Source organism: Pogoniulus pusillus, chromosome 9 (genome assembly GCF_015220805.1).
Source record: "Pogoniulus pusillus isolate bPogPus1 chromosome 9, bPogPus1.pri, whole genome shotgun sequence".
NCBI classification, from domain to species: domain Eukaryota; kingdom Metazoa; phylum Chordata; class Aves; order Piciformes; family Lybiidae; genus Pogoniulus; species Pogoniulus pusillus.
In genome coordinates, this window is record NC_087272.1 from 40,700,690 (window position 1) to 40,772,778 (window position 72,089).

A 72,089-nucleotide genomic window follows, 5' to 3' on the forward strand; every position below is an offset into this window, starting at 1 on the left:
TTAAGGGTCGTTTGGATATGGTGCTTAAGGATATGGTTTAGGGTGCACCTTGTAGAGTAGGGATAAGGGTTGGACTTGATGATCCTACCAGGATTTTCCAGCTGGAATGGTTCTGTGATTTTGTGAAAAGAAACTGTTCTGTCAAAAAGTCAAACAAATGACTTCCTGCCAAGAATTGAGCTTTGCTCTGGCAGCCTGATCAGACTCGATCTCCAGAGATCACTTCCAACCCCTAACACCCTGTGAGCCTTTTCTTCCAGAAGATGGAAGTGTCTTTACCTCCCAGATATCATTTGAAAATTACAGGCAAATTCCTGCATGTTCCTTACATTTGCCAGAACTAAATTGTGTGTCTTTGACACTGAAAGCACTCAGAAGAAAAATCAAAAGGAAGTTGCTTTTAGGTGAAAACAGTTTTTGTTTTCTTGAAATGGTACTGTACAATAATGACAGCTTCCTAGTCAGGACTCCCTGCAGCTGCTGGGAGTGCCTGTTTTGTGGCCACAGTCTGCCAGAAAAGAGGCTACGCTGCTTTCCTGTCTCACTGAGATTCTACATTTGCTCCTTCTTCCTGGCTTCTGAAAGTTATTCCTCTCTGCAACAGATCTTTTTGCCCAGCAGCTGTGCAGACAAATGAATAAGCAGAGCCTCTGCATTTCCTGCGCTCTCAAGGGGAACAGAGACCGTTCTCCCTGGGTACGGTTGGGAAAGAGCACAACCAACAGGCTTTTTCTGTTAGCACTTAGGAGAGTAGCAATGCAGCAGGGAAGTGCCTGCTCAGGAGCTTGTGTGACAGCTCTGTTCCACAGGCTTCGTTTACAGAAGGCACTTTGACCACTCGGGATTTCCAGTGATACAGAGTACAAACCAGCTCTAGATGTTTGAGGGCATAGCTCATTGAGTAGAGCTTACTAATCTGAGCGACACCTGCAGCTTCCTCACTAGTGAGGTCAAACTCAGATGTGTTTCTCCCTGCTCAAAAATGCAACATAAATAGCTGATGCAAAGGTGCTGTGTTTTCCGAATGCAGCACAGGATAAACTGCAGGCGAGATGCTGTCTTTACCAAAATCCAGTGTTAAGGAAAAGCAAAACTAAATCCACATCAGTGCCCTAGAAAATAGAAGAAAGAAGTATGCTGGATAGTTTTCATCAACAAAGCTCCCATTCAGTCTGTATTCTGATCATGCAACTCTAATGCTCTGTTTTATGACACTTGGATGATGATGTTGCTTGGCTAACAAATTTTCTGGCTGTGTAAATGAACAAAATGACTTTATACAGTTAGTGTGCAGAAATCATGGTTGTGCTGGTGGACAACAGGAAATACAGAAAGGAAATGTCTGACCTCATCACTAAGGGGATATAGCAGCCTTTTAATTACTCAGATTCACACGGGAGCTGTCAGCACAGACTGCAGACTTCAGCTACCTGGCACACAAATCAAAACCAAAGATTAATTCAGTTACTCACCTATAAGGTCCTAGTGCCACGTGGGACATGTAGAAACATCACTACGAGGTCAGCAGATTCCATTTGCAGACCCATGAGAAGCTTGGTCCCTCCTGAGGGAATAGCTGAAGACCCAGCAATAGAACTCAGGGCACCTCAGAAGGCCTCAGCTTTGTCAGTAAATCAGAAAAGACAGAAAAGGGGAAAAAAAAAGAAAGAGAGCTTGAGAATAATATAAACCTCAGCTAAAGAAAATTAGCATTAAAGAATTAACAAAATACTTTTATTGGGCTGAGAGTAGCACAGAAATTCTGTGTTTCCCATCCATAATTCTGAGAAAAGCTACATTTTGCATAAACAGAAAATCAATAGTAAATTATGGAACATTCAGATTCATCTCTAAACTGCAAAGTGTTTTTTTCATGAGCTTATGGAGCCTCAAACTAAAGGTCTAAGCTTAGACAACAATGGCAGACACTAAACTGTTTGTTCCTGGTGCTTACAACAGGATGATGCATTCTGCTCCCACAGGATTAGTAGAATTAGTAATGGATTAGTGATAGTAGCACTGCTAATGAGTCTGTAATGGAAGAATGGGTTTTAAAGATTTGCTTCCACGTTTAAGTAACTGATTCTCTGAAGATGCTGCCTCTGATACTGACCGCACAAAGCTTGGAGAAAGAGACAGAGAACCATGGGTTTACACCGCTGTGCATAAAGCTTCCTCAGCATCTACTCTGCACAGTTCACAACCCAGATTTATCAGTTTCTTCCATCTTTTAGTCTTTGACAACGAAATGTTTATATTCCACTTTGAGACAATCACATATATTTCTGGAGATTACTACTGTTGCCCAAAATACTCATCTAAACAGCAGTGGAAATAAGTTAAAGATAACCTTCCAACTAAATGAGCAGCATTGTGCACTTATTTTTAAGGATGCAAAATGATATCTACATTGAACTATCACAACTTTGAACTGGAAAATACTTTACTACAAACTGACAAAAATGTGGGAAAGAAGAAAGTGTCCAGATGAGCACTGCCACCAGAGGATAAATGAGAAAACCTGAACGAATTTTAAAAGCAACAGGGGAGAACAACCAGAAAAGCCTCTCCGGAACACAGGGCACTTTGCATCAAAAGCACACCTGAATGGATCTGACAAATAAATTTATCAGCACTCGTACGAATGTTGTTTTGTTTTTCTTACAGATTAGATAGAAAAGACACCAGCAAACTCTAACAGCTCAGCTAAAGTGACATTCTGGAGAACGTTAATTCTTGAACTGTCCTTAGATAGGAAATACATTTCTTCAAGTGATCAAAGAATCAGCTTTCCAGTAGTCACATCAGGTACCTGGTCAACCTCTTCTGCTTAGACCATTTTACTGTCTGACTGCTTGACAGTCAGGGACAAACCAGCAGATCTCACATCCTGCATTGTCCATTCAAGGCACAGGCAAAATGCTGACTGAAAGCAAACAAAGCTCCACGTTTCACATCAGAAAGATGCCGCAGTCCTGGCCCGCTGGCAGTTACTCTCTCCAGCATTAGCAATGGAAGGAGAATAACAAAGCACGAACAATGTGTCTGGCATCAATCTGTTCAAACTCCCTTCGATTCGTGTTGAGAGGGAAGGCTGCAGCAGGGTCCTCCAGGAGGCACTGGCACATTTCATTATGACAGTTCTTGGCAGCTTAGCAGTTCTACTCTGGAACTGACCGGCCCCTTCCAGCAGCCAGACTCATTTGTTTCCTATCCCAGCTTTCAGATTCTCGACCCTCTGGCCTTTTGCTTTTCTCTCCAAAGCAACTAAGGCAAGCAATCCCATCTGGACTAGACTCTGAGCTATCCAAACCAACCCAAAGCAAGAGACAGAGGTGTGCCATGCCCAGCATCACCTGTGCTGCTACTGTGTACTGAAGAACACAAGGGGAAGAATGATGGCAACCACTTCTGCTTGATGACTAAAGATTTTTCACCAAATGACATAAACATATGTCAGAGGATTTTGGAGAACACATGCCTGACAGATGTTTTTAAAGGTTGTTCTCTCCTAGTGAAACCTGTCTCTCATTAAATTAATTCTGATCACTTCCAGCCTTTCAGCACAAGAAGCTTTGAGCTGCCTTCACAGTGGAAAGCTTTGACATCTTTCTTCATGTGAATTTCCATCAGTCTGAAAATCATTTTGGGGATGTTTCCTTAGCTACTGTTCAGCATTCAATTACATGGACTGGTATCTATTCGGCATCATGCATGCAGGTGCAATTAAGCAGTAACTCTTTAAGTTTCCATGCTGAAACAAGAAACTGCAGAAGTCATCCTTCCCTGGCCTTCCACAGTGGAAGCTGCCTTCTTGCAGCTGAACAAACCCCCCAGAGCAACCCTTGCCCACAAGCCTGTGCTGGGACCTGTGCACCATCTTTCACACTCATTACGGAGTGCCCTGCTTACCCACTGCAAACTCACCATCATCTGGGGGACGCTTTGCAGTCTCTTCAAAGACCCTAGCTTTTAAAAAATAATGTAACCATCACTTCTAAGCTTTAATGGCAGTGATTTGCCATTGGAATGGGCTGCCCAGGGAGGTGGTGGAGTCGCTGTCCCTGGAGGTGTTCAAAAAAAGACTGGATGAGGCACTTAGTGCCATGGTCTGGTTGACTGGGTAGGGCTGGGTGCTAGGTTGGACTGGATGAGCTCAGAGGTCTCTTCCAACCTGCTTGACTCTATGATTCCAAATTCAAATACTGTATTCAGGTGTCTAACAAATTCAGAAGATTCAAAACCTTGGCCTATGTTTGCAAACAAGAGTCTCCAGCTTTTCTGTTCTCTGATAAATCAACAGCTGCTTTGGCAAACTGCAGCGAGATGAGAGGGAGCAAGACAGAATGTAATGACACGATCCAAGCAGCGACAGGACAGCAATAGTGCTGTGTAGGCACTCCAAATGACCTGATGCTGGGGGAAAGGTGTCAGGTGTATGACTATGGTTAGAGCATATTGGCAGACAAGGACATTCCACAGCAAAGGAAGTCTCACAGAGTTGTGACTACAGACAGTGCATTGACAGCCTGAAACACAGAAGTGAAATAAGAAATAACAATCTTACCTGTCACAGGTATGTAGAATCCCCTGACGCAGGCAGCTGCCAAAAGACATTTACATACAGCATTCTAGCATCTTCCTTCAGGTCTCAGTTCTTCAGATGAGGTGTCTCTGGCTGCTCTTATGACTCATATAGATTTAGTTACAGAAACTCACCTCGTGGTGTGTTTTCTAGACTGAGTTTCCACAGTACAACAACTGAAATCAATGCAATTCCTGGGGGGGAAAAGAAAGCTCAAAGACATGCAGCAGTTTTCCCTAGGCATGACCAAAGCATGCTATGTGCCATGTCCCAGATCTCATCAGCATCCACACTGCTTAAAGCCAGCAGCTCAGCTGAGGGGATGATGACTTCCTACTGCCATGGAATCAGAGGTATTGAGTGGCATTTCTGACTGCATCAGCATTTTGTTTGCTGCCAGGAAAACTGAAAGTAACTTTAAACGTTTGGGATGGGATGAAGAACGGTGGCAGCACAGCCCTTCTTTCAAACAATTGCTTCTTTATTCCTGTCTTCATAAATGAGTTCTGAAAGAAGACAAGACCACTATTGGACATCTTGTCAAACACGCAGGGCTCTGGGATGAGGAGGAGGAGGAGCACCGTAGGTCTTCTCAAATTATGAAGTACTTGTGCACCTCTCCCACTAACCTTCCCAGGCCAATTTTGACTGGTCATTTAGGTCTCTCTCATGGCATCCCCACGTGATTTTTTAAAATCAGGGATATTATCTCTACTTGTCCCACAAAAAAAGTGTAGTTAATAAAGTATCTCTCGTACCTCAGATGTGTTTTCAGGCTGTGTGAAATGTTATCATGGAAAGCATTTTCACTAATGCTACACTACCATGGTTCACTGTGCCAATCCAAAAAGTCAGCACTGGAGAGTCATCTGATGCATCTCCAGTTGTGTCATCCCAGACTTCTATGACCAGAATGCAAAGCACCAGATCATAAAAATGGATCCCTTATTAAAATTGGTACTGGAGAATGCTCGTGTGGTGGTTTGGCCTTGGCTGGGGGCCAGATGCCCACCAAAGTCACTCTATCACTCCCTTTATTAGACAGACAGGGGAGGGGGAAAATGTAACAAGAGGCACATGGGTCAAGAGCATTGTCTTGGGTTCTAATCCAAATTCCCAGAGACTCTAATAAATTTGATAGACCAAATAACAATTTGTAGAGTGCCCTCCCCTCTTCCCCCTCCTTTCCCAAAGATAGGGATTAGATATAGGGAGAGAGAGATAAGCACACCTGAATAAATCAATCTCACTGGATTTGGAAGTTAAAAGGAAGAGTTTAACAATAACTTAGAAAGGTATTGGAGGTAGGGAAGTTTACAAAGGATAGGGAAGGGAAAAATAGCAAAATACAAAAGGTATAAATACAACCCGAGCTGCGTGAGGGTGGCTTTGTCTGCCCCGTGTCTGCCACGTGGTAAGCTGGTATGCAGGCAGAGCTGTGTGGAGTGAGGTGTGTGGACAGAGAGAGAGAGAGGAACAGGAAGCCCCCCTCCTTTATAGGACAGGAAGTGGGGGGGACTGGGCTAACCATCACCTGGTGGTGTGACCCACCCCTGGGGAGGGATCAAGACCCCTAGGGTCAGGTTCAGGGTTACTCCCCCTGGAGTGTTAACCCTATACACATTTAATAAAGTAAAAGCAAGGCCACGAGCAGAAGCAAGAGCAAACCCTGATCTTGTTCTTTACTGCCCACCAGCAGATGATGTTGGGTCACTCCCAGGAAGCTGGGCTCCAGCACGCATAGCAGCTGCTCCAGAGGGCAGACACCACTGAATTTCTCTGCTCTGCCTTCTTTCACTTAGCTTTTACATCCGAGCTGGTGTCATATGGCATGGAATACTCTTTTGGCTGGCCCGGCTATGTCCCCTCCCGACACAGTCTTGCCCACCCCTCAGCCTACTGCTGAGGCAGGACTGCTGAAAAATCAGAGTTTCAATGCCATGCTGGCACTGCTCAGCAGCAACCAAAACCTGGTGTGCTATCAACTCCCAGCTACCACTGCAAAACTCAGCACTACAGAAGATGCTCTGGGGAGAGCTAAATCCAGCTCAGCCAAACCCAGTACAGTTCAAGTTAAGGAATGTATATTAAAGGACCCCTCTCTGCATTGTCAATAGCTTTGCATACACTATCCATGTCTAGAAATCTTCAGACCACTTTTGGTACTAGAAGCAGTACTAGTACCAGTACTGGACCAGCTTTGGTTTCTAGAAGCAAATATTTCTATCTGTAGACAAGGAATTACACTGCTGGGTAAGTGATCGTGCCTGTTACTTAAAAGAGCTCTAGAGTGCATTTCCTCTGCAGATGTAAGCGCTGGGCTAGTCCACACACAGCAACTGCAGTCAGGAACACTTCAGGGGACAAGGGAGTAGCCACCGACTGCAAGCGGCAGATTTCAGTGCAGCCCAACATACGTAAGGTACACGGAGCTGCTCTGGACGTGATGAAAAGCCTAATTTATTTCCATCTCTGGATAAGAACATCAAATGCCTGTTAAGATCACACAATTAACAATTTCAAAGGCATTCGTTCAGTGGAGCTTGCTCTATTAATAGCTCTTGCAGGGTAAAGCCTTTAACTGCTGCTGGCAGTGGAATACTCACTGAAGTTTCAGCAGCAAAAATCAGCTGCTCTTATCTAGAGGAGAGTTTTCAAAGAAGTCGGCTTCAGGACTAACCTCAGACCTAATTCTGTACACTGTATTCTATTTGAAGCTTTGGTCTCTCCTTCCACTGGTAAAATAAATGGAAACATAAATGAAACCTGTGCTAAATACTTCCCTCAAGGTTCTTGAATCCAATGCCTAGAGAAAAACCACGCTACAGATTTCTGAAGGTTATTCAGAACTTGTTTGTCAGCTCTGAACTGGTTTGTTTCTTGGTTTCTAAGCTAAGTTCTACTGTACGAGTGCAGCAAAGAGAACGTGAACGGCTGATAACTCTTGTTCCTCTGATACAAACCCAGCTTTCTCTTCCCTTCCCTCCTGCGAGGTATTTCCAGTGTACTAGAACAAACAACAGACTAAAATTCACCTTGCAGCATGTTTGCTCAGAGTCGAAACCTATGAAATCAGAGAAAATACCAATGCTGCACACACCTTCTAGTGTCTCTCACACATTTTATGCCAGCTTGGCTTTCACCAGGCCCAATGTTGCAGCGTGTAATTATGTCATTCAGCCCTAAGTTTTGTTTTCCTTTTCTTTAAAGCACTTGCAAAAGCAATATCCAGGGAATTTCACAGCTGGTGAACTGTTGGCCCTGCGACAGCGAATCACAGAACTCCTGCAGCAGGACCCAGAATCTCATTAATGCCTTTCCAAACCTGCTATCCTATTAAATTAACTATAAAGAGGTACATTCAATTAATTATGTTTTCCCAAAACCATTAGAGAGGCAAATCACCTGAGTTCCCCTTCTCAAAGGCTCAGAAAGACAGGTCCTAGAGTTACCCAGAACCAACATTACCTCCCCTGCCTCTAGGAAGAAGTGGCAATATTTTCTGCAGTAACAGGCCTAAACTGGTGTTTTGTTCAGCACTGTGCAAATGCGTCATCTAAAAGAAAATACCCAACAAGCTGCCAAAGAAGTCTTCTCAGTTTGGTAAGTAACTCCATGGCACGAACCAGTTAGGTCCTGAAAAGACCACAGCGTTAGAGTCGTTGGCAGTTCTTGGCAAAAGATAGCAAATACAAGAAGCTAAACTCTCTCTTTTTCCTGGAAAACCAGACTCTAGGCACTCTCCCTCCCCTTGGAGTCCTACTCGAAGCACCTGAGGCCCTCAGCTTTTGAAGCTTAGCCTCACTCCTCACAGACAAAGCCCCAGAGAAGCAGCACCTGTGTTTATCGCAGACAGGGGCTCATCCCAGAAGCCTGCTCTCACGTTAGCTCTTTCCTAGCAACCATGGGGAGCACCTAGAGTTCTGTATTACAGTATCACAGTATCATCAGGGTTGGAAGAGACCACACAGATCATCAAGTCCAACCCTTTACCACAATTCTCAAGGCCAGACCATGGCACCAATGCCACGTCCAACCTTGCCTTGAACAGCCCCAGGGACGGCGACTCCACCACCTCCCCAGGCAGCCCATTCCAGTGTCCAATGACTCTCTCAGTGAGGAACTTTCGTTCTGGTGCTGGCCACCTGAGAGAAGAGAGCAACCTCCTCCTGGCCACAACCACCTCTCAAGGTAGTTGTAGACAACAATAAGGTCACCCCTGAGCCTCCTCTTCTCCAGGCTAACCAATCCCAGCTCCCTCAGCCTCTCCTCGTAGGGCTGTGCTCAAGGCCTCTCACAAGCCTCGTCACCCTTCTCTGGACACACTCAAGCATCTCAATGTCCTTCCTAAACTGGGGGGCCCAGAACTGAACACAGTACTCAAGGTGAGAACACAATACTCAAGGTGAGAACACAATACTCAAGGTGAGAACACAATACTCAAGGTGAGGTCTAACCAGTGCAGAGCACAGGGGCAGAATGACCTCCCTGCTCCTGCTGGCCACACCATTCCTGATGCAGGCCAGGATGCCACTGGCTCTCTTGGCCACCTGGGCACACTGCTGGCTCATGTTCAGGCGGGTATCAATCAGCACCCCCAGGTCCCTCTCTGTGTGGCTGCTCTCCAGCCACTCCGACCCCAGCCTCTTCCCTCTTCATGCAGCACCTATTCCCTCAGTAAAGCACAGTGCAGTGAGCACAACAGAACTAAGCAAAAGAAAGGAGCCCCAGACAAATCCCCGTTGCTCCATCCTACCTGTGCGCAGGCGCACCGCGGACTGCTGACCTTCTGCAAAGGCTTTCCCCTCTAGCCCAGCCGTACAGCGGAGCCGCAAGGCGAGTCTCCTCTCTGCCCTGAGGCACACAAGACACTGCTGAGAGGAAAGCTTAGCTTCTTGTGTCAGCAAAGACAAACACAACCCTCGCTCCTGGCACATTCCCTAACCTATGCAGCAAACTTTTTCTCTTCTCTCCATTGCTAAAGCAGCAGCCACACACGCCTGCTCCTCCATCACATGCATCTTCTTGCTCTGAGTCCTACTACACCTAAGAAGAGTTCTGGCCAAAGTGTGAGCAGCCACTCCTCACTCCCACTCTGCTCATCAGTGTGTTCAGACCATTGAAAGCCTACCTCACACGAGGGCTGGATTTCCTCTCCTTCACCCTCAGAATCCTGCTAAAACCCTCCCCTGTAACCCTCGATTTAGTCGTACATATGAAGGACTCCCTGTCTTTTCTATCGCCCAGCCACTAGGCTGTTCTGTGTAATTGCTCCTTCCTTCAACTTACAGTAACCATGAAGGGTGACTACCTTTTCCTGACTGTCCATTGGGATGCATTTGCATTCAGCTCTTACTTTTGATCACCTTACAGGCAATTATTGAAACCTGTCACCAAAATAACATAAATCAATTACATAGGAAAGCATGCACTTCTCTCTTTTTACTGACAGATACCAAAACATTACTTAATTGCCCCTCAGAATCAACTATTCACAGAGTCACAGAATTAACCAGGTGGGAAAAGACCTCTAGGATCACCGAGTCCAGCCTATCACCTAACCCTTTTAAATAACTAAACCCTGGCACTAAGTGCCTCATCCAGCCTCCTTTTAAACACCGCCAGGGATGGTGACTCCACCACCTCCCTGGGCAGCCCATTCCAATGCCAATCACTCTTGTTGTGAAAAACTTCTTTGTAACATCCAGCCAAAACCTGTCCTGGCACAGTTTAAGACTGTCCCCTACTGTTCTGCACTGGGTGCCTGGGTGAAGAGACCAACCCCACCTAGCTCCAACCTCCTCTCAGGTAGTATTATCGACCTATATGTAACTGCCAATTGTTAATATTTTTATGTAGGTGGTAAAACACACAATAGATAAGATCACTAACAACAAAGCAAGCTGCTTAGACAGAGATAAACCCCAAGGCATTCAAGAGTATCAGGACCCGTCTATTACTCAGATGCTTTCTCTGTGACGTAGAAGAACACTTTGGAGGAACAATGAAAGCAATTCCTGGTGCCAAAGCAAACCTCTCTGCTCTGTCTTCCGTTGTGCAGCAACCAAACATACACTCCATTAGAAATAAACTCTGCAGCATCTGCATTTCAGGTCATGAACTTTTCAATCTGATATGTTGTTGTTGCCATTGACTCATTAATTCTGCGGAGCTGCGTGCAGTTCTGAATTCATTGTTTCACCTGTTCTGAGCCAGAATAGGTTATAAAGGTCAAAAGCTCTCTTTTTTTTTTTGTTTAAAGAAGGAGCCTGTGAGATAAGGTTGTATACAGCACTTGATGTATTACATCTCAGTGGTATCTGACAAGCTTTGCTCCCTAGTGATGCAACTCTTTTCCCATAATTTAGTCTCAGTCTATTAAAAGACGATTACAGATAATGCATCCCAGCAAGTGGTGAAGGATGTCCAGAACAGTAACTCATACAAAGGTTATCAAAACATAGTTCTAGAAAAAAAAGTGCTATTGATTTTTTAATTATTTCAGACAGAGCCTGCTCTATAGATTTTCTAACAGACGGAACATAAGGGAAAGAAACTGGGGATGGATTTCCCCTTTGCTACTACTCCACGTGTCACAACAACAGATTTTTTTAGTTCATTTACTGCTAAGTGAAGAGCACAGCTAGCAAGTCAGGAGTCATCTTCTGGTACCCAGAGCCTTGACAGACTGCCGTGATTTCGAATGCTCCCAGACTCAACATTCCACACAACTCCTGACAAACAATTACTCCCCATTGTGCATACATGAATACCAAAACAGATCTGGTCTTTGAAGCTGCTGCTGTCACCTGGGCTTTCAGTTCTGAGATGGCCAGAGAGCAAAACAGGGCTTTTCGTAGCATCCTGCTTCAGAAACCATTTCTGATGAAACTGATTAGATCGCCACTCAGATCCCCAGTCAAGGGAACCTGGAGCATGCCCACCTTTGTATCTGGATAAGGAGGAGTTTAAAAAGTGGTTCACCCAATGAAGGTACAAAGCCTGTAAGAGCACTTTATAAACTACTAAAGGAAACCAGTTACCAGGACATCTGGTCTAGCTACTACAGCTGGTAACAGGAGCACTGAATTCCAGGTTTCTGCTTTCAAGAGGGTTAGGCAGGAAGTTCCTTTGTGTTGCTGAGCCTTTATGTTTCAGGTTCTTCTGAACTTGAAGTGTTAACTCTAAAGCCTTGATGTCATATTCCAGTTTCACAAGTGAATATACTCCTGGAAATGCTACCAACCTACAGAGCAGAGCAAACGACACACAGTTTTCTGACCCCGACTACCCTGTTTATGCAGCCTGACCAAAAGATTTTCATTCCAGAAGCACTTTTTAACCACATTCACAATGAGAACTTAAAATGCTGTGACGTAAAGCACAGCTTTGCCCACACTGACAAAGAATGATGTCAGTTCAGCACCCGAGATATGGAAATGGGATGAAATGTGTCATCTGTACAGCACACTGATGATTTCTGGGGCTGCTGTGAACACCAGGCGTCTGCAGCGTCCTGACAAGGTCGCCTGAACACTGTCCCAGTGCTCCCTGCTAGGTTACAATACGTTGGCCACAGGTGACCCAGCAATCACTGGTCTGGAGAACTGCATTATAAGCCTGATCAAAACACTAAGTGTATAGCTACTGACCGTGACTTTACAGTGTGCAGTTGGAGTGCATATGCTGATGGCACCCTCTTCTGGATAATCCACACAGAAAATAAGAACTGCCCATTCTGAAGTGAAGAAAAAGGATAAGAACTATAACAGAGGCCAGAAGAAAGAAAATGGGGAGAAAGACCTTTTACAGTAGCACACTCTTTATCAAAACAGACTTGTTTTCCTTCTCAATATTTTTCCAATGTTTCCCCTTGTTCTACATTTCATCACTAATTTACCATGAAAACGTAATTTTAGTCCCCAAGGCGTTGTGCACAAAGACAGCATATACATCATTGTCCAAAATATATAGAGCCTTGTCCTCTTAATTATCTGTTACCTCATACTGCAGTGTGCAGCAGCAGTGCCAGAGAGCCTGCGAGAAACTGAACCACAAAGAGGGCAGAACAGATTGGAGCTGCAGCAGAGAACGAAGGGCTGGATTAAAGAGATCAGGTACTGCCATCAAGTACCTCAGATGTGCAGGGAGGTGCTTGCCATCCTTAATGACACAACATACAAGGAGGGAATGTGGCCCCTATTTATAGGGCCTGAGCAGTCAAAGCAGGGAGAAGCCCACAAAAGAAGGTTTAAAAGCATGAACTGAAAACTAAGTACACTTCTATACAATCCCAGAGAATAAAACATCATTTTGCATTTTAATAAGAATGAAATTTTACATTGTCATAAGTAGCAAAAATATTGGTTTGCCTTTTTGCATAGGAGGAGCTGAAGAGGTCAACTGAACTGAAAAAAGAAAGAGGAGCTAACCAATGAATACTCCAGAGCAGATAAATAAAAATCATTTGCTAGTGGACTTTTACAAAGGGGATAAAATCCACCTCCCAGATCCAGTTTGGGAAGATAAATTAGGACCATAAATTAGCTTCAACCGCAACACTGCATTCTCATTAGCAAGGTAATTTCTTAAGACCCTTAAGCAGACAGAGCAGAATTTCCACCTCAACATAGCCCTGGGGAACAAGATCTTCCCTTCATGCTCTTGGCTGGCTAAGCCAGCGCAACAGCTAAGGCAAGGGAGCTCCGCTCATCGGAGCTGCCTGCTGCTAGCTGTCACGGGAGGAGAGAAAGCACTGTAAGTGCAGAGTGAAAGGCCTGTGTCTGGCCCCTATGCTGCTCTTCCATTTAGGGCTCTGGGCGGTCAGATTTCCATAGCCCAGGTTCCGATCAGAACGCAGCACCACGCGCAAGGACAGAAGAGCAGCTGGTTAGAACAAAGATGGAGACTGAGCCCTCGCAGCTCTTCATTTCATTCCTTCCTTTACAGCAGCAGTATAGGTATTCCTTTTCCTTCACAGAGGAAAATGCCTCTGCCAGAGAAGCGCTGCCAAGCAGTTTACACTGGGCCTAGCCCACACCCGTCCACTTCTGAAGGGCAGCTGTGCAGACTGAGACAAAAGCTACTGAAAGCACAGAACTTAAAAAGGGTCATCCAACAGAGAAATGGAACTTTGTAGGAGAGCCGAGAACGGAGCAGAGCTGCTCCACTAACAGCATGGAAACAGTGCCTGCTGATGGACAAAGATGACATCTGCAAGGTCTGGTCATGCAAAATGGTGACGTGCAGGGGAAATTAATCTAATCTGGTAGGCATATCATTTCTCGCAGGGGCTGGCTCATAACTCAGCTGTCTTCACCTGACAAGGTCAAAATTTACCACAGTGTACACTCCATAGCTGTAAGTTAAAGAGGCTTCATCCCACCTTAAATCATTTCCTGCACCATTCCAGACACAAAGATCTCATTCTGTGGCAACCAGAGGTTCCATCCCTGCTGTACTGAAAGGAAACTCTCTACAAATCGAGATTAAAATATAATGAAGATTAAAACCCTATCTAAATGTCTGTTCATAATTAATTTGGATTATCAGCAAGCAAGCGAATAGACAGTTTCCTAGCAAAGATAACTACACAGAACAACTCCATTCATTTCTTCCAGCATATCAGTTTTGCTGTAGACTCACTTTTCATTCTGACTGAGAAAACTATGACCAGTTTTAATCAGAGGTGAGGGTATAGATTTCAAGATGAGTGTGTGCAACTAGAAATTCAGTTTCCATCTATGCCTATGGATTCTTCTGAAAGCATGATGCAAAAACACAAAACAAACAGGTTCAAGACCTGTTGTGCTGCATTCAAGTATAAAACATTACTCTTTTTGCTAGGCGCTCCATCATAATACACTGAAGTGTCTCTTCTGAATCAAGCTTAATGACCTCCAAGGTCACAGAATCAGGCAGGTTGGAAGAGAGCTCCAAGCTCAGCCAGCCCAACCTAGCACCCAGCCCTGCCCAACCAACCAGACCAGGGTACTAAGTGCCCCAGCCAGGCTTGCCTTCAGCACCTCCAGCCACGGCCACTCCACCACCTCCCTGGGCAGCCCATTCCAGTGCCAATCACTCTCTCTGCCAACAACTTCCTCCTAACATCCAGCCTAGACCTGCCCTGCCACAGCTTAAGACTGTGTCCCCTTGTTCTGTTGCTGCTTGCCTGGCAGAAGAGCCCAACCCCACCTGGCTACAGCCTCCCTGCAGGCAGCTGCAGACAGCAACGAGCTCTGCCCTGTGCCTCCTCTGCTGCAGGCTGCACACCCCCAGCTCCCTCAGCCTCTCCTCACAGGGCTCTGCTCCAGGCCCCTCCCCAGCCTTGCTGCCCTGCTCTGGGCACCTTCCAGCACCTCAACATCTCTCTTCAATTCAGGAGCCCAGAACCGGACACAGCACTCCAGGGGTGGCCTGAGCAGTGCTGAGCACAGGGGCACAAGAACCTTCCTTGTCCTGCTGCCCACACTGCCCCTGAGCCAGCCCAGGATGCCATTGGCTCTGCTGCCCACCTGGGCACACTGCTGCCTCCTCTTCAGCTCCTCTCTGCCAGCACCCCCAGCTCCCTCTCTGCCTGCCTGCTCTCAGCCACTCTGTCCCCAGCCTATAGCACTGCTTGGGGTTGTTGTGGCCAAAGTGCAGAACCCTGCCCTTGGCCTTGTTCAGTCTCCTCCCATTGGCCTCTGCCCACCCATGCAGCCTGGCCAGGTCCCTCAGCAGGGCTCTCCTACCCTCCAACAGCTCCACGTCTGTTCCCAGCTTGGTGTCATCTGCAAACTTACTGATGCTGGACTCAATCCCCTTGGTCTAGATCATCAGTAAAGATATTGAACAGGATAGGGCCCAGCACTGATCCCTGTCCTAAGCATAGCTGGAACTTTTAGCGTTGATCTATTCAGTAAACTGCTCACATACATTGAATGGGACCAAACACTGAAGATGATTGTAGAAAATAACCACTGTTGTTGTTGCTGCTGTTATATGACCCAGGGCAGTTTGTTTGGATTTCACAGGAAATTACTGACATCCCAGAAACTGGAGCAACTGCCAGAAGTTTTAAGGACAGTCTTGATGTTTTATTAGACACATCGCTACTGACTACTCCAAAACCTGCTTCTCCCACCAGCAAGGACGTAGGTTGACAAAGTTAATGTTAAAGGTCATTCAGGACTCGATGTAGCATTCAGGTTTCTTAGGTACTCGGGCAGCATGGCCAGCAGCTAGCAACACACTACACGGTTGTGATCACAGCGGGATGTGACAGTCCAGGTGTCAAATTCCTAAAGGACCCAAAAGATCCAACTGTCATTATCACCTCCTAAGGAACCAGAGCAGAGGTGCCTTCTGTGCACTTTCATCTTTCAGATATTGCTTTATGCATCTTTATCAATTACTCTCTTTCTACCACACATCTATTGAGACGCTTCCCTGAGCACTACACTCACCTTCAAGCACTGAGCTGCATCGCCACACAGCGCAGCCCAGGTGTGTTGTATCCAGGGAAAGTCAGTCTGCACAGACCTCCAAACTGATTCAAAGAGACACTTACTAGCCCTGTCGGGGACTCCGTGCATGTATTCGCCCATACACGCTTGCATGTACGAGTTGCTGTCAAGCCTTTTCTTCAGCCCCACACTTGCAAGAGGACTCCATGCTCATGCATCAGTGCTCTAACATGGGTAACCAACTCACCCTACAGTAACACTGCATCTCCACAGACAAAGTACAGTATCAGTGGAGGGAAAAAACTCAATGCATCCATTACAGAAGCAAACATCACAGAAGACAAAAACCTGCAGCGTTTGCAGGGAAACTGTAGCTTCTTCACAGCTTTTTTAAGTAATGCAGCAAAGCTTCAGAGAACAATGCACTGCAGTGGCGAGCCCTGCGCACAGAGATAGGCATGCAGCTTCCCAGCAGCTGAGGTCCTTACACAGTAATTATCAGATGTGCATAACCATGCACATAAAGCAGAACAGATCCATCCTCATTAAACAGTATAGGGTTTCTTAATTAAGAATGTAGTAAGTTGACTTTTTACAAACCTGGATAGGTGCCTCTAATTAATTGAAGTAATAGATTTTAAGGGCTGAGAAATCATCATAACCATCAGCTCTCACTTGCAGCATGAGAAACGCTATGCTATTTACTGAAGTAGCTCCTGCATCAAGCTCATTACTTATGAATTAGTTTGTACTGACATTCTATGAATCTATGACCCAACTTAAAAATGCAAACACTGCCTTGTCTCATTCTCAGATTTCTGCTTTGTGAAAATAGCAATAGAACCTGCCCTGAACTCCATGTGACTTTTCCCTATTTTGCTCTTCCATTTTATTAGGAGAAAGAAAGCCTGAGCTTTCTGAGTTCTCAGAAAAAAGAACTGCAACTGATTTAATCCCTGCACCTTCAGCAATTCCTGCAGGCTGCCTGCAGCAGTGATAATTAGACAATCCAGGAGAAGCAAGTGCTGCAGACAGCTCACGGGAACCACCAAACCCTTTGAAGCTTGCACTGAAGCAAGAAATACCATGTGAGGGTTTGGGATAATGAGCCATCCAACAGGTTCCTCATCACCATGAAGTGACACAGTAGCCTCTACTCTGAGTGTCTATATTTAGAGAGGGGGCACTGCTAGAGACGTGTGCCAGGCACATCCTCACGTCCTGTGAGTAAGCATTAAGGTCAAGTTACTTCTGACAGGGGTCACTGCTGCTCACGCACTACAGCTAGAAAAGTTCAGGGCCAGAAACCTGAATCAGTGCAAAGTTCAGCATGCAAGGCCATTCTGATTTTCCTGTCCTTGCTCAACATCACCCAAGAACACCCAGCCCCTCGAGGCTGGTACTCAAGCCAACACGCCTGTAAGGACACTACATAGGAGCAGGGGCTGATCCATTAGGGTGGCAGAGAACAGACATGTACATACATACATGTTCCTACTCTTTCTGCTGAGAGCAAAACAGAAGACAGAGAAACTCATTTGCAGATCAGTAGTGCTCAGACAGAAAATGCTCATCTTGAGGAGAGGAGAGAAGGTTTCCCTGTGCCTTTCATCCCATAGAACAGAAAGGAGGACTGATGTGAAGGCCCATGGAGTGGCTAACACCTAACAGTAGGCTCAGGAGACAGTTGCCAGGCACAGAAAAGAGTTTCTCACTGCTGATGTTGTGCATCATATTACAGATACTGCTAAGGCAACAGGGAGAATTCTGCTAAGAGGAAAGAGGAATGAAATGCAAACCCTGTTTGCTAGCTTCAGCAGGAAGAGGGTGAGAGAAACCCACCAAGGTACAGCCAAAGCAAGCCTTCAAAAAACACAGAATGGGCTTGGGCTTCCAAGAGAGATTTCTTTTGAAAGTTAACCTCTTTGTTGATGTTATGACATGATACTTTAACATGTCTCTAGAGAGTAAGTCACAGCTTTTCACTTTTCTACTATTCCAAAAGAAAGAGGGCATGCTTCATCTACTGCAGCCTGTTGTCTCTCTAGCAGAGGATGACCCAGGTACGTTGTCGTTACACAGCATATTAGATGCCATTCTTTTCAGTACAAACAACCCTTGTTTCCTCCAAGACACGTGGCTACTGTAACATGAGCAACGTTTTTCACTACCTTGCACAATTAATTTCATTTTTCTAATATCCTTGAGTGAACACAGCCCTCATTTACATAAGCCTTGGAAAATGCCCTTCTTTAGACTGCTGGTCAGGTTAACTCATCGTAATTTCTGCTTTCAAAGCTCGAGAATGAAATAATGAGGAGATACACTACATGAATATTGAGAGATACTGTCTTAGCTATCCCAGAAGCGTGGCCACAGTCAGTGCATGCTTTACTGACATTTCAACATTGATTTATACTGCTATAAAGTGGACTTTAAAAGATATTTTATGGGAGAATTAAGTCAGGGATTTGTGTCATCCTATTATGCTTCAAAAGCCATTCATAAACTCCTGATGTTTTAAAGACAGGTTGGGTATGGATTCACCACAAAACTGTATGACATCACAGAGCAAAATCAATCCTGATGCTTGCTTTACTTTAAGGGAGAGTTTCTTTGTGCTAAATTCCCTCTTAGAAAACTTTCAGCATTGAGCTGAATAGCAGACAAAGCTCAAAGAGTTTCCAAATAGTACGAGTTCAAACCAAAACAAAGCCAGTAGCAAAAGCTCCTATTTTGTTGTGTTTTCAGCAGTTCTCAGTAACATGTTTCAACATCAAATGCAAAGTCGTACAGCTACCAAAAAACACCATACCGAATTTGGAGGTCTGAACTAGAAAGAGAGCTTTCAACACTCTGCTCTCTATTCGCAAGACTGTATCTGTGGCTCATCAAGTGCAATTTAAAGGTGCATTTCACTAAGCAAAAATAAATCTGAAAACTGAGCATGAAAACCTTTATTTGGGGATTAGAACCCAGTTTGGATAGAATAAAAATCACTAACTTATTTTCAAAGACACGTTTGGTATTGTATGTCTGATATTCAAAGTAGCTGAGCAGTTTACCTGATTTTATGATGCTAGCTCTTCAGAATTCTCTTCCACCTCAGTCTAGCTTCTGCACTCCTTGTCTATTTCAACATGTTGTCATAACCACCACCTCTGAGCAACAGCAGCACTGGATTAGTAAAATGATGACAAAACTCATGGTTAATATTTTGCATCTTTTCCCTAGAGAAAACCATTCACTATACAGACAGACTGTTCTCTTTGCTTTGTGTTTTTGGTTGAAGTAACTGCAATTAGTTGCCTGTGTAATTCAGAAAGTCAGATGTGCTTATTTACAGCAGCATGCTGTGGAACTGCTGCAACAGATTTCTTGATAACACTGTGAAAGCAATCAAGTCCTTGGCTTGCAATACTAAAGTGCAGCTTTTCTTTTAAGTTAAATTCACACAGAAGAGCAGAGACTTGGCACAAGCTCTCCGTTTAAAACCCCTTTGTTCCCACACTTAAGGGGACTGGGTAGCAGTCTGTGGTGAAGCTTAGTGTGTGAGTGCATTTCACCACCAGCGACCAGCACCGACCAGTGAGCTTCAACAGCTGCTTGGAAGGAACAAAGCCAACCTGCACAATTAAATCATCCATTTCTCAGAAGTGTGGCTGCTAGGAACAGCAGTAATTTGATTCTAATATGTCTCTCTCAACTACTGTGGTTGTCATGTATTGATTTTGCCTATCACCCTGCGCTGGTATTTACTGTCACAGTCACAGCACAACAGAATGGACAAAAAACGCCAGAAAGAGATTTTTGAAGGCTTAAGTTTCTTAAATCACTTGTAATTTCTCACGTTACACTCATCTGTCTGGTGAAAATAGTGTCTGCCCTAATCTCTTTCTAAAAGCCTGCCTGTCATCTGATGCATTTGGTGTAAACTGGCACTGCACTGAAGGAAAAGAGTGGGTTTAGTCAAATTATGTTATGTGCTTTACATATTCTAAATGTGGCAAACCTATGGCACAGATATTAACTGTATTTACGTAAAGCCTGCCACTGTCTCACATGTGGAAGAGCAGCAACAAGGGAGGAGATTCAGATCCATCAGGCAGGCAGCACGCTGCTGAAAACACTCTGAGATCCGGAGGTTGCCTATGGCGAGGCTCCTGGTGCAGCCTGCTCTCTGTCTGCTTTGTACACAGTCAACCACAGAGTGCGTGCAGTGCGGTTCCACACAAGTCCCTCTCAGGGCTGGCAACACCTCTGAGGCTGGATGAGCCTGATGCCACTTCTACAAGCAGCAAAAATGACAGGTTTTCCCATGGCTCAGGAAGCCAAGACTTCCCAGAGCAGGAAGAAGAGAGAAGTGGTTACAAAGCAATCTTCGCCTTCCAAGAAGTAGTAGTAAATGATATCGGAGCTGTCACGGATGCACGAGGACATCATGCTTGCTCCCTCTCCCCTCTGTTCATCCTCCTGAAAAACCACACGAGTGGGATTGATTTTGAAGCCAGGAAGTACCATTAAACCACACAATATGATCTAACAGCTGTATTGAAGCCAACAACTTGGATGTAGCTAAAAGGTGATTTCCAGTTCTTATTTAGAAAGTATATAGAATTAATAACTTCCCTTGCTACTTCGCTAAAATGATTAACCATCTTTGCCAGGGGATACTCGTGCTCACTTCTACATTGGGTGGAGGTTCCAGCCAATGCTCTTGCTATGACCTTCTATGCTGAATCATATTTTCATCTTATTTCTCAGTAACACAGAAAACTTTCATTTGATCAGCTTCCCATGTCACCTTTTCTGGCATGCTTCACTCAAGACTGCAGTCAATCAAAAATCCTGATCCTCTGCTTTCCTTCACTAGACTATCTCTGTTCAGTCTCCGTCCTGCTCGCACCATGCAAAACATAACAGCCAAGTAATCTGAAATGGATGTCACAATAAATCACTTCATGAGACTAAAATATTGATAACTAATATCTCTTTGACGTTAAACATAAACCTAAGGGTGGCCTCAGATAAAAAATCCAGGTTAAGGGAAGACAGCAAAATTCTCTGTGTCTGCTTCAGCTGCAGATCTGTTCCTCAAACACATTTCAGGACTAGAGTAACACAATCGCTTGGCTGATGGTTAAGTAAAGCAGCAACTTCACTGGGCTGCTCCTGCCTTCTCTCAGCCCATGGAAGCCCGTGCCTCACTGCCATGCTTTGTCATACAACGGGAGATCTGTGAGGAGAGGAGAACAACTCCCAGCATTTTCTAAGTGCAGCTGACAACGTCAGGAGAGCAAAACCGCAGCCATTACCTCTACTCAAGGTATGGCCTTGATACCCATGCTTGACTTAGAACACCATGGAACTATGCTTTATAAGCATCTGTTTGAATTATAGTAATGCAATTTGACACTGTTGCAAGAGTTTTCCATTAAAACAGAATCTAAATAGTTTTCCTTATTTGTCAGGGGGGAAAAAAAAGCCTTGCAGTGGCTGTGTGCCTTGTTCACAATTCTCCATGTGGCTAGCAGGAAATCTTGTTGAACCTGTTAGGAACAGAAGGGAAAGCAATAGCAACGCAGCAGTGTCCACTGCAATTGTGCTACAAAGAACAGAACTGCAAAACAATCCCAAACAAACAGTTCATGACTAACCCACGGCCTGATACGCTCCCCTATAAGTGCCTGGCAAGTAAGGTCTGAGACAACTATGTTGGCACAATCGGAACAGCTTTGGTGAGAGGCGCAGCAAAGCCTGCCAACGTGGCATGCTGCACACAGCCCACCTCCCACGTGCACTAAGAAATAGAACAAGGCAGGAGCTGTGAAACTGTTATTAGCAGTCACTCAGTAAAAAGGCAGCTGACCATGGTAATCCCTCGCTTCAGAGTTTGTGCTCCTAGGAAAGCACCGCAAAGCTCCCCTCAGGACATGTTCTATTAACTGTGATGCACTCTGACCTGGCAAACCATCCAGACAAAAAACCCTGAGGAGAGGAAATGAAGATACTTACAGCAGCTGCAAAGGCTGCCAATGAGCGAGTGAAAATGTCATCAGCTCTGACTGACTTTTCTCCACTAGCTACTGATGGGCTTTGTACTTAGTTACGCCTCATATCTTTTTCCATCCTTTCACTTCGGCTCCACACTGTCCTTTGTATTCAATTCTTTCATCCTTTCATTTCCTCCCCCTGTATGTCCTCTCCTCTTCCTCTCTTCTATATGCTCTCCTTGCTCTCTGCTCAGTGTCCTCCTAATAAAGTCTTACCAGAGGAAAAAAGAGCAATTAAAAGCCTTGTAACACTATCACGATCATTCTGTTTCTCATAACGTTGACTGCACACTCCACATGACATCATTTCATATATCCATCATTTGCACTTGCTGTTATGGAAAAAGATCTCCAGAGCATTAGCTCTGCTTCTATCCTTCTACATGCTCACCTCATGTTCAGTTTGCATATAATGTTTACCTTGTACTTACTGTAATGAGTAAAAGGAGCACACTCATGAGTAAAGCTCATTTCTAACTGAATTTTCCACTGTGCTGTCCTCATATTGCCTTTCATGGAACCACAGAATCCTTAGGTTGGAAGGGACATTAGAAGTCACCTTGATTCCACTGTCTATGTTGTTAAGATAACAAATTGCACTGGTCCCACTGTGGACCCTGAGAGGCACCACTTGCCACCAGTCTCCATCTGGACATCAAGTTATTGACCACTGCCCTCTGGATGCCACTATCCCACCAACTCCTTATCCATCAGTGTTTATATGTGCAGGGTGAGTGGCAGGAGGCTGGAGCTAGGCTCTGCTGGGTGATGCCCAGGGACAGCACAAGGGGCACTGGGGGGCAGCTGAGGCAGAGGAGGTTTCATTTAAACACGAGGAGGGATTTTTTCCCTGTGAGGCTGACAGAACCCCAGAACAGCTGCCCAAGGGGGCTGTGGAGTCTCCCTCTCCAGAGATATTCAAGAGCTGCCTGGCTGTGTTCCTGGGTGATTCTGTTCTGGCAGGGGGGTTGGACTGGATGAGCTTTGGAGGTCCCTTCCAACCCCTGACATTCTGTGATTCCATGATCAAACAATCCAGCTATCAAGTCTTTACCTTCCCAAGTAAAAGGATGTTGTGAGGAGCAACGTCAAAGGCTTCAGAGGAGTTTAGACAGACTACACTCAGAGTCCTTCCCTTGGCATGATTTAGTGTCATGAGTTCTGTTTAAGGGAGACATTTTAGAAGAGAGTACTTTTTAAATGCCAAAACGTGGTGTTCTCCAAAACTCTTCAGTGTGCATTTTCCCTGATCCTGCTCACCTCCTTCAGCTTCCACAACCTCGCGCAAACCTGAACACGACATCATCTCAAACGTCTGAGCAGCTTCTAAACACAGCAAATAATGGCTGACCTTCCTTCACCTCATCATACACCTCAGCAAGAGCTTACAGGGAAGCAGGGATTCCCAGATCTCCAGGTGACCAAACACCCACTCCCTGTCCTTTGTCCATGTATTTACCTTAGGTCAAACAATTTCACTTGGCAGTCTGTATTCAGCCCTCGGCCCTTACCACCGACGGTACAGTAACAACTCAGCAAGCTAGCACAAGCCTGCGTAGCCAGCTGCCTTAGCTAAGAAATCTATCCACAGCTCTTCCCCTTGCTGTCTAACGTGGTCTCTGCCCTCTGAAGAACTGAGATCCAGAAAAACCAGAGATGGTCAACCTTTCTGCTGAAGGGTAATTTTTGGTGTGCTTGTGCACACTTACTGACTCTGGAATGAAACCAGACATTTGCAGGATGATACTTTTCAACAGGTGTGATCATTTTGGAGTTGCTCACTGCTTTGAAGAGTTAGTTTTATATTGGAAACAATCATTTCAAAACTAAGCCAGGTAACTGGTGAAGATGTTAACTGCTCTCCAGGAGACGTTCCATGAGTAGCAGGATAATTATGCTTCTGTTACTAAAGCGACTGCAGTTATGTCTATTGGGAACAAACTGTACCTACAATGAAACCCTGCAAGGATGTTCTCAAGGAAATCACCCCTTTGACGAGGAAATTTGGAAGTGCAATGATAATTTGCACACACACACACGGCATCTTCTGACAAAAGAAAGAAAGGTGAAAGGCGGCTGCAAAGTTTCCAAGTAACACAGCGGAGTGCAGCCCTGCGGGAGAAGCGAGCCCAACGCTCACAGACATCACGGCACATCGCAGTCCTTCAGAGACAGGAGGGGCTGCCTGGGACGGCGCCTGTGCCGCTCACTGCTCCAGGTCGAGTGAGGAGCTTTGATGTCACAGAGAACATCTGCTGATGCCAGAAGATGATCTCTATCTTTTGAGAAGATGATACTGCCCAGTTCTCTTGAGAACACCTTTGCCATCTGTCATTCACACCACCTCTCAGCCACTTGCTAAATGTAACCGACTACATTTAGCAAACTATCCTTGGGCAATCTGCTAACAGCTGCTTTCAACACCCAGATCGAGCTAGGTTTGCAGGGTAACACCTTCACCCCATGTGCCGGCTGATGCTGACATCCAATCTTGTATTAACCGTCGATCAGAAGAGCAAATTACATCACACATCAGTCAAGTAACTGACACTGAGCTAAGACAAGGCATTAGTGAAGACAGCATCAAAGACACATTAACTTTCTTGATTCATTGTCATCACATCATCTTGCTCTAGTCACCTCCTGGAAATATTTGTCCTGATGATGACTGCTTACCTTTGACGTGTTAAAAATAGCACTTTTCCTGAGATCACTGTGATTGCTTGGACTACCTCTTAAGATCCAACAACTGCCCACTTGAAAATCATCACCTGCTAGAATGGCTTAATTGTTGAAATCTCAGTAGAGTAAGTTTTTACCTTTTGAGGCCCGTACCAGCTAGTACCTGACTTTACTGTGTCTCAATGAATCGTAACTGCATCAAAATGGGAGCTGCAAAGTAGACGAATTGCCAAGTACTGCTACAGAAGGAGCACCATAACCAGACTACTAAAGAAGAGGCAGTAGGTGCTCTCCAACTCTGCTGGTGCTCCCAAGGCACATGGTCCTCCAGACATGTTACGTGCAGTCATACTGATGCTAAGCAGGTTGTTTGGTCTGCCACTGAACACCAGTGGGGTGTAAATTAAGAGACTTCAGGGACCCTTTCTCCTAGTTCCCACTGGGTGTGTGAGAAACACAGTCTTTGGCAGAGATGATCTGAAAGATGTCCTTGTGACCTGTGAGGAACAGCAGCCTACCAGAAGTCAGAATACTCTAGTTTCAAGTTTGCACTAAAATAGACGTGTGACTCACAGGAAGAAACTGTCCACTAGCAAAGATTATAGCAGAGAGATGATGAAAACTGTGTTACAGAACCCTCTGAATACGGCTGGTGAAGAGTATTTGGGTTTGCTGCCAGCTTTCCTTCTCCTTATTTAATTGTTTTTAAAGAACAGATACAACCAAGCATCCCACGGCAGCTGCTGACCGAGGAGCTACGGACAGCTCTTACCCAGCCCCAAGTTTCCTTAGATCCTTACATACTTTGCTTCATCTTCAGAGAAGAACGAGGAAATGTGACATACCACTTGCCCAGGGTCAGCAGCTGGGAGCCCGGCGACGCAGGCTAGGTCTCCTGATGTCCACTTTGAAGGCTACCCTCTGAAAACAGCCCAAGGTCATATTGGTCCCTTGGCTGCTGCTGTCTACTAGCACTGCCAGCTGTCTGTCATCTTTTTACTTACTCCTCATCAACACATTTTTACCATGGGCACGCTACCTCGCTGATTTATCCCCTCCCCAAAGTGAACCTCATTCTGATGTTTTCTAGCAACTTCTTTGGAGCAGCAAGAAAACTTCGGCAAACCTCTGAAGCAGACAGACTTTGGAAGGCCAAAGTACTTCATTTGTAACTCAGGCTTAGTCATTGCTGGAGTGAATAAAGGATCACAACTTGCTTGCAGTGACTGGTAGGGGACCACATTACTCCCCAGGGAGTGCGAATATGTTGCTTTTTTTCATTCCCTCTTAAAATAGAGCTCTGCTTAAGTACTTCATTAATACAGCAAGTGACTAATGCATCTGGCACTACATGACAATCCAGATATTCCAACACTTCTAACACTGCTGATACTCCGCTTCCTGCAGTTGTAATCTGCCATTCTAGGAACATGGACATTTTTGTGCTCCTCTTCAAGTGATGCAGTCTACTACAGTATTTAACTGTTCTAACTGCACAAACATTATTTATTCCAATTTATTCCAGTTATTCTGATGCTGCTGCAGAGAAATGCAGGAATCCACAGGGATTTGCACCCTTCTACAGTGTATGTATTTCCATTAAAGTTGTCTCAAATGTACTGCATAGTGTTTCTGTTTTAAGATTAGGACAAGTTGATATGTATTTTACCCACCCTTTTTCCTTTTTCAGTATTAGTATTCCCTGAACCTTGGCTTTTTGCACAATGCTTTGCAAAGTGATAATCAAGTCATCCAAGACATCATTTTATCAGCATACAAAGATTCATCATCTTATTGCCATGGTATTTACTGTAAGATCACTCGGCTCTCAGTGTGAGGCTGAGACATCCACAGAAAATGACTAAATGCCTACAGGGTTAGATTGACTACAGAGACACTTTCATGAAGGCAGAATGTTCTTCAGAACAGCACAGCAGAAAATCCTTTGTTCGCCGATGCTAATTTACGAGCACAGCATCTTTCCTTCTTTAAGTGAGCTGGCTGCTTTCTGAAGGTACTGTCCCAGCATCTCAGCAGCGAGAGATGCTGTGCTGCCAAACAGCTTCCACATACGACCGACGACACCCAGCTTACATTTCTCTGGTGAACAGCCACAAGCTCTAGCAGCTCCAGAAACATGCACAGACCCTCACAAAGTAATTGCTGCTTCCATCCATCCATGCACACATTTCTGCCATTAGACAGCACTAATACTTAGGCCACTGCCTGGCTTTTAGCAAAGTTTTGCTGTGCCTCGCTCTACCTTGAGGATCCAGAAACAGCTGGACAGCCTCCACTACACAGCTGTGGCACAGCCACTTGTCATGAACAAGGGGACAGAGTCTCAAGTTGTGCCGGGGTAGGTATAGGCTGGATGTTAGGAGGAAGTTCTTCACAGAGAGAGTGATTTCCCATTGGAATGGGCTGCCCAGGGAGGTGGTGGAGGCAACAGTCCCTGGAGGTGTTCAAGCAAAGACTGGATGAGGCACTTAGTGCCACGGTCTGGTTGACTGGCTAGGGCGGGGGATAGGTTGGACTGGATGATCTTGGAGGTCTCTTCCAACCTGGTTGATTCTATGTTTTTTTTTGAAATCTTGTTCAGCCACAAGTGGCAAACAACTCCCAGCAAGACTTGCCAGTCACACCACCAGCTACTGCACTGCAATAGGCCATTCTCTGTAGATGATGATTTGTGTATTACACAGAGGTGAATAAATGTTTTGTAAAGGGTAAAAGACATCCAGGTTAATATTGATGGGGCCCTCAGCAGCCTGGCATGGTTAAAGATGTCCCTGTGCCTTCACGATGGGATTTCATCCTACCTAATGAGGTCAGCAAAGCACACCTCATTGCTGAAAAGCAGCGTTAGAAGTTTGCGAAGCGAAACACTTCATCTCTGTATCCTTTACTATTCTTATCACTACCACAAATGCTACTTGGCAAGATACCACACACAACAGTTTTGGGGGGGACAAGGGGACGGCTCTCAGTGCCAGGTGGTATGCATTTGTAGGTAGACTCTTCACATAGGTTTTGTGGGTTACCAGTTACAAAACGCAAGTTAGTGCCTGTTGAAGTCAGAATTAATTCAGCTATTGCTAAACTTACCTCATCTTCAGGAACTAAAGTGCTCACCACCAAGGCATGTTATGTTGCTTAGCTAACAAACCCTAACTGTTTTCTGTGCTTGTAACACCCCTGATTGTTCCACAAGGTTCAGATTTGGCTGTAAATAAGTCGGCAGGAGTTTAGATGCCATGGAATCTTTTCCTGTCACTATCCAACAGACACCAAGACAACTACTACACTACAATGTGCAGCTGTGTCACAGCGGTCAGAGGAATACCCAAGTCAGCCAATTCAAAGATATATTTCACATCCAAATAGTGAAGAAACTGAAATTAATGAAGTCTAGTTGAGCCTAGCTGTAGTTACACTAGTGAGGTACACAATCAACACTTAACAATAGGACCTGAGAAGAATCTCCCAGTCCTAATTTACCATTTTACAGTTTGCCTAACTTCCTTGGTTTATAGCATTTGAAGGTCACAGGCAAAACATCTTGAAACCCCAAAAGGAAAATAAGTTAAGTTCCTTGCTGACAAAGATAATCCTGTAACTGCACTCTAACAAGCCTGTAACACCATTCAATGTCACTATTTTTCCAACGAGAAAGCCTGGAGGCTTTTGTCTTTAAAGTCAAAAAGTAAAGCAGTCCCAAATCCAAAGCCTTTTCAATGACAGTAACTGTTCAAAGACCTACTTCTAATCACAGCATTGTTCCAGTTGGAAGAGACCTTTAAGATCACCAAACCCAACCTCCAGCCTAAGACCACCAAGGCCATTTAGCCATGTCCTGAAGTGCCATATTCGCATGTGTCTTGAACACCACATCCCAGGAAGTGAAGATACCTGTTCATAGAAACTGGTTTTCCTTTCTCACTTCCACTAGGTAATAAGGGTGAGATAGCAGATGCAAATACAGAGATTATTTCTCTATGAGGGACAGAACACAGCATCTACAGAGAACAAATCAGTAATGGGCCTCCACCACGAATGTAATGAACCAGCATAATTCAGCAAATGGATCCTGTTTTGGAACATCTTCCTCGGGACAATGCAGGCCAGCAAGAGATGAATTTCTTCTGTTGAATTCTAATGCTCTCTGTCCTGCTGTAGTAAAGAAAATCCTACCCAGATACATTGGGGTTTAGACATAGAATAATAGAACCTGCTCACCCTGTGTAAATAGCCATTAATGTTTCATTAACACAAATCACCTCGATACTTTCCAAGTGCTCTTTGCTATTTTGGAATGTATTGTAGCAACAGAGCAACACGTAGACATTGTTTCAACACAGTGAACTGAGTTCCTTTATATTACAAGCAGCAAAAATTTCTCCATAAATTGACTGTTCTTTGTTATTTAGGAACATAGAAATTTTTTTTTAAGTCTTATTTGAAAAAAATCTCTTCAGAAAAAGTCACGAAGTTAAAAGCTCACTTTAACAGCAGCACAACAGCAGAGATTTTTCTGCCACCTCTCAAAGCAGGGGAGGACAGGTAGCGAGTGAGCCTCAGTACTTTACTACGTGCTCTGAAGTGGGCAACCACAGTACTACAAGTTTCACTCATTCCAACAGTGCTAAGCCCAACGTGTTCCATTTATTTCTGTTTAGGTCTGACAAGCTCTGTGAACTACAGATTGAATTTACATCTTTTAAGCTCTTCATAATCCACTTAAAGAAAATGGTACCACTATAATGCACTGAAATTTGACCAATCTGTTCCATTATGTGACGGCATATTTAAACTCACAGTTTTGCACAGACCATAGAGTGCTTCGTGCAGATAAAGCAAACCAGACTGGCTTAGGGGCTCGCTGTAATTTCTCTGTCTTCTGGCTGTAAAGATGCAGTCATGTAAAGAACATTTCTTCCTACCCCAGTAAGGAAGCCAGCCTCATTTCTAGTTTGACTGTATTTCAGAGAATTAATGTGGCATTTGGAAGATCAGATTCTGATTTCCTCCTGACAGAAACGGGGAGAGAGCTTTTTGCCTAATTTCCCAAGAGGTTCTGAAAATTTTAATCCTGGCTAATATTTCATGGGACTTGCAGTGGGGTAGCTAAATAGCCCCAAACCAAAAGAGCTTGCTGGGCAATTTGTGAAACAGCACCTGCAGGACCTGTCCAGTGTGGCTTCCAGAATGGAAATAACTTCATGCAGACATTAGGAATCACCTTCCCTTCTCCTCTCAAACTGCTCTCAAAAATCTGTTAGGTATTTTACGTTGCCCAAGATTTGTATGTAAATCCAGAGTCTTCATACAAAGCTAAAATGACTGATGGAGTCATTTCCTACCCACTCACTACTGGAAGAGCTGACCCAAAATGCTGCTTATGGTTAGGTAAAACAGACACACTGGGGTCTGGCCACAACTGTGAAGTGTTCTGAGGTTTACAAGTGAGAGATAATGTGCCTGCACTCTGTCAGTAGTCCTGATTTTCAGAGGACCCCAAAGTACAATGCTCCCATAAGTCAGACTTCATGCTCGCTCCTACAGGAGCCTGCCCTAGTCCTGCAGCGCTTGCTAAGCACGGGTGCACTTCTGAATTCGGTGTGATGTGGGCTGTGATGTCACAACGTGGCTACTGCTGAGGCAGAGCAGCAAGGCATTCACACACCATAAAGCATTTCTGTCTGCCTGTTTGTTGGAAAACCTAATTTCACTTCCTGTCCCCGTCACAGGGCAATTCATCTGACTTCAGCAAGTCCTTCACCTGGCTTCATGCCTGAGGGACCAAGCCTCAGAAAGAGCCATCATAAATCTAACCTGTGCTTCTTGATTTTAAACAGTAAATATCTGCTTGTGTGCTCAGAGTACCTTCAGCCTGATCCTGCAAGATGTTGCATTTCAATATTTGTATATGCTAAGCTTTAAATTGCTTATTCAAGCACTGAGGAAATATTTATGCTGTACTGAGAAATTACATGGGCAGACAATGGCTGGAGAGCAGCCCCAAGGAGAGCGACTTGGAGGTGCTGCTGGAGGAGAAGCTCAACAGGAGCCAGCAGTGTGCACTTGTAGCCCAGAAAGCCAACCAGAGCCTGGGCTGCATCAGAAGTGTGGCCAGCGAGGCCAGGGAGGGGATTCTTCCCCTCTACTCTGTTCTGGTGAGACCCCACCTGGAGTACTGCATCCAGCACTGGAGCCCCTGGGACAAGAGGGATGTGGAGATGCTGGAGAGTGTCTAGAGCAAAAGCAAGGAGGATGCTCAGAGGCTGCAGCAGCTCTGCCGTGAGCACAGACTGAAAGAGTTGGGGCTGTGCAGGCTGGAGCAGAGGAGGCTCCCAGGTGACCTTCCAGGATCTGAAGGGAGCCTCCAAAAAAGCTGGGAAGGGACTTTTGAGGCTGTGAGGGAGTGCCAGAATGGTGAGAGGCTGGAATGGGTTGCCCAGGGAGGTGGTTGAGGCCCCATACCTGGAGGTGTTTCAGGCCAGGCTGGCTGAGGCTGTGTGCAGCCTGCTCTAGGGTAGGGTGTCCCTGGGCATGGCAGGGGGGTTGGAACTGGCTGCTCCTTGTGGTCCCTTCCAGCCCTGACTGATTCTGTGATTCTATATTATCTGAAAGGTGGTAAAAACGCCAGAACCAAAAAGCAATGCTATCATGCACTGTGTACCAAGAAGAGAGCGGGATGGCTTCTATGTTCATGCTTCCTTCTAACAACGGCCACCACTCTGTAAGGAATCACTCACGTTTTTGTTGCTTCTTAGACAGTCTCAGTCTCTGCGGCAAGTTACCAGTTCTCAGCTATGAACAAGTCTCTGTTCTGTGCTGGAGGAAATGTTACTACTTCATTACAGACAGAGGCAGTCACAGTATAGACAAGTTAAATAAAATGCAAAAGGTACATGGCAGAGCCAAGCATGACCTTACACTTCTGCTTCAGATAGATGAAAAACTACAGGCATACCTCAGAACCATTAGGAGAAATGCAATGGGCAGTGCCATGGAAGAGACTGTAGGAGACCTCCAGCATGATGCTTTCCTTAAAACCTATGATCCTGCAGAGTCCCTTAGCAAATTTCTTTTTCCTGGAGAAACCAAAACCACGAGCAACTTGAGACTTTCAGCAGCAATAATTATTACCAATACTTCATTAGAAACATGTGCTGTGCTTTTACACACGAGCAGGGTCAGTGCAAAGCTGATTTTCTGCCATAAAAGACTTTGGAGCTGCAATGAGGAGGTGTCAAGGTGAAAAATAATAAACTCTAAGAAAAATGGTTAAGGACAAACAAGCAAGGCTAAGGCTAAGCTCCCTTTTTGTCAGGAAATTTAATACCTTTGCCCATTGGAAAGTGAAGTGTTGGCAGACACTCTCCAATGGACAGATCTCAGACTGCAGTTCTGAGAGATGAAGGACATCTTCCTTTCTAGCCCCTGTTTCTTGATGCTGCCTTACACTGCCCATTCAGGGCTTGTTTGAGGCCCACTACCTTCTTGAAGTTGTTTTACCACTTTTTTTGGAGTTTCCAGGCAGGATTTGCCTACAATACAGGAATGCCCTAGCAGAGATAGACCCAAGTTGTGTTGCAGCCAGAACTAACAGATTTACTGTCTCCCAGCAACTATGGTGCAGAATATTTTATACCTACAGGGGACTCAATAGTGCAGTTACACAGGGGCCAGATGAATACTCCCAAATTTCTTAATAGCTTGCCCACATCTGTATGAAATTCAGCATTGCAATAATATTTTGTTAACATTGTTTTGCTATGCCTGGAAAAAGAAGTTATGAAGAATGATATGTTTAGGAGACCCCAGACTGAAAAAGCTGTAAGCACTTATTACCATGCAGAACCATAACCAGTTCCAGCAAAGCAGACTGCTTAACTCTAACTGTGTATGCACTCCAAGCTGTCTCTGTGTTTATTGCTTTCTATCTTAGAATGCATATGGTTATTTTCACCAAGTTTATAAAATGCTATGACTGCTAGCTTACAGTTGGTTCTAGGGTGTACTCAGTGGGAGGAAGAAAGTGTGGTTGGCTTGAGGAATTCTGTTTTTCATCAGTTTTCTACCTGAGGTATTGGAAAAGGTCATCCTTTGGATAAAAGCAGAAATAGCACAAATTTATCTTTTCAGTAAGCTAGGCATGTAAATTAACTATATCAAAACCTAACCAGAAAAGGTTTGCCTAGTCCCATGGTCAGGAAAGGAAAACAGCCTTTTGGAAGTTGTCTGCTTTTGATGGGTGATGGAGACGAGGTGCTAATTACTCTAACAACGTACTTTGGAAAAGCTGCTTTAGTGCTGCTGCTCCACAGACACACTCACCAGCCTTGCAGAGACTCTGAACGAAGGCAGACCATCTGTTCCCTTCCAGTCTGAAGAAAGCCTCCAGACTAAACACATTTCCTCTAGCAGGCAAGAAGTGTTCCTCGGAGAGCAGGATACAAGCACTGATTTGGTGAAGTCCTGGGAATACAGATGGCGAAAACCGCTCTGGCTTGTCGTATGCGCTGCCACCCTGCTGCTGTCTGAAGTCGCTGCACAAACACCTGTGAAACATGCATCACCTAATGAAGATTATTTTCCTCTTACAAATCTGAGTGAGTACTGAATCCACTAAAAAAAACCAACACATGAAATGTAAGAATAAGCCACACGTGCAGCTTCTAACTCAGAGTGCTATCATATAGTGAAGAAAACGGTGTTAAATTTGTGGATGAATTGTGATCATTGAGATATATATATATATATAAGACTAAGAGATATTGCCAGAATATGCTAAAATCGTATTTTATTTTCAACTGGAGGCATACTTCAGAATGGAAATTGAAAATAAAAGTACAGGGACATGTGGGCATAATTCAGCCCTGTAGTACAAGCATAACAGAAACATAAAAGCTAGAGATGTGTAATGCATGAATCCAACACACCTCTGCAGTTTCACTGAGCCAAGCTTAAATGCTGTTCCTCTTGCCTCATTCCCGAAGGCACCAGGAGGCGTAAAGGAAATGAATGAGTGAAAACGTCGGGAGGAGAACTGACAAATCTAAATGCATTTCATTTCACAGCGCTGCCTCTATCTCCTATGGACAAATTGGCTCAAAGGCTAAAGTCATGTGCTCAGCTGCTGTAAATTTGTGCGAGTCACTGAAGGCAGAGGAACAGAGTTAATTTACACTGACTGCCTTTCAGTCACTACAATGCCCGAAGCCAAAGTTAAGCTGTGAAGTTTCATGCTCCTTACGAATTGATGAGGTTACAGTCCAGGACCTGTCTGTTGTTTGGAAACAAACAAGACATTTGAGAGCTGATTTACCAAGATTAGACCAGAGGGGATTTAAAACAAACAGGCAAACTTACCCAAGTCCTTCTTATTTGGGGAACAAGAAACTGAAAACCCAGAAAAGACCCAGGCATCTTCAGGCCACATCTCTTTCTCACACTTGTCAATTTATTTTGCACACAAAGAGCTTTCTAAGATCAATACTGCACATAATGCAATCTTGCCAGATTCTCATTTACCTTTGGAAATTGCAAAGTTAGTCCCTCCCAAGGTTAAAGCATTTCCCTACCCCAGTTTTATTCCCTTATGAGGCAAGGTGTGGCATGTTGGCCTCCTGAAGTAACAGCTACACCTTTCCAACCACATGCCTACTACTGTTGCGAAAGGCACCAGGTGGTGAGTGGAAATGTGAATGCATCGGGAAGCCTCTACAACAGCAAACACAGCATCCACCAGCTGTGTTGCACTTACAGCATTTCCAACTACATGGCAAATGAAAACTGTGTTTAAAATACTATCAGGATGACTTTGCACGTTAGGCAGGCAGGTTTTGCCTTTCCTGCAGGGTGGGGGAGTCACACAATGAAACACAGAAAAACCCTGCATTTGCACGGTAGCTCTCGCACTGCATTACAGCCAAATTCATTGCCCCACTCTGGTCCTTCAGAGCAGCCAGTCTAAATGAAGGCCTGAAGGATGCAGCTGCAAGTTTCCCCTCGTTGGTATGACACAGATATCTCTCATCCCTGTAATAATAGCCTTAATTTCCCAGACGGCCAAAAGGGATTACGAGTGTGCTCACAGCTATGGCCCAGCAGGTCACAGCTCCAGCCACCAGAGTCTGCTTACAGATGAACTTATTAAATGTATAGGAAGCTTGCTCTGTTCTCCCAGGCCGTTTGGTTTGCACCAGAGGAGTCATCTAGAGGGGATAAAAAACAGAAAAAAAAATCTATAGTTCCTTTGCTTGTTCAAACATAACCTTGTAGCTAGAAGTGGAGATTTCATAGCTCAGCAAAAACTTAGCGTGTATTTACTGGAAAGAATTGTCTTATGGTGGACAGCACAAGAAGGGAGCATGTGCAGGACCTCACCTTCTTTGCCTTCTGTTAGGGAGTTACTGCAGAAATGAAGACAGGAAATAACATGATCAGATTTGAATTAAGCAGTTTAAAGCTTGGTAAAGTCACAAGAAGGAGGCAGATCAGAAATTCGTCTGTCTGGTTCTAAATTACTACTGGCACAGAACAGAGTTAACCATTTCAACACTTTAGGAGATACAGAAGGTCAATTTCTTACCAAGCCATAAAGGACACTCTCTCTGATACAGCTTCACTTACCATCTATGAGCAGGAAGTTTACACCTGCACATGAGCATTCTGGTAGAATGTTAGAAAACAAAAGAAAGTAAAAGGAGAAAAGAAAAGAAAGCTCACCCTTTGGGAAGCTCTGCACTACACTTGTCTAAGCAGCAAACGTTGGATACCTAACCTACCGGCCAGGTTTTGAACACAAATTCAGCTCCTGCCAAACCCTTTCTGCTCCCACAGATCCATTTTCACTTACCACCCACTCTTACCACTAATACATGACTTTTTTTTTTTTTTTTGCCATTCACTGGAACTCAGGTTTCTGGGGGGAGAATCTTTTTCACTTACTCATACAAAGTTCAAGTGCCTCCACTGGAAGCAAGAGACTGTAAAAGTCTGACTTTACAGACCCCTGCAAAAAAACCCCAAGCAAACAGAAAGCCTGCTGGAACTCTAAAACAGTAGATGACTTAAAATACATCTCTTGCAATGGCAATGCAGTATTTTGTCTTCTAATTTTGCTATTTGCTTTATATTTTGAAACTATTCTGTCTTTTCAAAAGTGATGAGAACTAAAGGAAAAGAACATGCTGGTTACAGCTCACTTCCCAACAGTATTTCCTTTGGGAAAAAAGTTCTCCTAGGTATTCAACTTCTTAAAATAAATATATAAAATGGTTATCCTTATCAGCTAATTCTGCTTGGAACAGCATAGACACATCAGAGGTTAAAAAATAGTAGTCCTGGCTTTTTGTCATCAGGAGTGTCGGAGAAGGCTCCTCAAGCAACTAGAAAGACTTGCTTGGAATCCTATTAAACAGGTAACGAATTCTGTTGACTGAGTAAACGAGACAAAAAAGGACCATCTGAGAGTGCCTCATGGTCCTACCCTCCAGTCACGTCTCATACTCAGGCTCACACTGAAAAGAGAAGCCTTGGTATGTGTGCTTTGTGAGGCAAACAGCCTGCTCTGTCACAGAGACAGCAGGGACTTCTTTCTGAATTGTGCTGGCTACAAGTCAGAAGTGTCAGAACCTGTTACTGAGGATGCTGGGATACTCCTGACCTCTCTCAGCTCCACTGTAAAGCTTGTGAAATGCCAACACTTGAATTAAAGTTAGCATTTACATCTCCCCCGAGGAGAGGCAAGAGAGGTGCAGAAATGGGCACTGGGATATGGACAAAATAAAACCTATTACCAAAACCCCCAACAGCTTCTGTTGATCTCCATCATATTTGGCACGTGTGCACACAAAATGCTTGTAGTCAAAGCGGCATCTAAAAACCATTATCACATTTTTTGACTATTTAGAAGACCTCCTAGATTGCTGTCATCGTTCTGCTCCCAAGGCCTTGGCCATCAGTTATCACCTCACTCTTAAAAACAGTGCTTCTGGTAGTTCTGATACAGGAACCCGGGAGGCTGCCTGCAGCAGAAACCATTCCCACTGGGCAGAGGTGACTGTTCTGCCATCCTGTGGCCAGTTCCCATTCCGCCTGAAGTTAAAATACAAACCTTAAATGGGCTGAGAAGAGCACTCGACATCTACCGATGTCCAACAGTCTGAAGAGAGGTCCAAATCACTTCCTCATATCTCAGCGAGTGCCCCAGCCAAAGTCTTTGCTAGAGCTCACCCTCGTACTTACTGGTCTTATTTTTTGACCAAGAGTGACAAGAGGCCTGGCTGCAGAACAAATGTCTGAATTAAGGAGCAGCTTGGCAGAGAAAACTGCAGGTGAGTGTCCTGTGTCCGAGGTGTACTCTCTGACCAGTTTAGCCCTCCAATTTTCAGTGGTAAGGCAACTGGGGTCGGCTCCAACATCATCATGAGCCTTCTCCTGCCTTCTCATTTCCAGCAGCTGAACCTGACAGAACTGTAAGTACAAAATTCCCCTCCTAGGAGCCAACCATTTCTCCACATCAACAGGGCAGTGCTCCTAAGGTTCCCATCCTGAGAGCAGATGATCAGAGGTGGCACAACTCATGCTATCACTGCCGCCCTTCTCAGCGGTCAGTTTCCAAAAAACCCACATCTGCTGCCTTTGCATAGATCTTTCTCCCATCAGTATCGAAAAAAAGAAGGAACTGAACCTCTATGAAGTTTTGCAATATAGTGAAACTTTCATGTGGTCACTCAGAGTGAGGAAAGATGCTTAGTGCAGTAGGACGAGCCCACCTAAAGGAAATGTGAGACAGGGGTCTTGGATACATACCCTTGAGAATAGCAGGAGGTGCAGGGGTAGAATTCGAGCTTTTCCATTATCTTTTTTTTTGCCTGTTTTATACTTTAACTGTTGTATAGAAAAAGTAAAAATTGCATTGAAATAGTAGTCTGGAAAAGGAAAGTTAAACTTAGAAGCAGCTAGAAGAGATGATTAAAAACATGGTCTGAGGAACTCTTTACAAGGTGTTCCTTTAAATACTCTCTATACATTCCATCAAAGGTATTTTATGTAAGACATAAAAGATGTTAAACACATTGTTCTTTCCCACACCAGTCGTTTATGTGCCCTCCATACACATGCACATCAAGGAAAATCAAGCTGTGCAGTGACAAGGCTGACCCAAAACTGCACAGAAATACCATTCTGTCCGCTGAGAGCCAGCTGCCACATTACCATAGATACTACAGCAGCTTCGTGAAGCTGTGCTGCACACCAGAGCACAAATGAGTTCCTGGGCAAAGTCAAACAGTGTAAAGCAGGGCGATAAACACGCTCTCACCAAGACTGCCACCAAGTCCACACCGCGTGTTTCACTGAGGAGAAAGGTCATTTTCTCACCGTTTCAGTTTTCAATACAGCATTTGAGTGCTGTGTCCAGTTCTGGGCCCCTCAATTCAAGAAAGATGTTGAGGTGCTGGAACATGTCCAGAGAAGGGCAACAAAGCTGGTGAGGGGCCTGGAGCACAAATCCTATGAGGAGAGGCTGAGGGAGCTGGGCCTGTTTAGCCTGGAGAAGAGGAGGCTCAGGGGTGATCTTATTACTGTCTACAACTACCTGAAGGGACATTGTAGCCAGGTGGGGGGTGGCCTCTTCTCCCAGGCAACCAGCAACAGAACAAGGGGACACAGTCTCAAGTTGTGCCAGGGTAGGTCTAGGCTGGATGTTAGGAAGAAGTTCTTCACAGAGAGAGTGATTGGCATTGGAATGGGCTGCCCAGGGAGGTGGTGGAGGCACCGTCCCTGGAGGTGTTCAAGAAAAGCCTGGATGAGGCACTTAGTGCCATGGTCTAGTTGACTGGATAGGGCGGGGTGATAGGTTGGACTGGATGATCTTGGAGGTCTCTTCCAACCTGGTTGATTCTATGATTAACATTCTATTTGTTACAACCATTCCTCCCTCCCCTCCCCATCCTCACCTTATCGGCTTAAGCCTTAACTGCCACCGACGAACTCTTCCTTCAGAGCCGTTTATTCCTCAGATTTATCCCAAGCACTCTCACTATATTCCTCATCCCTACAACACCATCAGGAAGCCCTGCTACCTCACCCCAACAGTTTCTTCTCTCTACAGCAGTTCCACAACAGGTCTCCTCACAGCAGCTTTTCAAACTCAAGTAAGAGAAAATCAAGCACTAGTCAAGGTCAACCTCTTAAGCAAGGCGGCGACAAGACTCCCCTTGCTTCGGTGAAATCCGTGCCGGCCGATTCCCAAAGTGAAACTGCAAAACGAAACTCTTCCTCCAGAGGGTGCAGGAACTGCAAAAGCTTTGAAGAGCCATTTAGTACTGCAAAGTCATCCAGATTTAGAGAATCAATAAATGTAACCTCCTATGAGACCTATAAGTGAGATTTATTGAACTTGCTCCCCACTGGTCACTAAATCAGGATCCAGTTGGACTGGAGCAAGAGCCACTGTACAGACTGCCTGGGAATTCCTATTCTGATACAACTGAAAAAGGGCAGCAATTCAAATAGAACCTTCTTCTGCTCATCAGGTTTTTGGCTGGTGTGGGTGTTTTAGTTGTTTGGTTTCAGGGTTTTTTTCCCCTTGTCTTTTCTCACTCTTAATCAGGAAATCCTAACATAAATCCACTTGTTCCAGACTTCGTGGGTAAGGGATTATGGAAGCAAACATCCGAATGGGCTTTGCGTCATTTTTAACAGCTATATGCCTATTTGTGCCAAGTAAAATATGACTTTACTTTTGTCTGAAGGAAAATTCTACATGTACCTGCCCTCTGCGGGTGGTACCTCAGGAGGTCCACTGAGTGTGTACATTATATGTGACGAGCTGATGGTCCAAAGGTAATTGGGAGGAAGGATAGAGAGACTGCTAGGTCAGTACTGCCTCAACTGACAAGTTGGTGCTGCCACCCTTAGCTATCAGACAAGGTTCTCATTTTACTTTAGGGAGCAAAGAAGCCTGATCTTTCTATTTGTACCCTATGTTTTATGTACCATTTCAGTCGAATACTTAATAGCTTTTTTCTGAAGTTGAACGTGAAGGACCTCACATGCTCACACTGCTTTACAGCTAAGGAAAGGGAAGGATCACCTTCAAGTGCCACATTAACATATTAACAGTCTATCATTCAGGTCACCGAAAGCAGCAAATTCAGTAACACCACATCATTTCTGTACCGTTACGTGATCTGCACCTGCATCTCGTCAGGTGACTGAAGGTTATCCCGGAAGGTGAACGCTCTGACCCCGGGGTTAATTTGAATGTGCCTTTGAGCATTTGCCTGCGGTGACAGCAGACAAGTTAGAACAGCACCGTGAATGACAGCTGTCGGCCCGCACCCCTCACATTCCCAAGTGTTACACCGATTGCCCGAGGATCACTCGGGTGTCGTTAAATGACAGCCGTGCCCTAGGGCTGTGTCTGGTGCCAGTGCTTTGATCAGCAAGCCTTGCTCTGCACAGACGTGCTTTCAGAGCCCTCTAAGTAAAAGACGTCTGTAACTTCGAACGCGTAATGTTGCCCTCACTTTTACAGGTGGGGCCGTCAAGAGGAGCTCTCTTTATCCTTCACCTGGTTCAGACTGATTTTTTTAAAGACCAAGGAAACAATTCAGATATTCCAGCCACACAGTACACACCACTGGTGAAAACCCAAAACCTTCAGATTGTCATTATTTCTCTCTCAAGTAATTTCAAAAGGCATTTTTGATTCAGAACAAGTCTTAGTAAGGACATGATGCACTTTAATCTTAACTCCCTTTACCACCCATTCCAGCAGTTAACTTATATATCAATTACATCATTTACTGGTACTGTTGTGCTATTAAATAAGCAATGGGCAAATGGATGGACACAAAGACACATACTCACTCCTGCTCCTGTGCTGTCAGTTATCTCGATTAACCTTGTCTTGAAAAGGGCCAGAACATCAGCACCTATGCAAACAAATACCAAAGTTAGATGAACTCTTTGCTTATGTAAAACCTTACTGGAATCACCCAGGGAACAGATGTCATTCTCAAGATCCTCCACCCATATGCTGCAACAAGGATACATATTCCAAAAGGAACTGGTCCCTGGGTTTTCAAAAGGGATTTCAAATCACTTGTTTAGACTTTGATTTTGTAAGCCTACCTCTAAGAACAGGTAGTAGTTCCTGGAGACTCGTGGAATGTTTTCATGTTACTGATAACTAAAGGAGGGACGAGAATGAAAGCATTTCAACAGAGAAGACAACGGACATTTGGTTTTCTCCCTTCTCTGTTTTGTCTGTGGCATGCAACCACAGCTGTTCAAGGCAGGGTTGGACGTGGCACTTGGTGCCATGGTCTAGCCTTGAGCTCTGTGGTAAAGGGTTGGACTTGATGATCTGCAAGGTCTCTTCCAATCCTAATAATACTGTGATACTGTGAATTATCATGATTCAGCTTATCCTGATCAAAGCTTGTTTTCTCCACACAGTTTTGGCATTCACAGATTGAAGAATATCACTTGACCAGATTCCCACCACTAAACTCTTCAGCCTTTTTCCCTCTTGAATGCCTCTATTTACCAAATCTCTATCGTATGGGCTCCATGTTGTGAAGGGGTTTTGTCTGTGTTTGGGAGGGAAAACATGTCCAGGCAAGTATAGACCTGTAAACAAGGCTATTTGGGCCTATGTGGCCCCCCACCACACTCTAATCGTTTAACAATATTTTATCACCATTTTTGTTAGGTGATGGATTCATGGATACTTTCAAGAAATGAGAATAATCCTGATGTAAGAAGTCTTTTGAGTGTCTAGGCCTCTCTGTGGCAATGACATGTCTGCAAGCACACCACCTTAGGAAACAGAATGAGAATAGCACAGAAACAAAGAAATGTCACTTCTGTGTGTTGCTATAATATGTATTTGGGATTCATCTGTTAAAGTCCTGTATTAGTTTGTCTTGAGCATCAGAATCCATAATTGATTTAATGGGTTTTCTGCAATGCAGAACTGTACACAGGATCCAAACACCAATCATGAATTTTAGTCTGAAACATCTCAAAGTGAAAAATCAAAGTTGTAGCTTTGATGTTCTTGGTATTTTTGGTGATTATATTGTACATTAAGTGGCATTTTATCTATGCCTGAAAACAGATTAGGACAGAAACAGTTATGTGTTCTGGCAGACAGTGGAATAATACAGAAGGCAATGCCATGAGTTTGAGACTACTTTCTGCACAAAGTCACAGGTGCTGGCAGATGAGAAATCATTGCCATTAGCCTGGCCAGAGCAGCTGCATGCAAATGCAAATCAAGTGTAATGTCAGTAGGTGCAAGTTCTTACAGAAAATTCATTACCTTGTCTCCTGAATTTTAATAGGAGGCAACTGAAATAGTTTATCATTCCCACTGTTGTATTCACTAACTTCTCTGTTGTGCATAAATTTTATGCTGTAGTTAGAAATAAAATCCACGGGCACGTCAGGTAACTTTACAAAGGACAGCTATCCTGACAGCACACGTTAAGAACTCATTCCGAGTTCTCTGCAACCACAGGAAGAGAGAAAACGGCATCTCTGTGAAAGCCCCGGAGCACAATACCAGTCTAGGCACCGGGATGCTAACATAACGATACAATATTTTCATAAAGACAGAGAAGTTTCTCTTCTACAAGGCAGTACACACATAACAATCTTGTGTCTACAACTTACTGATTTTCAAGGGCCTCCAGGCACACTGATAGGTACCCAGGGTAGCTTACTGCTGAGTCTACGAAACAAGACTGCAGAAGTGTTTCTATGTTTACACTTCCACAATAAATGCTACTTTTGTTCTTCTTCATTCTCTCTTGTAGGTTTGCCTGTGCTTCTGTGCACATAAGTGTCAACACATTAGCTGTTGCGTTTGGAAGGTCTGGAATAGATTACAGACAAGGCTAAAGCAGACAGAGGCAAAACACAAGGGTAGCATTGAAAACTTGTACAGATGCTTCCTCTTAGTTCTGCACTTTCATATACAGCAATCTGCTCGCTCCCCTGACGCAGTCTGAGAGACAGGAATAGCGCAACAGATCAGATCAGTTCAACTTCCCAGCAGTGGAACTATCTAAAATGACTCCAGTCACTGTGATAGCTGAAGAGCTGTTTATAGTGATGGAGAGCTACTTCTGTCTAGTATTTATGAAACAGAACCACTTCAAGATGAAACTTCATTAACAGGCAGAATTACATGTAAGTAAGCTCCCATGAACCAGACTTTATTAGACTGATGGGAAACAGCACGGGAAAATGTCCTTTTGGAACACAAGTATTTATTACTGCCACAATTCAGTCCTAGCACTTTCCATAAGGTTAGCTATAGCTTGCTCACTGCTTTGCTTACATACTGCTATGCCAAAAAGGTATCAGGAAAACACAAAAAAAATGAGTCTAGGGCACGAAACTGCTGAGAGACTGCAGGAGCTGAATTGATGCAAGTTAGAATGGTGTACACTAAGGAGATATTATGTGTGCTCAACGGCCTACAAAGTGACAGTTTATGTCATAAAAACCTCAAGGAAAGACAGAACAATATCTGGAGGCTAAGAAAAGTTTAGACAGATACAAGGAAGAAGTTATCAACAGTGCAACCAATTGAATAATGATGTGGCCCATAGTATAAAGAGGGCACTTTTGGCTTCTGCTACACACATCTGAAAACAGCTCAGATCAGAAACTACAGGAACAATGAATTAAATCATCTTCAAAAATATAGATGCTAAGCTAAATGAATCCTCTTTTCACCCTGAAGCATTGTTGCTTTGAAGCTAAAAATACAGTCTCTAAAACATCTCTTAAGTATAAGAAAGGTACCACCAAGTAACATAAAATTAAATGTAAAATATTCATGCCTAATACATTAAATAATTCTATCTCTCTCCTCCTTAGACCTTGATTCAAGAGCATTACATAAATAAGAAACAGCAGACACAGGAGCATATGAGGGTTTTAGCAGTTAACAAAAGAAAGAAAAAGGTGCCTTAATTAAAAACTGAAATAAAGCATTCAAAGAGGAAAAAAAACTTTGCTACCAAAGATAAATTACTTGTACTTCACAGAAAAGATAAAAGCTGACAAGCTGGTAAATCAAATCATGAAATATAATTGTATTAGGATTTATCTTGTACTGTATGACAGGAACTACAAAAGTATAACCCCATTAAAGCGAGTACAGATTGAATGGACCTCCAGACTGAATCATCAATCCCCGGAGATGTTGGTGTATCCTTCACACCAGCTCCAAGATCCTTCGGCTCATGCTGAACAAAGCTTACATTTCCATTTTCTTTACCCTTGTCCTGTACCAAAAAGCTTTCAGAGCCCAGAGCCATCATTTTGTACCGGTTGAAAGTGTTTCATTGTTCAGAACAAGACAGACAGATACTCAGCTGCCTGGCTGACCTTACCACCGCTTCTCAAAGCTTTGGTGAGTGATTCAGGGGTCTAATGCCTGGAGATCAGTACCAGCCAGGAAATAAATCAGATGGTTAACATCACATTACTAACAGATCTTCCCGTTAGTCACTCAAAAAACTTTTGGAGTGGTTACTGTTCACAGAAAGTATCCCAGACCCACCCTAATTTACAGACCTACTTCTCCTGTCAGGCAGTATTAACGACATCTGCAGGGCACAGTTCAGAACAGGACAACTTAACGGTTTCCCACTTCTGAGTAATACAGCCTAAGAGAAGTGAATGCTCACATTCAGACCTCACGAAGGAGATTTTCTCAAACAATGACTTTCTTTAACATGACCCAATACCAATGACCAGTAAGCTCTCCTAAATTTTGAAAACAAAACAAAAACCAATCACAGTAATCACCAAACAAACCCCAGCGTTTCTAGGGAAAGATAAAACCACACATACTTTCAGTTACAGAACTGGTTATCTCTTGATTCTTTTTATAAACACAGAGAAGTAATCTCTACTAGTGAATTTCAGGCATCAATAGCTAAGGCTTAGGGTTTAACCAGAAAAAGGAAAGAAATCTCCACCTCTCATCACCTCTCAGTATCTGCTGTGTGGCTAGCAGAGCCTTGCATTACTTCCTCACCTCTGAAGATGGCTGTGTAGGACAGACTAGGTACTGGGTCCCAAACCATTACACTTCCCTTCTGCAGATACCTTTTTTCTACCTGAATATTAGAAAAGAAACAAACAAACAAACATTATCTCCCAGACACCTGAAGCATTACGAACTGAAATATCTCGACAGCTATTTCCTCCTACAGACCACTGGTTTTACATTTTGTGAGACCTACAATTTTGGATTCTTTTCACAGAATGCTTCATCTTAACAACTTAAACATTCTCCTTTATTCACAAACCAGGTACCCTCTGGTCAGCTACATTCATCGAGTGTTACCGAAGCAGTGTCCCAGTAAAACGGGAGGGTTTATGCAACAAATGTTGTCTGTGCAAGCCATTCCACATTCAGGCGTTTATGTGAAACCCTAACTCTGGTTTCCTATCACTGTAGTTATTTTACTCCACCCTAAAAGACAATACATCTATTTTTGCTATTTTAATGTAAGCACCGGAAAATAAATACTCATGAAGCTCCCCAGTAATGACCTAAACCCAACAATATTCTGCTAACAGCTTGACATCTACCCTGGAAAAAGAACGTTATTAACATATGAAAGTGACCTCTAGCTTTAATAAGCCTCTTCCAGCTTAACATTAAAATGTGTGACCTAACCTCCTTCTACATTATACCCAATTAAAACTGCCGTATGATTAATATGTTACAGATATGGAGCAGAAGGCTTATGTGGCCTACTTAGGAAGATGGTTCTGCAATAAGAAAGTTTTTCTTACATTAAAAGTTCTGTATTACTTAGACCTCTAAACAACAGAATACAGTTGAATGCATTTCCAGTGATGTTTTAGAACTGCACTTATAGAAAATGTAAATTGGCAGCAAAGCCACTGGCCCATAGCTGCAACCAAATCAGCAAAGAAACAATTCATACACAAACGTCTTCATAATACACTATGTCTGTCACTGGTCTGTACTATGCCAAATGCACAAGAGCTTTACTTGTCCCGGGATTTTCTAGAGCTTTGACTACTTTGGTTTTTCATTTTTCCTTATGGAATGCATCTCCTTTAAATACCATTTCCATGCTAGACAATCGCAGGCTCACTCTTAAAGACAGGCAAAACACAAGTTTTCAAGTATACCAAAGTTATCTCATCTGATCTAATGAGCTGCTTTTCCTCAGCTGCTCATGGAATGCAGTCGAACAACCACCCATGTGCAGTGTTGGCTGATAAAAGTAACTGAGACACGGCAAAAAAAAGGTACTTTTTAATCTTGAAGTTACTGATCACTGCCTTTCAAGGAGGCAGCAGGCAGCACCCTCACTAAACTTGTGGTACAGAACTGCTAGCAGGGGCCTTAAAAGTGACAGAAAGAAGAAGGGTCCAAACATCTGAATCTTGATCACAACTGTGAAGCCACTGAGTTTCACCTCTTTGTGTCTCATCTAGCCTGCCTCAGGGTGTGCAGCCAGCCACAGCCACACAATGCTTTCATCTCCCAGCCTGCACTGACACCAAGGACTGCCTCAACACAGGTGCGGGTCTCACGATCCGAAACACAGCACTTGTTTACTTTGTCCTCACCATACATTACTGTAAGTGTTAACACCATGCATGGGTCTGCTCAGCTTGCCTTCTGATCATTCCTCCATAGTTCTGCAATTGCACTGGTTTTACAGTCAAACCAGAGAAGTTAACCCTAACTCTTACCCAGCACTGGAGTTTGCAAAATTGCCCTCAGTATTACTGAGTATTCAAATCGATAATGGAGCCCAGTGCCTCACACTGCAGCAAAATCCCACGTGCTCCCTGCAACAAGTTAAGCACAGCTGCAGCTGGTTATGTAAGCCTAGAAGAGCACACACTGCCTGTGCTTGCAGTACATGAGATTTTATGTTCAGGATGAAATCTTGTGGGTTTAATGGATTTATGTCCGAAGTCTAGCCATCAATTTCCTCACCAAATGAAGGACACACCAACACAAGGTTATCAGGTAAGCTCAACCGTACAAGAATCAGCGATCACTGCCGTCAGATACGTACTGCAAACAGCCAACTGAGCTGCTCCTGAAGACTGGAAGCTGCCAATGTGATTCCCATACACAAGAAGGGTCGTAAGGAGGAGCCAGAAAACTACAGACCTGTGAGCCTGACCTCAGTGCCAGGCAAGGTCATGGAACAGGTCATCTTGGGTGCCATCACACAGCACCTACAGGATGGCCAAGGGATCAGGCCCAGCCAGCATGGGTTTAGGAAGGGCAGGTCCTGCCTCACCAACCTGATCTCCTTTATGATCAGGTTCCTGCCTGGTGAGTGAGGGGCAGGCTGTGGATGTAGTCTACTCGGACTTCAGCAAAGCCTTTGACACTGTCTGCCACAAGAAGCTCCTAGCCAAGCTGGCAGCTCATGGTTTGGACAGATTCACTCTGTACTGGATCAAGAACTGTCTGGATGGCAGAGCCCAGGGAGTGGTGGTGAATGGTGCCACATCCAGGTGGCAGTTGTCACTAGTGGTGTGCCCCAGGGATCAGTGCTGGGCCCAGTCCTGTTCAATATCTTTATTGATGACCTGGACGAGGGGATTGAGTCCAGCATCAGTAAGTTTGCAGATGACACCAAGCTAGGAGCAGCTGTGGATCTGTTGGAAGGTAGGAGAGCCCTGCAGAGGGACCTGGCCAGGCTGGATGGGTGGGCAGAGACCAATGGGATGAGATTTAACAAGGCCAAGGGCAGGGTTCTGCACTTTGGCCACAACAACCCCAAGCAGCACTACAGGCTGGGGACAGAGTGGCTGGGGAGCAGCCAGGAGGAAAGGGACCTGGGGGTACTGATAGATAGTAAGCTGAAGATGAGCCAGCAGTGTGCCCAGGTGGCCAAGAGAGCCAATGGCATCCTGGCCTGCATCAGGAACAGTGTGGCCAGTAGGACAGGGGAGGTTATTCTGTCCCTGTGCTCAGCACTGCTCAGGCCACACCTTGAGTGCTGTGTCCAGTTCCGGGCCCCTCAATTCAAGAGAGATGTTGAGGTGCTGGGAAGGTGTCCAGAGAAGGGCAACAAAGCTGGTGAAGGGCCTGGAGCACAAATCCTATGAGGAGAGGCTGAGGGAGCTGGGGGTGTGCAGCCTGCAGAAGAGGAGGCTCAGGGGTGACTTCATTGTTGTCTACAACTACCTGAAGGGACATTGTAGCCAGGTGGGGGGAGGCCTCTTCTCCCAGGCAACCAGCAACAGAACAAGGGGACACAGTCTCAAGTTGTGCCAGGGGAAGTATAGGCTGGATGTTAGGAGGAAGTTGTTGGCAGAGAGTGATTGGCATTGGAATGGGCTGCCCAGGGAGGTGGTGGAGGCACTGTCCCTGGAGGTGTTCAAGAAAAGACTGGATGAGGCACTTGGTGCCATGGTCTAGTTGACTGGATAGGGCTGGGGGATAGGTTGGACTGGATGATCTTGGAGGTCTCTTCCAACCTGGTTGACTCTATGATGCAGCAGATCTTACAGAGCATGTGCTTACACAAGGTTGAGAAGCTGCCTGCAGTGCCATGTCTGATTTGTTTAACATAGAAGACCCTAATTTAGTAGCTGCACAAGTGATTCTCAAGATGTTCGATACATTGTAAAGTTATATTATCCATCTTGTCTAACAGCAACACAGCTTTCATCAGAAGGCTCAGAACATGAGCTTAAGTTACCTTGATACAAGAGTTTTAGTTAAAACATGCTTCTGTTGAGATCAAATTATGTAGGAAATTATAGTTTAAAAGCTAAAAAAATAAAATCAGTTGTCATTGTGACTTCTTTTGTTTATTGGAATTTATTTGTTGTTTTAAGACAACAAATCTAAACCTTTGCAAATTTCAAAACATGCTTGACATCCACACTTGCAGGGGTTTCAAAGATTTTGGATGGCTCAGAAGTTAAATGAGTTTGAAAGACACACTCAGAAATTCATCCTTGCAGTAGTTCTGCTTTCTTTCCAAATGAAGCTTTCAGCTGGTTCAGTTGCTCATTGCTTCAGTGGAAGAACTGATGGAGCCAGTTAGGTGAGGCACAGCAACTCTGCTGTCTCTCATAGTTCACCGTCCCCTGCAAGTACCATGCCATAGACGGACTGAATCAACAGGAGCTGTTCTCAGCTTCAGCAGCAACATCCTATGCTCTGAACACGAATGCCTAACACGAAGCATTCAGCAAACAACCAGGCCAGCAGGCAGCTTGCTTTGTGCATGCTACGCTGAGACAGGCTTGTAAAAGCTGTCATGTGGCATTACTGTCTGTTAGGGCTGTCCCATGAGCCTTCTTTCTGGTATCATTTAGTGACGCTGGATTCATTTGCAGAGATGTTTTATGTTTTTTCATGTTTATTTTAGCTCAGAGTCTATGTAAACCTAGAATCACGTCTTTTGCTCAGCTGTATTCTACGTGTGGGTACATCCTGCATTCTCCTGCCAAGGGACATGTTGCTGACTCATCCACTTGTACCAACAATCACATTATGGCACTGTAATTATTCTAAGCAGCCAGTGTAGAGAATAAATTCATTATTAAACACACAGGACATAATGCAGTTTTTATCTTCAGAAGCATAACTTTCTGGATGAGGGGAAAAAGAAGTCCCTAAAGTATTAGAACACTGTCAGAAAACACTATTTAAAAAGTGCACACATCAATCTGGAGTCCTCTCAGTCAGCACAAGTCTAAAAATCATTTCCTTTCTTATCTGTATCAGGAAAAAACCCTAAAATTTATTAATGCCAATAAAAGAGCATAGAATAAAGTGAAAAGCAGACACAAGTGATCTTTCCTATGTCAGTGTAACTGTAAGCATCCCTAGGAAACCTCTGTAGAGATCACCATTTCCACTCTCCTACAGGCACATCTACAGCGACACACGTGTCTTCCTCCTCACAAAGACCAAGCAGAGCAAGCACACTGCTCCAGAACAGCTGCTGGAGAAGCACTCTGCCAGTAGGAGACAGCAGGTTAACTCTAAATTAAAAAGAGACTGCTTGGTGGCTTCTGAGCCAAGAGCAACATGAAGAACACGGGGCAGTGGACAGGGTTGATTTTAGAGATCGTGAGGGGAACTTCATTATGTCCACTTTAAATGCAAGCCTTTGTAAGATTCCCCCAAAGTAAAAACCAATTGTCCTACTGCTGCAGCATTTATGAACCCATGAAAAGATAATTTTTCTGAGGGATTGTTTTCTGTATCCTGTGTTCACATCAAATACGCTGCAGCTCTGGCTTTACAGCCTGACAGGGAATTTCATTTCGCTGCCTCAGAAACTAGAGTAGCTAGAGTGAGAGTTTTGCATAGTGATCGCATATCTTTTGGAGTCTCTTCTCTGTCCTTCACTGTAGAGCTCTCAACATAAATCTTTCCAATGTACTGAAAGCATTAGGAAGTTTACAAGCCCATTCTGCAGCAAAGCAAGATAACACAGCCACAAGAAAAAGACAGCACCCCTCTCCCCTCTGAGCATGCCAAGAACGAGGACAGCTGTGAATAACGGAAGCACTCAGTGGAGTGGTTCCTTCTCTCAGGAAGGTATGTGATACATTTATAGCGACCATGGATATCTAAAAGAGAGAGGATTCCTTCTGAAAATCTCTATGTAGTTTTGAGAAAGACTCTATGAATCCACTCCATGATTCTATGAAAGATAAAGCAGTCTGGGGAGATCTGCTGCAGAGCCAGTAGAATATTGACCTTTGTGGTCAAGTTCCAAGGGCCACATCTGTTGGGGCATTTCTGAAGAGATTCATAGTAAGCAGTGAACAGCTACGCACTGTGGAATAAACAAAGTGACCTGAAAATTGTAGGGTCCTGGGTACATTAAAGAACTAAGGATTTTCCTTTGGGAGCAGCTGTAAGTGAAGTAACAAAACAAGCAAAGGACCCAACATTCTATTCAAGATGATAGAAATTTCCACACAGAAATACAGTGGAGAAAGAAAAAACATATTTTGCAGTTCCTAAGGTCATTTTTGAAGCTGAACCCTCAGTTATGTGGAAGCTGATTTGTCATGTACTCTAGGAACTCCAGGCTGTTTTCTGCTTCCCACAGGTGGCAGTGGCACTTTGCTCCATCTCCACTATTCTATTTTACAACACTCACACTTTGTGCCATCTCTGCTGTCCTATTACTGCACTTACTTTGCTCCATCCCTGCTATCCTATCTTATCTTGACACTACAGCAATTCCAGCACCTATCACTTGCACGCTGTGATTTCTTAAAGTGACCCGTCCAGACCAGCAGACACCAAAGGTTTCTGTTCTCAGAAAGGCTCAGCACTCACAGAAACATTCACTTCCAGGACATCAGAAGTAGCCCTGCCCTGAGCATCTTATCATACAGGCTGTCTAATGCTTTCCCTGCTTCGGAGCTATTATGAAGCCATCTCTTTTATTGTCCTTGACTGGCTTCAAAAGAGAAATGCTTCACTATTGTGCTGGTTTGAGGCCAACTGAAATATTTTACTGGGAGAAATTAAATCTTTGGCTGTGGGGAGGAAGCAGTGACCTATATCACTCAGTCTTCTACTGAGAGAAGCAAGTAGTCAAAAGTTAAGAGAAGACACTCACTTCTCACCCATTTCTCAGTTAGCTCTCACTTCTCTCTGGTGGTCTGTGTGTGGCTGTCTCTGTCTTAACTCTTTAATCCAACCTAAGCTTTTTCCCTCTAACCTCCTTGTCGTCTTTGTGCCATCTCACCTCAGATCTCTCCAGACTTATCACGTGAGATACACAGGGATTGGTCTGGTTATTTCTGAAGGGAGGGAAAGAGGGGGAAGAGGGGGCAGAGGTTTGGGTCAGGAGCCTCCTGACAGTCTGATTGTTTCAGGAGGGATTCTGAGTTTCTGTGTTACTTTTAATCGGTATATAACTCTAAGTATCTGTGCATATTGCGCATATACATGCTTGTAAATTGCGCTAAGCTGTAAATACAGCTTCCTTAGCTTCCAGCTGACTAAGTCTAGTCTAGCAAATTCAGGGCGGGGGCTGGAGCAAGTAACTACCAAACCAGAGAATCACAGAATCAACCAATCTCTTGGAAGAGACCTCCAAAATAATCCTGTCCAACACATCACCCAGCCCTATGCAGTCAACTACACCATGGCACTAAACTACTAAATTACATCACTCTTTCTACAAAGCTCTGCATGTGAAGTTTGTTTTCTCACAGTGCTGTGGTCTCCTCTGCTGAGCCATGTGAAACGTTGCCTGTCAGGTTTTCTCACATGTCACAATTCATTCATTATAAATTAAACAGTTAAGGTGCTTTCTCTGAAAAAAAAGCAAGCAAAAGAAAAAACAACCTTAAAACACTGCCTAGTATTTAACTAAAAGCATCTATAGTTTTAGACACGGTGCTATTTTTGCATTTACTTAAAAGGCTGACATGAACTCCAGAACCAGGGTCTTTGGTGAGCTACACTAACACACTGGAGCTCCAAAACGATACAGTCAACTGATATCTGTGGGGGTATTTTGAGTTCCTAAATGTGAAAGTACAAGTTTGGCCCTTTACAGCAAAAATATCGACATACTCATTGCAGCTATTTGCTTGCATGTGTATTTCCTCACATGCCTTAATCAGTAGCACCTCTCATCCCCAGGGACTTTAAAGAGCTGGAGTAGGAGCTGAAAAAGACCTCCACTTCATTGCATGGAGTAGCATCGAGTCCTGGGGAATAACAAAGATAGCCCTGGGGAATATCAAAGTAACCTGTTCACAAGCATTTCTCATTAAGAGCAAAGAGAGAATCAAAAAGGTAGGGAACACATACAGGAAACTACTACATGAGAGAGATGTATTCAAGTCTGCGGAGTGCAGACAGGCAAATGCCATCAACTTAGCATTAACTATCTAACTGCTGTTCACCCTTTGAGCATTGCCTTTGTAGAGCTCTTGGAGTCCACACGATGTTGGGAGGCTTTTGAGTTTAAGACGAGTGTTGGGACCTTAAGGGGGTTTTGGTTTTGCACTGTTCCTGTAACCCTAGGGAGATCCTCTCCTGAGGCAGCTGAGAAGCAGACAGACAAAATCCTAATCACTACACACACACATACATATATATATATATCTCAGAAGCAGCCCTTTACTGTTTTGGCTAAGCATCAAAAGATAAGATAAAGCAATAGAATATTTCTTAACACATGTAACTTATCCCCGGGCTAAGCTCCTTCCCTAAGGCAGTGACAACAACAACAGTTTAAAAACTGAACTCTTTCGGTAAGACACTGTGCCACGCAAGAGACAATTGATCAAACATCCAGGGGGACACAGCACACGAGGAGAAGTAGAAGAGCAACACCCATTTTCTGATGAATCCGTTTCTGCCTCAGAACTCATTAAAGCAGGCCTGTTTTCAAAATACTGCCCTCGGGGAAAAAGCCAACAAGCAATGAAACAAAAGGCATGAGTTGCCTCTGCGAGGGTTATGCTGCTTTGTAACTGGCTACACACTGGCCTGTCGAAGATGCCAGGCTGCGGGCAGCTCATTAAGACCTGTCCGTGACCACAACACATCAGGCAGTGATATTCTGACCCCACAGGCAAACGAGAAAACCCACAGCTCCAAGGAGCAAACCTCAGTACTCCTAAAGCCTCAGCATCGTGTGTCATTTAATTAGGCCTCTCAGCAAATTACCCTTACTCCACAAATCTGGAAAGCTCTTAGGCATGTTCTAGCTGTTAGGTACAAAAATATTTCATCTTTTATTGGACAATTCCAGTGCTTAAAATAAGGATGTCTTCACTTAATTTGCTGGAGCACTCTGCAGCTATCCTTTTAGGGCCCATGGTTAATGCTTTAAGCAATTTATTCTCTTTATGCCTTGAATTAAATGAAAATGAAGCAATATTCCTTCGTTGGCTAAAGAAGACTGCAGAGTTGGCATCCAGATCAAACCTTTCTTTTTAGAATCATTGAATCAACCAGGTTGGAAGAGACCTCCAAGATCATCCAGGCCAACCTATCCACCAGCCCTAGCCAGTCAACTAGACCATGGCATCAAGTGCCTCATCCAGTCTTTTCCTGAAGACCTCCAGGGACGGTGCCTCCATCAACTCCCTGGGCAGCCCATTCCAATGCCAATCACTCTCTCTGGGAAGAACTTCCTCCTAACATCCAGCCTATACTTCCCCTGGCACAACTTGAGACTGTGTCCCCTTGTTCTGTTGCTAGTTGCCTGGGAGAAGAGGCCACCCCCCCACCTGGCTACCGTGTCCCTTCAGGTAGTTCTTCTGTATACACATCTCATTCTCCAGCTTTTTGCCACACATCTGTCACTTTAAATGGTCTCTTATTCAATAAAGCATAATTCCTCCTACCTACAGCTTTTCATCTGTTGTCTTGTCTTTGCTTCAGCACACTCACTGAACTCTCCATTAAATTACAAGTAATTTGTGTTTTCCAGTGGCACAGCCGAAGTAGAAAGTAGCTTAATTTTTGCTCTAGATTCACTATATCTGACATTAGAACTACTTATTTCCAACTCTGTATCTTTCACAGCGCACTCACTTCTGGCAGATTTAAATATTATTCTTTTTTTACTTCTTGAGCTTTGAATGTAAAAATCCTAAACAACAATGTTTGTCACCATGTAAAGACAACATGTAATTCAGGGTAAAGTAGGGAAGGGTGAGCCAAAAGGGGAACTAATCATATCAGTCACAGTGGATTCATTAAAACAAAGCCAAGCAAACAATAAAGTAGTGAACTGTAAGCATGATTACATATAATATAACAATGTCATGTACAACTTGGTCAGGAGGTCACAGCTCCTCGAATCCTGTCATTTCAAACATGAAATAGGACAGCACTGCCCTAGGCTGCAGCACAAGCAGCCCTAGAGCACAGGCTGCAAGGGTGACTTGACTGCCGAACATGGAATTCCATACCAAAGCCACACGAGCTAAGGCTTTCCTTTCTCAGGCATGGTGAACCGCAAGCCTCCACGCACCAAAGAGGTCGCCGTGTCTGACTGGAACAAATCCAAACTCACAGCTACACTACATGACCTACTCCAATATCTGAAATAGCACCTGGGAAGTTCAGGCTTGCACAAGATCTAGTCTCTGTTTACATAACACAGAGCTTGCAGGATAAATGTTTTGAAACACTCCTGATGTCAGGAACCTGACACAGAATAAACAGAATCATTAGAACAGATTCATTCAGTAGAGTATTTAAAGTGTACTCCACTGAGAAACTGTACTTGGGCCTGGACTCACAAAGTCAGGATATCCTAAGCAACACCATTATAACCATGTAAAACACACAGGTAAAAATGCAAGCATAAGAGGCAAGCAGCTTTAACCTTTAATGTCTTGATATAAAACACTGAGGAGAAAAATATGTCAAAAATTATGAGGGCATATTCTTAACTGTTTAACACTGATCTTTGTTATGATGAAATATCATAATATTATGGCAACTACTGATAAATGAAATAAAACACATATTCAGATATACAAAGTATATTTGCTAGGACTGGAACCCAGAGAGTAACAGCTCAGAAAAAGGATTATGGAGCAGGTACATTGTGCTAATGACTAGAAATCCAGTACTAAGTGTTAAAAAGAAGAAGAAACGAAATTCAAATTGCCATGTCCTCCCTCATTGTAAAAGCATAAAAGTAACAGCCCAGCTTTAGAACTGTTGTGCCCTGGTGTCTTCATCGGGCCACAGAAATAAGACCATTACACTGCAGGATAGGAGGATTACAAGACAGCACAAGTAAGGCTGAATGGCACAAACCAAGACTTTGATTGTTTATATGAACAGCACAGCAGATGGTAAAGGCACTCTGTTGTATAGAAAGATGCAAAATAATGAGGCTCGAAACAGGAAAACAAGCCATATAATATGTGGTAAATGACCCAATAATTTAGCATGCTGATCAGGAAAACAATTTGAAGATTATTACAGAACATCATTTTACCCAACAACACAGAGCACAGCAGCAGTAAAAAAGGCAAACAAAACATTACTGTGAATGGATAGGCTACAATAGAAGAAAACATAATGCTGTCAACATGCACTTTTATTACCCTGCAGAGGTAATGCATGTGTTGACCTGGCTACTTAGCACAGGAAGAAACTAATCTTTTTAAGTAAAAAGTGAATCAAGAAGATGATATTAAATCTCAAAAAACATGCACATCTAGAGAAGTAAGACTTCCTCATTAAGGTGTTGCGGAGAGCAGGAATTAATACGTGGCCGAGTCGGGAATTTATCAAAACCAGTTATTTTTATTTTCCCAAAAACCCGCCCCCACAACTATATATACAAAGATTAATTTAGTTTAATAAGCAGATTCAGTTGCAGGAGAACTAACCTACCAGGATACCATCAATAATCTGACCATATTGGAAGTCAGAAGTTGGAAAAGGCCTCAGCTATTAATTAATAGCGGTTTCTTACTAAATTAAGCTAAGACAAATAACTCACTCAGGCTGGCTCGTGCGCTCTGTCCTCTTCCTTTCAGCGGCTGCAGGAATCGTTAAGGGTCGTTAAGGGTCATTAGGCACACAAAGGTGCTAATAGGAAAGCGAATCCTTGGTCTCTCTGCAGTCCAGGCACAGGGGAGTGTGTGAGCTCAGGCAGACACATACATCCAGGCACAGGCAAACTCCAAAGCGGGAACCCCAAAGGCAGGAAGACCCCCAATAGTTATAACCTTCGCCAGACAAAGGGCAGAGTTACCACACCTTAGGCGCGAAAGCGCACGGCCAGTCCCGGCCTGGCTCCAGCGCGGGAACTCACGGAGCAGTCCTCCCCCGCTTCACGGCTGCAGGGCAGGGGAGGAATTTAGGGGTACAGGACTCCAGGACATAAAGTTATGAATTAATATATAAGACAGAGTAAGATGCACAAGGCTTTCTTCTAATCCTAGATTCCCAGTTTCAAATAAGGCGGCAAGGTTTACCTTCTGTGAAATCCAGATGATACACATCATACTTCTGCACTGTAGCACTAGTTAGGGAAGAACACTGAAATGGAGACCAAGCTCACAAAAGCACTGCATTTGCAGTCCTTGAAAAGGAGAGTATACCCCAGAACAGTTGCCTAAACCTCACTCACTAAAATTTTGTCATCCTAGCATGAAGCACTGAAAGAATGCAAAAAGCTAGATGTACAAAGATGTTACTAGAGTCACTTCATCCCCAGTTAATGACCATGATGCAAAGTAAAGGAGTACTGGTTAACACAAGCCACTCTCCTCCAGTGGCCTCAGACTATAAGATGTGGATGAGTTCATGAATGTAAGTGACTTTTAGTCAAAAGTAACTGAGAGCTGAATCTGCCCAAGAAGCATTTTCCTGTAAACTGCATCAGTCACTACAGTGTCCTTCTGCTCAAGTACTGTGCATGAGCAGAAATCGTGAGAACAGGCAACATAACAACCACAACAGGCAAACTGCAAAGCAGTTGTATTGCTTCCAAGTCTGATGTAACACCTAGCAAAGGGGCTCGCACTGTCACGACAGCACAGGAGAACGTGGGGCACACTGGGGATCACTACTTCACTTCTGGGCACCGTGTGGCTTTCCAGGGCACTCTGAACACCTGGATCTGACTCCAGTACTGGCGCACATTTGAAAATGTCAAACTCGTGCTTCCATTTAGCCAAGTATAGCTCAATGTAAAAAACTGGTGATGTCATTTTCAGCTAGCTCAGATTCATCAGGGTAACAAAACAGGTGTCCCCTGGGATTAAAGCAGGGTGGATGGATGCCTAACTGGTGGCCTGACCTGGCCAACAGGTACACAGAAACAAAAGATAAGTTGGCAAGAGTCACTATCAGCTTCCAGGTGGGGAAAAAAGTAATCAACCAAAGAGCAACACCACCCCCACCCCCCAGAACAGACACACCAAAGAGCAGGAGCATTCATCAGGTGCTTCCTATAACATCAGTACTTCAGTCTGCTGCAATGCCAGCCAGACCTGCCATTCACTTGCCACCTGCTTAGATTAACAGCAAATCCCTGTGCTGGGCTGCAAATTGCTATGAAATTAAAGCACGCATAAGTTACCTGATCACATACAACTTTGTCAAGAGACTACTAAAAAGCTCTCTGAGAAAGAGGTCAGATACCAAATTTAGCCTCAATAAATGTTTCTCAAATCTTGCACTCAGATCTCTTCATCAGTGTGCAGTCAGGTTATAACAACTATCAAGGGCTTTTACTCAATCAGAGAGCCAAAAATTATTTGCTCTGTTTTCCTCTGAATTTAAGTGGTCAGCACAAAAAGCTACAATTGTGTAAGTTATTTATCTGGTTTGGACACCCTCATTACTTGAGCACATTAGCCCCAGTGGACCTTTTTGTACCAAACAAGATTTCAGAACCTCTAGAATTGGTAATCATGAATACACTTAATTCAAAAAACAACAAACATATGTCTATTTCTGCAGAAATGGCAAGCTTGTGATTCCATACTACTGTCTCTCATCTCATGCATGCTTTTTGATATTTATGACTACAAACATTCATTCTGATGTAATAAATCTACCAGAGAGAAACCAGAGATTACTAAAACATTGAATTCCCATATTATAAAGAAGCAATCCACAGTATCCTCAAACACTTTAAAATATAATTATACTTTCTAATGTCAGTGGACAGAAAAAATTGCCTAATGCAGCCTTCCCATGGTTTTTATTTGGATTTTCAAATAAGTTATCTTGAAGAACAGCACCAAGCTATGCCACCCTAAAAGCCTTTTTGCATGATTTCATACAAGTCATCAAGGTACACTTGACCAAAATGCTCTGTAGGTAGCTGAAGTTACAGCTGGGGCTACAATCATGAAAGCTGCCTCATGCAGCATGTTGAAACTGCTGTCCTAAGCCTAATACCTGGGTTAAGGATTGTAATGCTGAGAATATTATTCCCAAAGTTCTTCTCTCCCTACCACACAAGGTAAGCAGTCTTGCAGCACACAAGATGCTCAACAGAAGCCCACAGGAATTTTGCCAGCCTTTACCTTACAAGAGTGTTCAGCTGCCTAGGAGTCTGCTTTGCATGGAAGTTGCACAGAGTAGTAATTCAGCTCCTCGCTAAAACCCTCTCCTCTAACTACAAAAGCATTTTACAGACTAATGTCCTGATTTTCCTTTAGGGGGATGTGTTTAACATGCTTATTCTGAAGACCTCAAAGCTGACTGCATTTTCCTGTCAAATGTGTGTTGTGTCACACTTCCTTAATTCGATTTGTTGATTTATTGCTAATGAAGACAAAGCATCTAGCAGCAGGCAGTTACTGCTTTTGCAGTCATTTGAAACTGGCACACAAGTGACCTCCTAGAAGGCCCAAAGCTGTCTTCTAATTCAGCAGCTCTTCTGTTAAACTTGCTCTAGCCACAAAAATGAGTAGACAACACATTCACATCTATTTTTCTTTCCACAGAATTCCAAGTACTACTTCCCTTAAAGAATTACAATAGTCAAGGCAAAGTCCCACTTACAGATTCACAAATGGATCCACCAACTTTTTCTGCTTCGGAATTCGGTAGAATTCATTATCTGCTAGAGGAGTTTTGTTTAATTTAGGAGCAAAACAAAAGAAACTTGGTTTCATATATAAATTAGCACTTCAACTACCAATGCAGACACCCTAAACTCTTTCTGGTTGCAGAAAGCAGAACAGAAGACAGGAGAGCTTCACTCACTGGCGCCTGAGAAGTTTCAGTGTTGTAACAAGAACAAGAGAATTATCTTGCTATATTTTCCACATAAATCTCCTGCAGGTCACCACCACGACACATCCCTTACTTCTACCACTACTAAAAGCAGGACATGGTTCACAAGAGGACTACTCAAAGAACTTCCACTCAGTAAAGTTTCTAACAAAATCCTGTTGTATTTCTTGCAGAAATTACTCACCAACTTGGTATTTCTTTCATCACTTGTCCAGCTCCAGTTAACAATGGCAGCCCTCAGCCAGGTTCAATATGTGAACAGCATTTAGTGTCAACACCTAATTAAGATAAAAATGGGCACTAGGGACCACACAGTCTGACAGCTTCACAAGTGACTCTAAGGTGGGTCTAACAGGCTGTCTCCCACCTCTGTCCTACTTGCGGTTCTGGCCACCAACTGGGGCTGGATGTGCAAACAAAATGGAAAACTCTAATAGCAACATCTGGGAGAATCATATTCTAGTTGTCACATAGTCACAGTGGAAAAAGCTCTTCTTTGTCCTTAACATGTGTCTCACAGGAAAGATTTGGCATTTTGCATGCAAATGTTAAGAGCACTCAACCCAAACCGTTCTGAAAGAAAACCAAAAGCAAGGGAGGTCTGTTCCGCAAGAGCAGGCACTTCACGAGCCCGTAGGCTCTGCTCTCACATCACCCATTGCACAGACAGACCTCTCTCCATTCTCTTTTTATGTGTTTTCACACATAACTGGCACCATCAAGCACTCACAGTGATGTGTAAAAAAACCTGTAACAACATTAGGACACATCTCCTGGTGCAAAACAAACCAATTTGGGATTATTTTATAGTTATAAGTACTTAGCATCCATGAATATTTCAAAGACAGTAAGACAATGTTTTCTCTGGGTTTCCTTTCTCTGACAATTAAAGACAAGCTACCATAGCAACATCCAGTGATGACCCACAGAACAGTCATCAAGAAATCAGATTTTATTTTTAATGCCCAAAAGCATGCCAACCAGCTGAAGAAAAATGAAACTGAAAAAGCATTCAGGACAACTTAGGGTCAAGAACATGCTTGTATGAACACCTTAATGATTTACATATATACACATACTGGAACAAAATCCAAATTCCAAACCAAAATACTCTTGAGCTCTGATTAAAGCAAAGTATATTATTCACTACCACACAGAAAAATATGAGTTTCTAAAAATTAGCAACCAGCAGTGTTAGAGAAGTCACTTCTAAACTGGGTAAACTGCTTCAGCAAATTGCCTCTTCAGAACCACACAACAGAGCATTAAAAGAAGCTGTTATGCTTTAGAATAAGCCAGACAGGAAGATTCAGACCAATATAATCCCACCCAGTTGTAAATACTGCAGACATGAAAAGCACAATTACCTGTTCATTGTCACAAGCAGGAAATGTTTTAAACCTCACAGAAACTGAACTGCATCATGCAATGAGGTCCAAAGTTCCATTATGTAGCAGAATGAAATTAAAAGATGAAAAAAAACAATTACTTGCACCTCAGTAGCTCAAGTGGATGAAACCAGCAGTACAGAACTGCACTCTACCCTCACTGTGCCACATTTCAACATCATGGTGTGTACTCTTCTTCAAGTTAACAGCATACACCTGGTTCTGTTTTGGGTGGTGCCAAACTTCCTTGAAGCTGTGCATTAGTAAAGCACGAGGCTAACCAGCTGCTCCTCGTTCAAAAAGAATTAGCCTCCTTGTACTTTAATTGCTAACAGGTTTACTCCCAATTTGTCTCTTCTTCCTCCACACTCCCACCAGAAAAGTTCATAGCTTGCTTTACAAAATAAGAAAACAAAGTATTTGTAGAGTGAATGTGGGTGTAAGTATTAGAAAAACTGTAGGAAAAGAGACAAAGGAACAAAGTTGAGAGAAAACAGGAAGAAATTTCTAGCCACAGATACAAACATTCTTGTGGTATACACCATGAGAAAAAGCATAGAGAAATGAGAAGCACTGAATAATCAAATTCCAGGGAAAGCTACCTTTCCACAAAGCCAAAACAAAGACTTCAATATACCACAGAAGAATCATAGAATCAGTCAGGGCTGGAAGGGACCACAAGGAGCAGCCAGTGCCAACCCCCCTGCCATGCCCAGGGACACCCTACCCTAGAGCAGGCTGCCCACAGCCCAAATTATCCTGGCCTTAACCGCCTCCAGCCATGGGGCCTCAACCACCTCCCTGGGCAACCCATGACAGACTCTCACCACTCTCCTGCTCAACAACTTCCTCCTCACCTCCAGCCTCACTCTCCCCACCTCCAGCTTTGCTCCATTCCCCCCAGTCCTGGCACTCCCTGATATCCTGAAAAGTTCTTCCCCAGCTTTTTTGTAGCCTCCTTCAGATCTTGGAAGGCCACAAGAAGGGCACCTGGGAGCCTCCTCTTCTCCAGACTCAACAGCCCAAACTCCCTCAGTCTGTCCTCACAGCAGAGCTCCTGCAGCCCTCTGATCATGCCAGTGGCCCTTCTCTGGACATGCTCCAGCACATCCACATCCTTCTTGTAATGGGGGCTCCAGAACTGGGTGCAGTACTCCAGGTGGGGTCTCAGCAGAGCACAGCAGAGGGGAAGAATCACCTCCCTGGCCCTGCTGGCCACACTTCTCCTGATGTAGCACAAAAGACTGAAGGTGCAAGCCAGGCCATTGCCTTGCTTTAAAATGAAAAATGTTGTCTGTACTAAGGTCTTTTGTCAGCTGCATTTTCGAGACCTACAGAATACTGAATTTAAGTCTAAAAGCATCTTGTTGGAACAAGGACATAATATGCATAAACAGTCAAACTCATCCGGAGTAAAGAACTGAAAGATCTGCAGAAAGAACTGAAAGATCTGCTAAAAGAAACACAGATACAGTTTTTTTAACTCTAACAAAATGTGCAGCTTTCAAATTGTCCTTATGGATATAATCGCAAGAGCCTCCGCTCTGCTTGTATCGAGCATTTTCTCCCAGTCCTGATATACAAATATGATTTTAGCTGAGGATATTTTCCCTCCAGTTATTTTTTCTTTATTTCAGTTATGTTACAAAACGTGAGGAGGGGAGAAAGTGAGTATCATCAGCGTTTTTCTACTCCTCTTCTCCTAAGAGGTCAAGTGTAGCGGCAAAGACTAAAGAATAACCACATCCAGCCATACTGACCTCCCCAAAGAACCTGTCTGCTAGACTGCAGTTTCCATTACACAGCTCTGGATTCTACTGACCTACTGAGACAGGTCACTTCTAGAATAATACAGGAGAAAAATGAAGCTATCCAAGTTCTCCACAGACACTGTTCTCATTTGCTATTAAACTACGGTCTTTCTGCCCCACAAAACTTAAGGGAAAGCAAGAAGAGCAGGCAGAACAAAATATAATCCTCTGTGTTGTTTCCACATCAAAAGAAACCAGAAAGGAAACCTAAAGAACCTACTGTCATTCTAACATGCACTAGCACATTCCTGCTTCTGGTGTCCATTTTGATCTTATTCAGGCAAATTAGTTGGGGCAGTGACTGACATTGTAAGCTTGCAGATCTGGACAGGTTGTCTTTTCTTGGTTCTGTTTCATTATGCAGCTGAGTCATAACTTGGTTCTATCATCCCAATGCAGCTCTTGGGCTGAATTCCAGATTTCGCTCTCTGTACACTTTGAAATCCACTTGCACAGCTGCAATCCTTTCTGCTTCAATGTCTGTAGAAAGCCTTCAGTCTAAATTCAGTTACAAAAATAACTGAACTGAATATTAGTGTAGCTTAGGATTTCCATTAAAATGTCTGTTTATTAACTGTCTTGTCCATATGCTTCTCAGTTTTAAATATTCTCACCTCAGAAGAATGCTGTCAGTATTAAAATCCTATTTTCAGACTTTTTCAGGAGAGATTTCTGGAGTGATGACAGCAGTGTAACGGGAGGTTTGAGTATGCAGCCCACTGCTCAGCAGGCACCCTGCTTCTCTCTGCCAGCTCCACAGAATAGAAGGCTCTGAAAGGGACTCCTGCCTAGGTATTTAGCTAAGCTGGATTCATTAATGTTAGCTTGCACTTGGGTTTACTAAAAGCCTTGGGAATTTTGCCATAAATGTCACCAGATTCAAACAGCAGACAGCATTTTACTGTCAGATACATCACTCTGGCAGCCCAAGTTCACAACTCCAGGTGGATGTGTTGATAAAGCTAAAAGTGTTAATATTACTAAGGATTTTTTTCCTATAGACCAAGAAGCAAAAAAGCAAAGCAAGCTAATTCAATAAGCTATCCTCTAAGACAAATTTTTGTCTTTGCATTTGAAAACAAGTTGTTATGCAGACTGATGATCGAATGTTTTCCAGACTAGCCTACAAACTTGTTAGGCTTCTTTACCACCTAGCATTCTGGTTTCTTTGGTTTCAAGTCCACCACGGTAAATAAAGGAGTTCTGCCCACCATTCCTCGGCTAGGCTCCCGAGTATCATAAAACTGTAGCAGGATTATAGTAATGGGTCATCAGTCCTGTGTAATTGTTAATTAGGAGAAGATGCTCCATGCCAAAGCAAACCTGTCAGCCTCCAAATTAAAGTGGAAAAAAAAAAGTAGTGAAGTGCTGAACCATGGACGTTCACTCCTCAGAGCTACTGCAGATGTTTTGTGATGGTCAGAATCTACAGCACTGCAGCACAATCCACGCAGAGGTTGTGCTTATGACAGATTGAGAAGGTGGAAAGGATTAGTTGAGGACAGACTTCCTCATCATTAAGTTTAGCAAAAACTGCTCACCCTTAGAAGCGTACTACAGGGTTTTTACTTCTAATTAAGTTTTAACTGCTGTTTATGCAAATTCTCCTCTAAATCAGTATCAAACATGTCCTAAAGCCACTCATACATATAGCTCATTTATTCTGTGCTTGGCAATCCTGCTGCTGAAGCACAGTCGGCAAAATAGCTGATTATACCAGATTTGGTTGAGGGTCATTTGCAATTTCTGATTAAACTGCTTTTGTTGAACAGGGTGGTAATGCTAATCAGAATTAGCTAGGTGCTGAAACATGACCAAAACTGATCACAGGATGTGTTTTAGGCAGATCAGACAGCGAAGTAAAAATGAGGTAACCTGCAGCATGTTTAATAAGACTAGCAACAGGGCAAAACAAACTGCTACTCACAGAAATTCTAATTCTGAGATGTCATTTTACACGACTCGGAGGTAGAGCTCAACAGATGTTCAAAGGAATGGCTCTGTGTTTTAATTAAAATTATACAAGGCTCCAGGGTAAACATTTGTGCTTCGTGCCTAAACAAAAGGGCTTCATTCTGTGTTCAAAGACAAAGCAGGTTCAGTACCCTGCATCACAGTTTCCAAAGAACTGCTTCCAAAGGACTGAACACCCACAAACTCCCCATTCAGTTCCAACTTCCAGTAGTGGTTAATGTTAAGCAAACCAGAAGAGCGTACTCAGGCCAACTTCTACTACGAAAAATAACACAACGCTCTTACCGCTCCACAGACCGGGCTGTAGTAACACCTGCTGTCAGAACAGCGCTCTTTAGGGGTGTCATTGTCTTACTCCTTTTTCAGTACTTGATGCCAGAACTTCAGGCTTTGTAAGGGGTAACTTGGAAGCACCTAAGCAAAGTGAAACAAGGATCCTTGTCACAAAAATGCCTGCTACCTGCACAGTGAAACTCTGGGGTCCATACAATCAAAGTGTCCTTGTGTAAATCTTACTGAAGCCTGAGGACATGCACAACAACCTCAGCTCCTGGGGCTCTGACCAGGCACAGATCTGCAAGTGGGAGACCTGAATCTCCCTGCTCCTGGGTAAGCCCATTGAGGCAGTGGATCCTTTCATGTGAGTGTGAGAAATGATGAGTTTGTCAGTATTTCTCCTGCCTTGAAAGGCTCTCCAAGTACACAGAGGTGAAAGTGCTAGAAGTTCAGATGAAAATCTGAGCCTCATGGGTGAGCCACTTTATTATCTGCTACCCCACAGGTAAGCCTGGAGCAGCTCCCATCTCCAAAGAAAATGTCCTTGAGTTGAGAGGAAAAACCTGGTCTTCAGAAATCTAGAGTTCTTCTCTCATGCTGCACTGTAATGCAGCTCTAGAGCAGCCAAACACGGTGCATCTTCCCTCACATTTTCTTATAGTTTTTCAAATTATTTTGCTCATAACCTTAGGATTATGAAAGAAAAAGTCATCAGTGACTTCACAAAAATATATACACAACAAAAACTCTTCAGTCTTTTCTGAAATCTTGCTACTAGCTAGGTGGTTTAATTAGACTGTCTTTAATTAGAGGTAATCTCTCTGCAAACAAGAATGAAAGCATCAAATGTATTGAATTAAAATAGTTCTTGACTACACACCAAAAATGATGGAAGTATTTCACCCTGTATGATCACACAGCTACGGAAAGGAAGTATATCTTTCCAGGCTACAGCAGTTTTGTTTTCTGCTGTCACAAGGGTTTCCATCAAGTTCCCTACTACTTTCCATAGGTAATTCCTGTAACAAGCCAGATCATGAGATTACAGCTCACTAAAAGGACAACTGTTTTCACCCAGAGGGTTTTGGAGTCAGTCTCAAAGAAATACATTCTCTTGTGTAGCTGCCCCCCAAATTATAAAAGCTTAGGCTAAAGCAGGTGATCTCCAGGACACCCAGCATTTAGGAAGCCATCTGTTGCACCTGAAGATGGTACTTGGATAGCCTCTGACAACTGTTTTTGAAGTGCTGATTAAAATATACCCAAGGGGTTTATATTCAGCATGACAGGAAACTGACAGTCTTCCAGTAGTGAAGCAGCCTGCTATGTATCAGTCAGATACAGAGGCTGACACACTTTTCCATTAGCTGCCGATCCTCTTCAAACTTGAGTTCCTCCTGACTCTTCCAAATGTAAAGCTTAAATAAACAACTACCTGTGCTACCAGTTTTAGACACACAGAGAAGTATCTGACAGTGACCTGCAATTAGAAAAAGTGAAGGAACCAACAGCCACCCTAGACTGAAGCCCACATCATAAGAAGAAATCCTTTTTATTCTGACTTTTCTCCTCTCACAACTTAGATCTCAACACGATGAAACCCAGATGTCCAATTCTAAAGGGTCAGCGCCTATCTGAGATTTCTTTTGTAGGGCAAGTATTGAAGACCTGATTCCTGCAAAAGGGAGTCTGTGCACGAAGCTCTGGATGCCGCTCAGATTACTGTAAATGGCCTTGGAGCAGAAGCAGTTGGTCTTCCACACCAGAGGCTTTTTGGAGAAAGCCTGAAATAAATGGAATAAGACACTATGTTCTAACTCAAGCAGCAAGCACACTGTTAACTATACCTCGTGGCCAGTGGATTAAAAAGAGGTGGCAGACATAAGAGCTCTCCAAAGCTAGTGGGCTTTTTTAGCCATAAAACACCAGGGCCTTCCACAGATTAACACAGGAGCAGTGCACCTAAACACTGCAGAAACATTATGTGAAGACAGTTTTCCAACCAATACAGCAATGCACTGGCTACCAACTCTAACTTCAGGGCAGTTCTAACAGTTCAAATCCTTACAGAAGCAGGCATTGTAAACTGCAGTGGTCCTCACTTCAAAAGGAACATGTATAGACTGAGATCTGTTCCTCCGTGTTGCTAGGCAGAGAGAAAAACAAAAAGACCCAAAGAGACATCAAGAGCCACATATCTGAGAAGAAAATGGAAGTCAGAGAGAGAAAGTACATATTCAGGTACCTGTTGAATATGTACCGGCTAGAAAGAATTTGGAAGTGCAGTAGAAAAGCCTTCTTTTGTTCACTTCTTTGGAGAAACAACTTGTTTTTTAATTAAAATTAGAAAACTGTCAAAGCTAGCAGCACTCATTTCTGTTCACTGCTCCAAAGGATCCAGCAGGCAAAAGCTGACTCAGCCAACTGGATGTAAAGTTCAAGTTCCTCACAAAATGCTCTTATTCCTTAGCAATGCTCTTACTCTTCCAGAGTCTCTTCATCTGAAGAGAAGATGACATCAGGATAAGCAAAGCAAGCCTGTGCACATTTTGTGCTGTTCCTTTTCACATTCCAGCCGTGTTCATAAAACTTTCTCATGTTAGCTGAAATAAATTATTCACTACATTATTCGCCTTGCTCACTTCTTTATAAGTTTGTTTAGCTTGTAGGTCTTGCTCCTTTGAGGCTGGCAATAAGCTCCCCCCAGGTTTTCCTTGAAAACATTGCTAAGAGTAGAATGAAATTTACAAAGCATGCAACACTGTGAAGCAGCGTACAGGGGTGTTTTAGAGGCTGCTGCTAAAAAAGAGAATGCTTTTGCAGAGAGACATGCAAGTAACACACAAAAAGCATCTTGATATGGTACAGAGTTGTCCTGTTCTTACTGAAAGAGCCCAACTTACCATGTCAATGGACTCATCCTTATCTTGCACTAGGAGAGAATCGCAGTGTCAGCTCCTCCCTTCACAGCCTGGCACAAGCTGCCCAGGGAAGCATTTGAATCGCCATCCCTGGAGGTAATGCAAAGCCATCTGGACATGGTGCTCAAGGCCATGCTGCAAGAGTTAGCTCATGGGAGAACCTGATGACCCAGAGGCCTCTTCCAACCACGCTGACTCTGTGAGGCCCCGGACGGAACTCCTCCTGCCGGGCCGGGGCTGCCCCACGCTACCCGCAGCAGCTCGCGTCCAGCCACGGCCCCGGCTCCTCCTTCGTGCTCCCCAGGGCGCAGGCACACCCCCCGGGGTGCTGGACCGGTGGTCTGCCGCCGTCGACCGCAGCGCCTAGGTCTCCGTGCAGGTATGCGGGAGCTGCCGGTGCCAGCGGACGAAGTCGGACAGCCTCACGGTGGGGTATGCGCAGCGATGGGTGGTGCTGGTGCCCTCGGTGGCCTCTGCCTACAGCTCTTGTTCCGCCTGTGATTAATACATTAGTAAGTGATTGATATATTGAAGAGTAGCTCCAGAAACATATACAGAAGCAACAATTACAGAACACACAACCCATCTGTACAATAAAGTGAGATGACAACCCTGGCGATGGTGCAGCACGCTCCAGTGCCTGCTTTACAGGCAACTCACCAGCTCTTTAACAACACAGCACACCAAAATGAACGCAGCAGCAGCAGCTAGTATGCTATCTGGCTTGAAAAAGCAGGGGGCGAAAAAAAGTCAGGTCAGGACTGAATTTTTGGCATCTCAAAATGCCTAAACAATTGACTTACTGTTTAGTGTGTGTACCAATTCTTCCAAGTTACACAAAGCACAGGGAGATTACATAAAGTAACTCTTGGACAAGTTAATTTCATGGGATTTTTCTTTATCGTGGTATATGCAACCCAACTCAAGATTTAGTCAAACCCATTCAACCTTCTGGCCCACTGTATTTTCAAGACTGTTCAAGCAAGTGCTTTTGTTTTCTGGCTGGATTTTAAAAATTCTTTGTTTTCCAGGTATGTTGCAGAAATAGAAAACATTTCTGACTCTCTGCCCCTACACAGTAATGAATGGGCTTACTCCCATCAGCAGTCATCTAGACCTGGACAGTGATTTAATGGCTCCTCTCTTTAATTTTCTGAGGTCCAAGGTTAGGTTGTTTGCAAGCAAGAGCAATTTTAGCATCTATGTCACAAAAACAACAGCACTTTCAGTAGCTATTTCACTTGATAGGTCCAGGAGAAGAGGAGGGAGGTTTTTTTTGCTATTACCAGATGATTCATGAGGAAGAGGAATCAGGAAATTGCCTAGAATTTGCCTGAAATTGAGCCATTCACGTGGCTGTAGTCACAGCTGCCAGTACTTGATTCCCACACTGCAATCAGAATTTTGAAGCCTTTGATCTCTTCTGTCAGCCTCACTTTCCATGGCTTACAAAAGGGACTTTGTTAACACCACTTCATACCACCAGATATTAAAGACATAGCAATATGTTGCAATGCTGCCCGTTATGCTTTTTTCTTTCCAGCTGGTGTATCTTCAGCTGGACTCTGCTGTGCACATTAGCTCATCTTTTCTCCCCAGCAAATGAATTGTTTCTGAGAGCAGCCACTGACTTCTGTCAGAGGCTCACTGCATGGGTTCTGTAATCATTTTTCACTTGATACCCCTCTTACTGAAACAGAAGCCAAAGCACCCACTGATTTTAGTACTTCAGTATCAGATCCCTAACGGACCCACTAGAAAGCAAGGGAAGCATTTTATGTGAGCGCTACATAAAGAAATCAAGGGACCATCTTGAGTATCCCATATCTACTTCCTGTATCTTCCCTACCAGAGCAGGACAGCAGAGTCTGATCTAGTACTTAAAGTCATCCGGTTTGAGCTGAACATATGTGTCACTGTACCACTGCAGCTTTGTGCCCTTGGCCTGGCATTCTGAGCTTGGGTGTTGCTTGAGCAGAAAAAACACCTTATTAGTCTCAGCCTGCCAAATTAATGTCAGCAGGAAGCATGATTTATTTTAGCAATATCACTACAAATCATCAAAAGCTTTTCACTGACTCACTCTGGAAGGGTGTTACACAAAGCCACAGCACTACACCATTATTAACTCTCACAAGTGCCTTCATTCTACCCTATTTGGCAGAATTGTTAAACAAGTCTCAGAGAACTTATTTCCCAGGCAAGTAAAATAAGTCATTTCCTCAGATTCCAAGTTCAATTTCACTACGTTTTTCTGCATGTAACTTATTTTACACTGCATTTCCCAAGTGTCTCAGAACCAGTGGGTGAGGAGTTGCAATGCCAGGTAACTCACTGTTTTTCATTTATTTTTGGTGCAAGAACACACACAATGCTGTGCAATTAATTTATTCAATACCACTAAAGCACTGGCCAACAGAGCTGATTTGATTTCACAGAATCACAGAATGTCAGGGGCTGGAAGGGACCTCAAAAACTCATCCAGTCCAATCCTCCCTGCCACAGCAGGATCACCTACACCAGATCACACAGGAATGCATCCAGGCAGGTCTTGAATATCTCCAGAGAGAGATTCCACAGCCCCCCAGGCAGCCTGTTCCAGTGTTCTGTCACCCTCACAGGGAAAATTTTCCTCTGTACTTATATTTTTCATGTAGCAGTTTCAGTTTAATCATCACAATGTCACTTGAAATTGGTTTGGGTTTTTTAATCTGTAGTTCACAACCTGTTATCTTTTTCTCTATTATTGAGAGGATTTTTTTCAGATATTACTGTGGCAAATAATAATTTGCTCTCATCTTTTTCTACCAACTTTCAAGAAAAGCAGATCTCTTTTTCAGATGAAGAAAAACTAGGCTATGTTGTACATTTACACCATAAAAACGTGCTATGTTTTCATGCTATTTTGGGTCCAGCATGTGCCAAGAGTCACAGAATTTCTCAAAATCCATTTAAGCTTTTAAGAAAGCAGTTCTGAAAGGAAATCCTTAAAATACATTTGCCTTTAAAAATCATTCGTGCGCTACAGGACGGCACACTGGCTGTGATTAATTCTTCAAATCCATTCACAGAGAGTATCTTGGAGAGATCTTAGCATTACAGCTGAAATTACCAAGAGATTAATAGATCTTCCTAGTTCTGCTGCTCACATCTGGATTCTGGATAAGACATGCTGCAAATACACAACCTTGTTTGCAGCTCATGATCTGGTGGCAAATCTCAGCAGCAACGGGAAGGGAAACTTGTTTAGTCGAGTGCTACAGACTGAACCAAAATCCAGGTAATCTATGAGACTCAAGGCAGCTGAGCTGTTGCCAGCTTTCAGTAGTGCATTGCTTTGTTATGCAAATGCCCCAAGCAAGCCTGCTCACATATCATTTCTGATATGCTCTCACATCAGGGTGATTTTCCATTGCTTCATTTTCCTAATAGTACATGTTCATAGCTGCAGGTTAGTTAAGTATTCTGCCCAGCGAGCTTGGAGAAATCACCAATGTGGGATAGTTTCTGTCCTGAATAAAGTAATTTCTAATGGAGTTGGTATTGTATTATTTTTTTCAGTATTTTAAGGGGTCTGTATTGCAAATGTATATTCTACACTCTAAAGCTGAAAGGTGAGGAATAAATCTAACTCACAGAGCTGTAGTTCAGGTAGCAGCTCCTGTTTTAAACTGGTATCAAGAAGCATTTCTTTTTAAACAGAAGAAACAATTGCTTGGCAGAAGAAAAGATTAACAATGTATGTGTAGATGGTAGTGCTACATCCCAGTACAGTGGCTGTTTCCCGCAGGAGGTAACACTGAGCACGAAGTCTCTGTGTGTGTGCTGGACAGCGAAGAGTTGTTCTAACAGTGCTGGAGACTCCGGTTTTGTCACACAGGGTACGGCTAGGCAGCAAAGAGGAAAGTAGTCTTTGTGTCACTTCTGAGCTCCTGCACTAGGGTACAGGCAAAATGTAGAGATGCTTAGAGAAGCTTGGAGAGCATCTGTTGAAGAGGAAAACAAGCAGCAAAGGAGAAAGGGTCCCTCCTACTAGGTTATGTAAGCGAAGGAGGAGTAAGTGAATTGCACAACCCAACCACACCAGTGGTTTTGGACACATTATAGGTGTGCCAGGGTAAGCAAGAACCTCAGTGAACATAATCACCTTTGAGAAC